At 57.2% G+C, this 69,337-nt stretch overlaps 2 protein-coding genes across 2 annotated transcripts; both read right to left on the bottom strand.

The window, feature by feature from the left end:
* Nucleotides 1-5,356: 5,356 nt before the first annotated feature.
* CBX8 (chromobox 8) lies at nt 5,357-7,605 on the bottom strand (the record flags this gene model as incomplete). The annotated part of the gene is made up of 5 exons (XM_079725622.1): nt 5,357-6,235; nt 6,676-6,742; nt 6,869-6,934; nt 7,120-7,163; nt 7,537-7,605. The coding sequence occupies 5 exons, from the start codon at nt 7,603-7,605 to the stop codon at nt 5,357-5,359; spliced, it is 1,125 nt and encodes a 374-aa protein (XP_079581748.1).
* Nucleotides 7,606-42,999: 35,394 nt separating this feature from the next.
* CBX4 (chromobox 4) lies at nt 43,000-49,186 on the bottom strand. The gene is made up of 5 exons (XM_079725331.1): nt 49,103-49,186; nt 48,912-48,955; nt 47,693-47,758; nt 45,461-45,527; nt 43,000-45,180 (listed from the first exon to the last, which is right to left on the bottom strand). Exons 1-5 carry the CDS (start codon nt 49,169-49,171, stop codon nt 43,774-43,776), a joined length of 1,653 nt encoding a protein of 550 aa, XP_079581457.1. The 5' UTR covers nt 49,172-49,186; the 3' UTR covers nt 43,000-43,773.
* Nucleotides 49,187-69,337: the final 20,151 nt, after the last annotated feature.

Raw genomic sequence — 69,337 nt, 5'->3', positions numbered from 1 at the left:
AATTTCAGCCTCCGGGGAGAATGAAGCTCCCTTTGAAGTAAAGAGAGAAGTTGGGCCTGGACGTTGGCCACCACTGGTTGAAAGGCTAGTTGGGGCGAAGGCCTGAATGTTTTAGTTCGGGAGGAGATTCCCAACACAAACAGCAATGCACCACCCCCCACCACCCCCCAGCTCTGCCCGGCTCCAGAAAAAGCCCTGCGAATTTGAAATCAGATTCTTGCAGGGAAGGCTGCTGGCATGTTTTCTTTTGTTGTGCCTTCGGTGGCTGGAGCGGCTTTCTTTTGGAGGAGGTGGGCAGGGACGACCCTAGCTGTCCTGTCCTCGGCCTTTGAGAGCAGCAGAAAGGGGTTGGGGATGGCCAGGAAAGAGCGGGCTAGAGGGAGTAAGAACCCGCGCCCTTCCCGGTGGTGGGCCCGAGTCCGCTTGTACAGAGCGCCGGCCAGACGTGCACGAGGGGGGGCCCTGACCCACACTGGCCTTTGTTAGTTTCTGCGCTGCTGATCTGATCGCCTAATCCACCGCTTTCCCAGAAGAATGGGCTGGGCTGCCAAGGGGCCCGACCTGGCCCGCGGCATCCCGGAGGCTCAGCCCCGCGCCTCCCGGTCCAGCCCGAGGGCGCCTGGTGGATCCGGCGGGCTGGACACATCCTTCTTCCCTACCTTTGTGGCTGGAGGGCCTGGCCGAAGGGAGGGCGCAGAGGGGGAGCCCGCGGTGGCCCACTCTAGAGTACTTTTGGGTAGGGGAGATGAGTCGTTTCCTTCTCCTTTTGGGACCCAGAAAGGCACCGCCGCCGGGGAGGGGGCGGGCGCCAGGGAGCGGGGCTGAGGCCATCGCCTCTAGAGGGCGCGCGCGACCCGCGAAGATCGGGCCGAGGGCTCTTCGGACGCGCGGGGAGCATTCCCCACCCCGGGCTCCGAGCTGCTAAGGGGAACCGAATTAGACGACCCGCAACCCGACCGCTCTGAGATGCCCCCCAGCAGCCTCCCTTTCCAAAGTCTCACGAAGAAAGCCCCGGCCCCGGGCCACAGCCTCTTTCGCCGTGTCCAGGCTCCCAAGGCTGGAGGTAAGCCCGAGCAAGCCCTGAGACGCTCCAACTCGAACTCCAGCTGGACTGAAGGCCCCCTCTGGTCCCAGGGGACTTTGGGGTGAGAAGAGGAAATCAGAATACGAGCCCCCGAAGTAAGGGGGCAGGCCTGTTCGCCATTGGGTCTCCCGCACACAGCACGGGGCCTCGACTAGCATCTGTACTGTTAAGCATCAAAGGGGCCCCCCCCAAAAAAATAATCCAACCCGACGCTCTCCGAAGAGCCATAAAGATTCCAGTTCAACCAGTGTGTGTGCTGGGCCAGGCTCCGCGCTGGCGGCGGCCCCACGAGGCGGCCCTGCCCTCCGGAGGCAAAGGAATGCCCCAGCCGGAGGCAGCACCACAGGCCCAGGCCTCCACACCTGGTCCCTTTCCCAGAGAATCTGCCCAGGCAACGGAAACTCGCGGAAAAAGCACCAGATCAAAGCTGAGGCTGGTGGTGGCCAGACAACTGGGGAAAGTGGGCAGAGTCGGTGCCCTCCATCTCCCTGTCTCCCAAAGCACGAGCCCACTCTGCTGCCCAATGCGGGAGGGAGTCTTGGTGGAGCAGCGGGGCCACGGCTTTGGGGCTGGCCGCCCGCCGCGACCCTCGCCAAGCCACTCCACTCCACTCTCCGCCCTCTGACTCTGCCCGCCGGCCCAGTCCTTCACGTCCGAAGGGTGACCCACTGCCCCAAGCCCAGGCTCCTGGCCGCGCCCTCCCTCCCGGGTCCTCACACAGGCCACAGACTAGAGAAAGGAGGCGGGGAGAGCTCTGCCAAACGTGGGGTCACGGATTCGATGGACAAGAGCAGGAGATGCGCCAGCCTACGCGTGCCCACACGCCTCCCTTCGGGCTCTGCCAAGTACGCCTAGATCCGCGCTTCTCCGCGGGGCGACGTCTGCTAGGGCTATGGGGTGGAAGTGAGCTCAATGTGGTGGCCTCTTTGGGGTCCCAAGGGCGGCTCTTCTGTGCCGGCTTCACGACCCCGCCCCATTGCTGCAGAGTCTTCGGCCAGGAAAATCTGAGAAACCCCCACCCCACCCTGTGCTCTGCTCTACCCCAGACCGTTCCTCGCCCAGCGGTGGGGGTGTTGCCCCCCCCCAGAAGACCGGGGACTGAGAGGCAGTAGGGGTTGGCGGGGGCGGGGGCGCGGGGCTGCGCCGCGGCAGCTTCGGGTTCACTAATCACATCAGCGCGCTCTGCGCCAGCTCGGAGCAGCCAGTTGCCTAGCAATACCCGCGAACTCAATTCCTCAATCAATAGGCGCGAGGCGCTGCATTTCGGGGAGCGCTGGCGAGGCTAGGTGGGTCTGGGGGGCGGGTCCCCAGACAGCACTGGTGAGCTGGCGGGGAAGCCGGGGGAGCGCGGCACAGAGGCGCCGGGCGTCAGGGACCAGGACCTCAGGCCTGGGGGTGGGGTGCGCTGCGGGAGTCCTGCCAGAAGAAAAGGGAACCCAGAGGTCGGGCCCATCTTCCCGAGATCCCCGAGTTCTGCCCAGGCCGCAGAGAAGTGCAGTCCGTAGGTGAGGAAAGCCAGGACCATCCCCCTTATAGAAGGCTAAGAAGGGTCCCATCCCGCTCCCTCCCAAGCCTACCCCTTTCCACCGCCGGATTTGGCATCCCCTCAGTCGGGGAAGGGCCTACTGGAAACGGAATCGTCCAGGGCCGACAGGGCGAGAGAGGGGGGTTGGATGGGTAATGAGCGAGGAAGGAAGGATCCTCTCCCCCGCGAGGCGCCTGTTCCCTCTTCTCGAGGACCAGCAAAAAGGAATAAAATCCGAGACACGTCTCTATTTACAAAGTATATATTTAAACATGTAAAAAGCGGTATTGGATACAGACATTCACAACCGCGGAAGATAGGTGCCAACCTTCACTCGAGCTGAGGCGGAGATCGAGTCGAGATTTGTACAAATCTTAGAATTAAATAAACCCAACACGCACACATCCCGCGCGGTTGCAGACTCCCAGCCACGCGGCCCCGACCCTGCCCACCCACCCCCAGGTCAGCGTCGCAAAAGAGTAAAAGAGACGCGCGAATGGCCACGGACAGACGGCAGGACAGAGGGACGGTGGGGCAGAACGACGCTGGCCGGGAAAGGTCGGAGGGAAGGGGCAAAGTCAGCCCCGAGGGAGGGAGATGAGGGCGAAGGGAGGAAGGGAGGGAGGGAAGGCGGCAGCCAGGTAAAGACACGTGTCCCGGAGTGACCTTCCACTCGGTAACAGACATGTCCCGTCAATGAAGTTTCATCTGAAAATAGCGTCGATATTTAAATAGATACACTTGGTCAACGGCGCTTCTTTATACAAAGTCTAAAACACCAGTTTTACAAATGCGAGCATTTAAAAATCCCCATTCCAGGGGCTTCTCTTTACAGGCGCAATTTCATAATTAAAAAAAAATCATGTAGTACACCGTCTTCCTCTTTTTTACCCCCTCACTTCAAAGGCAAAAGTCTGGAGGAGAGAGAGGCTGAGAAGAGGGAGGTGGGAATACGGGGAGTGCGGAAGAGAAACCAGGCTGGGGTTCCCGCCCTGTCCCCCCAGCATCGAGAAGTTTCCCCCCTCAATCCCGGGTCCCCGCCGCGCTCGCCCGGAATCTGTGCTTCCTCTCAAGGCTCAGGGCCCCCTCGCCCCTCCCTCCACTAGCAATGGGAAGTTAGATCCCCCGCTGGCCCTTTAAGGGTGGGGGAGGGCGGGGAGGCCGCAGGATCATTCCTCGAAGGGACCGGGATGTGAGGGGGACAGATTTGTGCTTTTGAGTCAAAAGAGGAGCGCGCGTTCTGCGACCCTGGAGCACAGCGTGGTCAGGAGTCGGCCAGGGCGGGGGCGTCCCGGGACCCGCCGCCACGCAAGGCCTCCCCAGCCGTCTCTTCTCCAACTCCCGCTCCTCCCTCCCCCTCTGGCGGAGTTTGAATGTCGAGTTCAAATAGAGAACACTCCGCGAATCGAAAAGGCCTATAAATTATAGCTTTTGCTTTTAAGGGGGTAAAAAAAAAAAAAGGAAAAGTTCTGATGCGCACTCTTGGATGGAAACCTCCCCTCGCTCCTCCCCTCTCCCAGCCGAAACCGCCGGGATGCGAGTGCTGCCGGCTCCGAGCCCAAGCCCCAAGCCCCAAGCCCAGACCCTCCACCGCACTCCCAGCCAAGCTGCGGCCCCCGCTCCCAGCCGCCCCTCCCTCTGTGGGTCCCGCAGGGTGGGCCTGTCTGGCCATACATTCTCCTGAGAGCTGGCGGCCCGCCCTCCCCGAGGGAGGGAGGCTAGTCCAACTCCTCCTGGGAGGTGGGGGCCACCGTCTCTTCTGGCGAAACTAGAGGACGCGAAAAGGAAAAGTCCACCCCCGACCACTTTTCCTGTAAAACAACAACCGCCTCGAACTCTGGGCACTGACATGCAATCCTCCCAATTTATCCTGGCATTTCGGGAATGTAAACAGATTCGCTGGATTTCTTTTCTTTCTGTGGAGTAAGGAAAGGAATCGAGGGAACTGGGAGATTTTGTCCACATGACATACACACGATCCGATCTGCGTGTACAACACACACATCTCCCGTAAAGTGCTTTTCCTGGTGTGGTCCTGGGAGAAATCTGCTGTTCCCCAACCACCCGCAACTTTTTACCTTTAACCTCACACACAAAAAGTTACTCCAGTTAATACTTTCTCCCCGCAACAGATTTCTTAATCTTAAAAAAAAAAAAATTAGGAAAAAGAATAACAGACTGACCCCACCCCCTTCCTTTCTGATTGGGGGGAGCCAACCTTTTGTTGGCCTGGCCCACCAATGGGAAGAGAGAAAAAATCCGGGTCCTGCCTTGGTTCCAGGGGTCTGACCTGGGGCTGTAGGAAAAGGGAGGAGGGGTTAGGTGGGCTGGCTGAGTCTCTCCAGACACCATCAGAGGCCCAGTGCCCAGGTCTTCATCCTCCCTCGTGCCCTGGGTGGCTGTCAGGCCCCTCCTGCCCCACCTCAGCCTGTCTGCCCCAACTGAACCACACTGATCTCTCTTTCTCTCCTCGTTTAAATAAAACAACTTCAAGAGTTGAAATATATATATTTAGATATTTTTTCTTAAATAACATATTTACATCTAATAGAAAATATAACTCTAGAGATAATCTTTCCAACCAAAACTGAGGGGGAGGGATGAAAAGAAGGGGGTTATGTGAAGGTAGGGATGGGACAGGACCAGCCAGAAGGCCACCTCCCACCCAGAAATAAAAAGCATTATGCCAAGTTTGCACTCTCACTCTCTCTCCTACTCTCTTGTCCTGGGATCACCCACCCAGCAATTCATCTTTTCTCTTTAAAAAAGCCTTGGTCCGTGTTACTTTCCTTAATTGTGACGGTCAAAAAGTTTGAGGTCACGTCGGTGACCACCACCTTCTCCAAGTTGGTCAGAGAGGGGCTCCAGGATTCTTCCTCTGGGTCCCCCAGGATTCTGGCCACTGGGATCCTGGCGATGAGGGAGGGCCTTCCCCCTTGGGCCCCCATGTCCCGATACAAGCCCCCCACAGAGCTGGGGGTGCCTGAGCCATGCCGGACCCGGGGGCCACCAGGGTCCAGGGTGCCCTGGCCTTTGGCCTCCAGAAAGGCGGCCCTGTGCTTTATGACCCTGGCTGGAAAGGTGTCCACAGCCAGCTTGCCCGTGGCCTCAGCCGGGCTGGGGCTGGCCACACCGCACTGGGCCAGGTCCGAGTCCTGCCTCCGAGCCAGCTGGATCACACTGTGGCCAGCTGGGAACTTTCCTGCCCCGGAAGCAGTGTCGTCCAGCTTCCTGCCCTTGAGGTAATCTCCAAGGCCATCACTGGGTTCTCCCAAGGGCCTTTGTGAGGGGTCCAGGAGCTCTTTCCGGGGCTTGGGACCTCGCTTCTTGGAGCTATCGCCTGGCGAGCTGGGTTTGTCCTCTGTGCGGCTAGCACCCCGTTCACGCTCTCGTTCCCTCTCCCTCTCTCGATCCCGGTCCCGATCACGGTCCCGAGGGGGCTCCACTCGGCAGGTGCTGCTGGTGCTGCTGCTCCCCGGTGGGGAAAGACCCATGTTCCGAAGGCCCTCACGGGCCCGGGAAGTAGAGGCCAGTTCTTGGGGTGAGCGGCCGGGATAGGGGATCCGAATGCCTCGGGCAGAGTCACTTCGGAACTCGTAAGTTTTGGCCTTTGCCTTGGCTTGGGCCTGCAAGAAGAGAATGCGGTGTCAAGAGCAGAGCAGGGCCCTCATCTCCCCACCCCCCTTCCAGCCCCACCCTCCCTGCTACACTCTCTGATGCCTTGGAATTTCTATATGGGTTGGGGTGAAGCTTAGGGGCAGCAGTCTGGAGGGAGGAGTAGACGATCTATCTGGAAGCAGCCATCCACACCAAGCACACTTCTTGTATTTGATTATATGTCTATTTGGGATGGCTGGGGGGTCTGATAAAGGAATTCTAGTGTGGAATTCTAGAATCCCCCTCCCCTCAAGACACCCTTAGCAGTGCCAGTGACTTGGTGACAGCCTGTCTGGGGACTCCCTCCTAGATTACAAATAGGACACCCCACTGGTTCACAAGCCCTCAAGGCCCGTTTCCCACAAACTGACATAACATTGTTGCTCAGCATTGGACACTGCCATCCTACCTTGAGCAGGAAGGTTTTGGGTTTGGGTCCTCGCTTTTTGGGGCCATAGAGCTCCATCTCTCGTTCCCTGCAGAAAAGAAGGAGGGAAAAAGGGGTGTGTGAGTAAAGAAACCAAGTGGGCCTCCAGTTCAAGCTGGATAGGAGCCACCCTTCGTGTTCTAAGTGAGAAGCTGAAGCTTGGAGGGGCCTCTACCTTTCCTCAAAGGCTGCGAGCAGACGAGCATCCAGGATGTTTTCTTCAGGTTCCCATGTGCTGTACCTAAAAGGAATCAGGAAGAAGTGGGCATCAGTCCCGGGAGCAGGGAAAGAGCCGCGGGTAGGTGTGTGTATGTCTGTAACTTTTCTTGTTGCATTGTATTGTATTTCAACGTAAAGGGAAAAAGAGGAAGAAAGCAAGCTCCCAAATAACAGTCTGGGGTTGAGAATTGCACAGAACCTACTTACTTCTGCGACCAGCCCTTCCATTTCACGAGGTATTCCATGCGTCCCTGAGGATGTAAAAAGGAAAATGTATGTGTGCACGGGGAAAAATGCATGACGAGGACACGAGAAATACATGCAAAAAAATGCATGCACCGAATGAATGCGCGAAATCCCACCGCGAAAGGCAAGCGCCCGCTGCATCACCCCCTGCACGAAACGCTGCACAAAGTGCATGCACCGGCATTCATTCCCCCCACCCCGCCCCCCACCCATGCAATCTGTGCATCGCTGCAAGTCTAAGGAAAGCGCTTGGGCTCAGAGCCGCCGCCACGGCCGCGGCCGCTGCTGGGACCTGGGGGAAGGGAAGCTGGGCTGCAGCAGGGGGAGGGAACCCGGGCCGGGAGGGGAGGGCTCGGCCCAAGGCCTGGAGGCACCTACTTTCCGTATGCGCCGCTTCAGGAGGGCTTCGGCCGCGAACACCCGCTCCCCCACCGCTGAAAGCTCCATGTTGACTCGCCGCTTCCCCCCTTGGCCGCTTCCAGGAGCAGAAAAGCAGCAGCCAGCGCACGACAGACCATAATACTCTCCCGCTGACGTCAGTTCTCCTCCCCCTCCCGCGCGCTCGCTCCCTCCCCACCCCCTCCCGCGCGCTGCTCCCTCCTCCCCTCTCTCCCCGCGCTTCCTCCCGCCCCACGTGTTGCTAACGACGTTGCTAAAGCCGAGCGGCCAGGGCCAGCTCTCCCGAGCTCTGATTGGGCGAGCTGCGGGCCACGCCCCTCTCGCTTTCTCCCCCGCGTTGCTACGTGACCCGCGTTCCAATCGCCAGGGGGCGGAGTCCGAAGCGACTCCGGAGACAGAGCGCTGGCGGGGGGGGTGGGGGAGAGGCCGCCGCCGGAAGTGACGTAGCATGGAGGGCGGGCTCGGCCGCTGTCAGTCTGCTGGGCTGGCAGGGGGGCTGTCCACCCTCTGTCCCCGCCGGGGCCCCCTTCCCGCCGCCAAGATGTCCCTCCGGTGCTCAGCGTCCCCCACAGCTCTCGCTGGGACCCCTGCGGCGGTGTCAGCCAGGCCCCGCCCCCTCAGCGACCCCCAGCCCGCCCCACCCCCCACCGCCGGGACTCCCGCCCTTCCCTCCCCCCGCCGCCGCCCGCGCCGCACAATGCACAATGCACAGGTGTTGGGGCGCCGCAGGCCGCGCCCGAACCCCGAGAGCCGGCGACGCGCCCTTGCCAGCTCTTCCACCCGGCCCCCTCCCCCCGAGTTGCACACCCGACCCTCGGTCTCCATGGCAACGGCCTCCCCCGCCGCCGCCAGCCCCATCCCGCTAACAAATCAATGTGCCTTCGTCTCCTTCTCCTGTCGCGCAACCCTGCCCTCGGCCACCCTCCGGGCCCTGCGAGCCGGGCTGGGCTCGAGCACTCGCCCCCAGCTTGGAAGCCGAATGCAGACCCAGTGGCGGCTCGCTGTTGCCGTCCGACCCTTCCCACACCCCGGGATCCCGTGGGGGGCGTCGCGCGCCTTTTTCCTCCCCCCTCAACCCGTCCCAGACGCCCGCAGCCACCTGCCTCTGCCGCCAGCCCGTGCTGCTCGTCCCCGCCAGGCCCTGGCCCCAAGGGTCGCCAGCCACAGCCCAGCCGCTCCGTGCCCCGGGCCTGGGTGTGTTGGAGGAGGGCATGAACGACCACCAAGCAGTCTGGAGCTTGGTTGGGGTTGGGGCGCGCGGCTGGGGGAGCGTCCTGCTTCCCCCGGATCCGAGCGACCCTCTGGGCCTGCGCCGCGCACTTCCTGTCCACAGCTCTTCCCAACGTGCGTGGCAGACACTCCGCGAGAAAACCCGGGGAGCGTCGCGGGGTCTAGTGCGGGTTGAGGAAGAGGGGCGAAAATGGCGGGGTCCAGGAAAGGGGGCGAGGGCCGGGCCCTAGATGCCTTGAGTTTGCACACACGCAAACACAAGCTCCTGTTCAGCTCGAGGTGACCCGTGGCTGGGGCGGCGGCGGTGGGGACGGCAGCCCAAGTCCGGGCCCAGCAATCCCCAACCCTTTTCTCTTACCAACCAAGCTGCAAGTAACAGCACCTACTCCTCGGAACCCACGATTTAGTTAAAACATCGCTGATAAACTTGATTGGAAGCAGTTTCCCTTGGCGAGGGATGTGGTGGAAGAGAGAAAAAAGAAAGAACGAGAGAGAGAAGGAAAAGCGAGCCAAGGAGTCTGACTCGAAAGGGCAGAAAGCCCAGAGCGGAAAACCGGCCTCCTGTCCAAAGTTAGGTGCGCGGCGGGAGAGGCGCGTCCTGGACGCGCGGGACAGGCGCGGCTCCCGGCCCACCCTCCCTGCCACTCCCCGCCCCCACCCCTGGAAACGCGGGGTTCCAGTTTTTGGCCTTGCTCAAACTTTACAAGGTGGGCTTTAGGTGTACAGTCTCCTCTCTCTGGCCGTTTGGTCTTATTAGCGAACAGCGAGTTGGCGACGCCCAGATCGCTCTGGCGACCCGCGCGGGCTGCCCGCGAGAGGCCGCCGACGGCCGCGTCCTTAATCATAAAAAGTCATTCCCGGTAACAAATAGTTTCGTTGGCCGGTGCCAGCGATACAGCTGTTTCTGTTTAAGCTTAAATACTTTCCAACAGTTTGGGCAGTAAAAATAAAGTCGGCCTCAGCCGCCTATAAGTGTCTGGTTTCCCCGCCCAGAGAAAGCCCACCCTCCGCCCTGGGCCCGGGTCGCTCTGCACACCCCGCCCGCACCCGCTTGGAATCCGCTGCCCGCTGTGGGCGACGGCTGCCAGGCTGTCCCAGCCACGCACCGGCCGCCGGAATTCCCGGGCAGCCCCAGGGCCACCTTGGAGCCGAAGGGAGGGAGCCTGTCCCGATCGGGCTGGAGGAATGGACCGGCTTCACTACCCCCCGCCTTCCCCCACCCCTCGCAAGCTGGCCCGCGCCGGAGAAGAGTGGTGGTTTCCCTTTTGATAGGGTTTCTGGAGCCTTGTTCCCGGGAGTTGTGTTTGTGTTGGGTGCCTTTACAGACCCGGAGTTTGCACGAGGCGTGCAGAGGTCGATGGTATCAGTTTCACGCTGAAAAAGTTAGCTCAGCTCCTCCCTCCCGGTGTTTTTCTTTCTTTCTTTCTTTCCTTCCTTCCTTCCTTCCTTCCTTCCTCCTTCCCTCCCTCTCTCTCTTTCTCCCTCCCTCCCTCCCTCCCTCTCCCTCTCTGTCTCCCTCCCTCTCTGTCTCCCTCCCTCTCCCCTCCCTCTCCCTCTCTCCCTCCCCTCCCTCTCCCTCTCTCCCTCCCCTCCCTCTCCCTGTCCCTCTCTCCCTCCCTCCCTCTCTCACTCTCTCCCTCCCTCCCTCTCTCCCTCTCTCCCTCTCTCCCTCCCTCTCTCCCTCTCTCCCTCCCTCTCTCTCTTTCTCCCTCCCTCTCTCACTCTCTTTTTTCTTCCTTGCCTAAGTGCCTCCGAAACTTCAAGTGGGAAATGAAAACCCCAGCGCTGCCGTGCATGGCCCCCTCCTCCGGAGGGGTATTTAGTAATTTTTTTTTTTTGCTTCCCCGTCGCATTTTCCCGCCTGTCTTTATGCCTGGTGGCAAAAACACTTGTTCTGAACAAAATTAGCTTAGCGCTTGCGAGCTGTCTGAGTTTTCAAACGTCGGGATGCCTGCAGCGCCTATAGCAAAGGTGGAACTCGATCCAGAAGGAAACGAGAGGAATAGAATAATCTGAGAACAATCAGACCAAGCCCAGTTCTTGTCCGCTGCAGAGAAACTCAGTCCCGCGGGGTGGGGAAAGCAACCCACGACTTAGTGATGGGGGTGTGTCTCACTCCTGACTGGCGCACTGCTGCCAGCTGTTTTCGAGAGAGAGCAGGGTTGCAGAGAGTGTGAACACCAGTCATTGGGTGACCTCAACTCCCCGACAGTTTGGAGACTGAGAGGTGGCAGTCTGAGAAATAGGTTTGTAGTCTGGCGCAACCCAGAGCTGGGGCCTCTCTGGTGGGTGAAGAAAGATGCCTGTACTTGCCGGGAGAGGGGGCTAGCTTGGGGTGGTAGAGGCGTCCTTCCCGCTGAGGCTTTCAAAGTGATCAGCCGGTGACACTTAGAAGCCAAGGGAAGAAGGAACCCCGCTCTCCACCTTTCTTATTGAACCTGCCTTCCTCGATCACTCAGTTCTCGCCACCTCCCTTCTTTCCTCCACACAACCTCTTTTATCCTTCAAAGTTAGATAATTGCTTTTCCCTCGTGCACCCTTGGGTGTAAACAAAACAGAGTTTCAAAGAACAAGAACCTTCTGCTCTTAATTTCATTGCCCGGCGGTCCTCGGCTGCGGCTGTCAGGTTCGAGTGCGCCGCCACTGCAGTAAATAAGGTAACTGCTTCCTATTACTTTAGCCCCATATGGCTGCAATTTGAGTGTCTTTGGAGACAGTGCGTGTGTCGGGGCGGGGGGGAGTGAAAGTGGAAATCAAATGCTCTCAGATCGCATTTTTATGAAGGAAATTGTCCGCGATTCTTTTAGCAGTCTTCCCACCACCCCCTAGTTCCAGGGATGAGCTGGCCAGTTTCTTTGTTTATGGAATTATAGACGCCCGCCCACCCCGGGACACCTGCTTCCCGAACACCTGGGTCTCCAGCCCGACTCTGCACTCGTTTTGGTGAACTGGGCACACGCCTGCCACTTTCCTTCCCAACAAAAGGCCTCCAACCTGCTCCCGACTCCTGGAAGCCAGCCCCAGCCCTCGGCCCAGTCTCCGGAAGGAGTCCGGACCCTGTGCTCCATGCGTCCGCCTCCTTCACCGGGGAGCCGCCCCCGGTCCAGGGGGCCTTTTAGGCCTCCCTGTGTCCGCTGCCCGCGGACTCAGCCCCCGGGGAGGAGGCCCGAGGCTGGCGCGGTCCGAGGTGAGGGAAGGCGAAGGGCGGCCGCGATGAGGGGCTGGGCTCCTGGGTCGCCAGACCAGCAAGCCCCAGCGCGTCCTCTAGCTGGAGGGTGAGGCCGGGCCTCGGCTCGTTCATTGGGAGCGTTTCAACTCCACGGCTTGGCGGGTGTCGGACCTGCCTGGTCTTGGCCGCGGACGCGGGCGGATTTGGAACCCAACCATTTGCCTCGGGCGCGACAGCCGGGCCGGCTGTGAAGTGAGCGCGGGTGGCTCCGAGTGTGGCCGCGTGGGCCGTGGCCGCGTGTGTGGCAGTCGCGGCCCGTGGCTTACCACCGGCGGCCCCGGAGACTGGCGGGCGCCCTCCAACTTTGCCGCCCCCACGCCTGGTTCAGGGCCGGACGTCTCCGGGACGCTGTTCGCCCGCTACAGGGGGAAGGGCAGGGGTGACCGAACACCCGGCAAAGAGGTCCCAAAGACCCGGCCCAGGCAGACTGGCCGGTGACTGGAGGTGAGGCTGCCATGGTTTCTGGCCTGGGCTCCAGCCTCTACTCCTTCCTAGAATCAAGAAGTTCCCACCTCTCCTGTCCCGTTTTCTCCTTCCGAGTAGACTTTCAGACCCAGACCATCGGTGTCAGAGAAACACGAGAACATGCTGCAAAGGATACTAAGGGGCTGACCATGTTACAATAATTTCCCACAAGCCTGCACACACTCTAGATGCCACATAGCCTTTGACTTCAGCCCCCTGAAATCACAGGAGGAATAGCAGCCCCACAAGGGCAAACAACATCTATTGAGCAGCTGTTGTTGGGCACCTGCATTATCCCACTTACCATTGGTAAGAGCCATCCCATTATCAACCTGGTAAGAGCAATTCCATTATCCTCATTTTATAGATGAGGAAACTTGAGGCACAGTGAGGCCAGTAACTTGCCCAAGGACATACAACACGGGTTCTGCCTGAGGAGTCCCAAGCCCAATGCTCTCTAATATCTACAGCAATAACTTTGGATACTCTGCATGTTTCACTTCCTCCAGGGCTTATGGAAATTATTCAAGGTAAGAAAGGGCTAATGGAGGCTCATGGAACTGGCCATAGAGGAAGACAGTGATCTTACTGCCAGAATCAGCAACCTGGTTGTGCTAAGCAGAGATGCTTCTCTGGGCCATTAGCATAAAAGATGATGGTGGAACAACAGAGGGAGGGAGGAGTTCTCAGAGCCCAGTCGACTCAGCTGGAGGCTGGATGTTGGTGGAAGTCTTTGTTTTTCCTTCATCATAGAGCACAGTGGCTAAAATTGTGGGCTCTAGGGCCAGTGGTTCAAATCCACTTATTGGCTGTGTGCCCTTGTGCAAGTTACTTAACCACTCTGTGCTTCAGCTCCTATAACTGTTATTTAAAAAGAAATATTAACATGCTTACCCCACGGGGTGAATGGACAGGTTCAGAGAATTGTCATGTAAGCACTGTCACACCGTCAGGCACAGGCAAATGCTCAATAAATGTTCATCATTACTGTTACACTTGTCGCTTATTAGCGTTCTGGGGCCAGGTCAGGCTAATGGGACTTGGTGGGTCTGGGTTGGGTGACTTTCCCCAAGGAACCCGGTATCAAGCCTGAACTTTCCCTACCTCCCATGAGGGGTACCCACAAAGAGGGAGCCGGGTGCTCACCGACCCTCCCAGGGAAACTGTGTGCTCCTCAGACACAGTCTAGACTCGCCCCTTAGCATGGCCTGCCCCAGGATGCGTCCCACCAGATGGCCTCGCTACCAAAACGCAACCGCGGGTCCTGCAGCGCGGAGGCCTGGTTCCGTGCGGATGCGGTGCTGCAGGAGCACGCGCACAGAGATGAGGCCGGCACGCATGCGCGCATGCGCGCACGCGCGCCGCGTGGTGGGTCCCCCCAAGTCCTCTCCGGGAAGGCTACCTGGTGTTGCTTGCGAAGTCCGGCTCCGGGAGCCGGGAGGCACCCTAGGCTGGGGGGGTGCAAGGGGAGATGGCTCCGAGGTGGACGGGAGACCTGAGCGGCTGCACCTCCGTGCCTAACCCGCAGGATGAAAGGGGTCCGAGAGCGGATAGGTCTGGGTGTTCGGTTCCCGTCGTCCCTGGAAGGGCGTCAGACTCTACGGCCTAGGCACAGCCGGGGCGGGACTGGGAGAGGCGAAGAGGGCAGCGGGGTGTGGGGGCAGAGAAGCCTGAGACAAATGGGTGGCCTAAGGGTTAAGGCCTCTGCGCCCCATCCGAGAGGAGGGTGTTATCAGAAGCCTCCTGGCCCCGAGATTCCCCGGACGCGCGAACTCTGCTGCTGCGTCAGCCTTGGCCTCCGGGCTCGACCCACTGACTGCAGCCTGTGATTTAAGATGCCCCAGGTGGAGAGTCTGACTCCGGATTCTGTCTGCACGGAGAGGACCTTGACCTCGCAGCGACTCGACAGGGTCCGTGTGTGCTTCCTACCCGCTCGTGACCGCATCCATCGAGTAGGCAGGGAACACGCACTTCCCAAGGGGAGACAAGGTTGGGCAATGATCGGTGGCCCCAGAGCCTGCGCTCAGCTAGGTCGCCTGGCTCCCTAGAACCCGACCTCTGCCAGGGTTGGCACTTCGGCCGCCAGCCATGGTGGCCAACTGGTCGCCGCACTGCCCTCTCCATCCCCACAGGATCTCTCCCGCCCCAGGGAATCTGCAGGGACGCCTGGGACTCCTCCTGGCACTTCACGTTCATTCTCACTTCCTACCCCGCCCCCAAGCGGAAGGAATTGAAGTGACTTTTTGATGTGACTCAGGGGACTTCAAGTTAGTTCCAAACTGGAGATCCTTCAGTCAGTGCCACTTCCTCGCGAGGTTGTTCACGCTGAGAAGAGCCAAAATCCAGTCTCCCCTTTAAGAGTTCGGAAAAATCGAGTGCAGGAGCCTGCCGGGTCCTTTGACGAGGCACATGTTGGAGGGGTGGGGGTGGGGAGCGAGTCTGAGCGCTCCGAAAGAACCTCAGGGGGCCGAGGCGTTCGCCGAGGCGTTCGCCCTCACCGGGGTGTACGGGAAACCCTAGGGGCAGACGTTTGGGATTCGACGGAGGAAACGCGACGGTGCTCGCGAGGGTCCGGCCTTCTTGTTTCTGATGGACCCTGGTGGAACCTCGGCGTCCGCCGCTCTGATCAGTGCCTTTTCTTGTAGCCCCCGGTCGGGGCTTCCGCGGTGCGCCCCCAGCGTTAGTCCCAAGGGTGGGCGCTGTCGGGGGCCGGACGAGGCCGGGCGGGCGTCGAGGTTGCGCGACCAGAGCGCGCCGGCTCCGCGCACGCCCAGAAGCCGTGCTGCTGGTTCCGGGGCTGCCGGAAAGCGCGCGGCCAGCGGTGGCTCTGTCCCCGCGCAAGCGCCTCACTGCCCGGGCGAGACCCGTCTCTCCGGCCACCCTTGTCTGCGGGATGGCTCACCCCCCAGGGGGAGGGCACCGACGGCCACTCGGGCCGGGCCACCCTCGCCAGAGAGTCGGGACGCCTTCTCTCGCTGCAGATGAAAGCCTCAGATCGGCTTCCCCGCCCTTCTCTAGGAAATCAAATTCAGGGAACGTGGTACCGTATTTACCCGCACAACTTCCTCCCTTGACATTTTGCACTCTTGAAGTTGGGGCAGAAGTAATTATGCAAACATCTGGGGCTGTCCTGCGCCGCTACCCGGCACCGTTCTTATTCATCTTGAAAGCCGCACTCTCTCATTTGCATAATAATGGCTTATCTAGAGTGACACAGCAAATGGAGGCAAAATTAATTTTCTTTTCTTCAGCTAGTCTTTGAGATCCTGAAAACAGAAGCTTACGGCAAGAAAAACTGATTTTGCTGAGAGTGTGGGGTTCTTGACCAGACCAGGGAGAGATGAAGTTTAAAGTAGTGGAAATGTGATGTTCACGCTGAGTTTCTGTTGTTTTTCTAGTTTCACCCTTGGAGTTTAGCTACTTTTGGCCAAACGGGTCAAGGACTGAGCCACCGTGAGAGTCCTGGAAAACACTCTATCACCTCAACGGTAGAGGGAAGTTCAGTGACTCGGGAAACAGGGGCAGCATGGACTGCGGCTGGGGGTGTCGGAGGTCGATGTTGAAGGTAGCGTGGGGCGGGGAGAAAGCAGACCGGCGGCCCGACGGGATTAAGGAGGTATCTGGCCGATCAGCGCTCTGGGCCTCTGGTCTGGCCCCTCTAAGGCTCAGTTCCCCACCCTTTGGACAGATCAAGAGGAAGCACTTCCTTGCTCTGGGATTGGTCGCCGCAACGACTGGGGAAGCAGAAGTCCTTGGATTCAAAGCAGAAAAAAGGGTGTGTGGGTAGTCAGGAGGGCATTATGTGGAGGAAGCATCTTTTATACATTAAAACATCTTTTTGATCTTTTTTAATATGAAGGGGAGTGGCATGGAGAAATCCACAAATAAATATGGTAAATGGATTTGGACCAGAATTGTCATCGTGGGGCCACTTTCAGGGCTATTCTGGGCTCCAGAAGATTTTTGCAGCAGAACTTGTCCCCTCCAAGGTCAGTCTTCCCTCTCCCAGTAAACAGTGCAGAGAGAGCACAGTGCAAAAGGTTGGGAGATCCACCCGCGGCCTCCCCCGCATCGCGCTGTGGACAGGAACTCCCTATCTCTTCCAAGAAGACGGAAGTTTTACGTTTAATTAAGGAGGTGGCGCCAGTTCAGCTTAGCCACCAAGAAGCCACCATTGCGGTCACTCCTTTTAAAATAATTCTTACATTTCATTTAAAATCAGGGTTGCAGGGGGAAAGCCGGATTACGAATTGCTGAGAGTGGAGCGACCTGCAGAGTGAAGTGAGCAAGTGAGAGGGAAAATGGGCGGAGGATTAGCCCCACGGTCGAAGGACTGGCTGTTTTCGCGGAAAAGGAGGAGGGCGCCAAGAGACCGCAGGGCGCGGGAGAGGGTGTCGCTGAGAGTCGGGACTAATGGGTTGGGACAAGGGAAGCCGTCCCTCCCTCCAACTCCTTTCTCTTTCCTCTGCATTCATTCTCACTGCCTTTTGGACGCAGTCTCCATTCTGACTTTTTTACACCTCCCTGTGTGGCGCAGCTCGACCCCAGAGGTATTATCTTTTTTCTGGCGGTGCGTGTGATATCACAGCTTCTTCCCTGGCGGGGAGGGGCGCCCTGGGGGAAGGGCATCCCTGGAATACCGGAGGAAATGTTCTAGCCGCTCTCAAGTCTTTTCCTAGCCAGGAAACGCAGGGAGAGTTGGGATTCCAGGCCTCCCAATCATAGCTCCAGGTTTCAGCCTCAATTTCTCCATTTAGGAGAGTAGGGAGAACACCCAATGAATAGTAGAGAAAGGAGCCAGAGGAGAGACTTGCAGGGCGTTGCCGGTTCCACTGCTTCCGAAATCTCTTAAGTCTGAAGGAGAAGGTCTCTAGACGACCTCGTTCTCTGGCCGCTCTGGGTGTTCTAGCAGCCCCGGGCCGTGGGTCCCAGAACAGTCCTCCCCACTACCGCACCCCTGCACACACAAGCTTAAGGGAGGGGTCGGACCTCCCCGGCCCGAGAGCAGCCTCTCATCCTGAGGGGGGCACCATCCAGCCTGCAAGGTCCGGAGCAATGGCTTCGTTGACCCCAGAGCCGGAGCCAACCCGGGCCCAACCGACCGAGAACAAAGAGCAGCCCACGCGGAGAGACGGGCTGCCCACCCCGCTGGAACGGCGCCCGCGGGCTGGGGGAGCCGAGCGCCACACTTCGGGCTCCGAGTCACCGTCGCAAGCCCCAGTGCGGGGCAGCGGGGTGGTGAGCTGTCCTCCCAGGAGTCGGAAACTTCTAAGAGCAAATTCCCAAGTCTGATTAGGCGAAAAGTTCGCGCCCCACTTTGCACTAGTCGGGTCCGCGCGGACTTGTCCAGTGGAAATGGAGAGAGTGAGGGCAGTGGGTGCGGGGATCTCAGCAATCCATCTGGGCTTTAAAGGCGCTTGGACCACTCAGAAGCGGGTGGAGGAGTCGCCTGTCTCCGCTGAGGGGTGAGCCGACAGCGAGCGTGGAGATGGGAGTCTGAGGGTGAGGGTGTGCCAGAGGCAAGTGTGGGGGAAGAGAAGGAAAGATGGGCACAGAAGTGGAGGAGAGGTGGCTTGGGGGAGTGACTTGGAGCCTCAGTCAGAGCCTCCCCTCTCCCCCATTGGGTACTCAGATCTTGTAGGCTAACCCGGGTGCCCCCTCCAGCTGAGGCTCTCAATGCTATCCAGCCCGGGTTTCCAGCTCAGGGGAATCCAGGAAAGTGCCTTCAGCACTTGCACCGCAAGAAAAGCAGGCTCCTCTCCTCTGGAAAATCAGTATTCCCACCTGCCAGATTGGCAGGTTCTTTCCCATTTTGTTGCTATGACAGGTACCTATAATGGACCCACATGGAGAGTACTTTGGACCCCAGGAAAGCAGGACTCCTTAACACACACACACACACACACACACACACACACACACACACACACACACGTTGTTTTTCTAAGATGGGGAAAGAGGTCCCAGGCTCAATTTCCTACAGTAAGGTAGTGCTTCTTCCAGCTTCTGTGGGTTCAGGCACTTCTCTTCCCCAGAGGGAAAGATCCTGGGGCTGTCTACACTGGAGAGCTCCCAGGGATGCTCAGGGAAGCCAGCCAAGGGATAGACAGCTGGATTCTGAGTTGCAGCAGAGGGTGGGGCAGGGCAGAGGGTGAAGCCAGGCTGGAACTGGAGAGCACTGACTGGAGGAATTTATTCAAGGGTAGGGAGGAGGCTGGAGCTGACACCCACCAACCAACTGCCCAAGGGAGCCTGCTGGGGAGTGCTTGGGAGTACCTGTTTCTACATGGGCTCAAATGAACATGATGTTTTATGGTCATTTGTATCCCAGAGTCTTGTGCCCAGCCTGGCACAAGAGGGTGTGCAGGAGTGGTGGGAGTGGATAGATGTAGCTACCATCCGCTGAGCAAGGGCTGCTTGCTCCATGGCAAAGCTCTGACTAGATGCTTTCCGATCTCTTCACTTCTATTCTTCATCACAGCCCTTAGAGGGAGACTTTATTAACCACATTTAAAGCTGGGGAAATAGGCTCAGAGGGGCTAAGTAACTTGCTAGTGACCAAGTTAAGCTGCAGGACAGGGCTCGACTTAGGTCTGTCACCCAGGAGTTGAGGTGCCTAAGAGAAGGTGCCATGGTAGTGGAACCAGGCTCGGCAGCAAGCTAGACACACCCTGCTGCCGCTCCAAGTCATGGGGTTTGGCACAAGAGAGCAATCTGGGGTGCAGTTGGGGTCACTGGCCCTTGGATTTCCCAGACTCTGGCCAGACCAGAAGCCCAGCAGCCTGGGGCCAGAGTCCAACCGAGTTTTCCTGCCTCTGGCCCCCCTCCTCCCCAGCCACCCAGGAAGAGCCACTGGCTGCCATCAAAGGCAGTCAATTCCAAAGTGCTTGTAGAGCCAGTCAGGCAGCCACCATGGGTCTTCATGCACCAGCTCCAGGGTTCCAGGACCACCAAACCATGCAAACATGGAAGCCAGTGCCCAGGCTGCTGCTGAGACGTGCCTGCATAATCCAAAAAGAGTGGATTGGGAGTGAAAAGAATTGAGCCCAAATCTGTGCTTGCTCCACCCCTGACTGGCTGAGCTGCCTTGGACAAGTCTTTTTTTTTCTTTCGATCTCAGTTTCTCCTGTAAAAGGGTCATTTGAAGCAGGCAGTCTTGGAGCAGCCTGTCTAGTTTCCACATTCCGTACATTTGGGGTCGTGTGGTCAGGTTTACTGGGATTCCAAAACCTTTAGAAAATACTTGTTAACCATTGACGGCTGGCCACTGGTGCATTGCCTCAGCCAGCATACAACCCTGGAGTTTGTGACTGCCTAGAAATCACAGAGACTCCTGGGGAGAGCTGGGAGTTCCTGTCCCAGCTGTGCCAGGTACTGGTCTCAGTTTCTCAAATGATGCCAGGCTCAGAGCTACTAAATAGTTAGGGAGCCCAGGAAGAAAGAGGAAGAGTCCTGAAGGAAGCGCTGAGTGACCAGATGGCCTCTCCAGTCCCAACCTCCGTTGGGGACAACGGGGGGCATTACCTTCTCTCCAGCTCCAGTACCAGTGCCAAGCTGCTGGAGGCATAGCCACAGCTGGGACTAATTCCAGGTACATTCTATAGGTGGCATCATGCTACTGGAAATGGCCTCCTTAGAGGGAAGAGGCTCCCTCTGTGGCATCTCCAGGCACTGGGGAAGCCAAGGCAAGGTCGACACAACCCCAGTTCAAACTGCCAAGAGAGGGGCACTTGAGGCACCCGTGGAGTGTGAGAGGAGGAATCAGACTCTGGGGGCCACTGGTTCAGATGCATAGGTTTCTTCAGGACCATCAGCCTTCTGGCAAGACTCTCTGGGAGTCTCATGCCCACTGCAAACGGTGGGGAGAAAAGGCCTCAGCCCAGTACACAGTGGGGAGCGATAGGTGAGCTATTCGGGGTCTCCAACAACATTCACTGGCAAAGCCATGCTGTCCCACCCACCCAGCTGGCAGGAGAACTGTCACCACACCACTGAGGCTCCTCCCCAGTTGGCAGACAACCTGACCAGGGGCCATCCCCGTGTCCAGACCCTCGCCTGGAGGAGGCCAAAACTCTTCTCCGGGTGGGCAAGGAAACCGGCCAGAAGTGAGGAGGGAAAAGGCAAGCGGTGAAACAAGCTGGAGACTGGACTTGGGGGTCAAAGACATACGCAGGAGCCCGAGATGGCCGAGGCTGACGGGTTGTCCTGAGGCTCCACCCTGGCCAACCTCCCCTCCCAAAGACACCCCTTGCAGCCCCTCCCCCTCGCAGCTGTCTGATCCCGCCTCCTTGGGCCCAATCGTGTAGCTGGGCCGCGGACCCGCCGGGCCTGTCACTTTGGGCAGCATTTAGCCTGCCGTCCAGGAGCAGGCAGGTACAGAGGAGACGCTGAGAGAGGTGTGACAGCGATTCCTCTCACCGTTCCCTCCCGCCGCCCGGCTGGCTCCAGGCTGCCTGGGACGCCCGGGCACCGAGCCCGTGGGTCCTCGCCGCCCGGGCCACACGCAGCTCCCGCTTCTCGAGACCCGGCCTGGGACCTCCGCCAGGCCTGGCGCCGAGGAGGTCGGAGAAATGGGGCGCGGGATCTCAGCTGACGGCACCATGGGCCAGGCCTCCGGAGACAGCTGAGGGGGACCCTGAACCTCCAAATCACAGTCCAGGTCTCTTTCCTCCCCACCCCACCACCTTCCAGGCGTTCGGCTAGGTTTCTCGTGATTCTGGGCCTTTGCTCAGACTCAACACAGACTGGCTCACACAATTTTTTTAAACAAAAGCAATTAGATTTCAATCCCGGTTCATTTGCATTTGCACCTCGGAAGCAGTGGGGAGGGGGAGGGGAGGGAAGGAGTCGGGAAACTGGCGGCAGCGGGTTACACCTTCCGAGAGCCACAGCTGGCCCGGGCTGCCATTGCGCAGGCCACATCTGGCCCGGCCGAGCGGCAGCCGCGACCCCCTCCCCGCCCGCTCCCGGGGCCCGCGCGCCGCAGCCCGCTCGGTGGCGCGCTCATCGATCGCCGGGGCCGCGGCCGGGCGAGCGGAGAACAAGGTATAGCCTGTATTTAGGTTCCTGCCCTTATATGGCGATGTGCGCGAGCGCCAGCCGAGCGGCCGCACCATATAAGGACACGCGGAGGGCGCCGGGCTGAGCTGGTGCGAGCTCATTGGCCCGCGCGTCTCTCGGCAACCGGCTCTCACGAGTGGAAACGAGCCAGCCGCCCCCGCCCGCTCCCCACCCCCTCCCTTTCTTTCTCCCCCTGCGTCCCCGCCTCTCGTCTCGGCACCCCTCTCCTTGCTTACCCCCATTTTTGCCTGACCCTCTCCCCAAGTTTTCTTTTCGCCGTTGTCCCCCTCCCCCTCGGCCTCGTTGTCATTCTGTTCCTCCCGCTCGGCCTGTCCTCGCCCTCTCCGCGCAAGCTCCCACTTCCATCCCACGCACCCCTCCCCAAACCTCGGCGAACGGCGGCGGAGGAGCGGGAAGGCCCGGATGCGGGAGGGGAGCTGGAAGGTGTGTGTGTGTGCGCGCGCGCGCGCGCGTCGCTGCTGCAGTTGCTGCCGCAGCATCAGGTCCACCGTGTGCACGCACTGGGCTCTGCGAACAGTGCGAGTCTCCCCTCCACCCGCAACACACACACGCTCACCTCCCCCGCCCCAAAGGTAATCAGAGCAATTAGCTGCCGAAGAAATGTGCTTGCGGAACTAGGGATGTACTAAACCACAAACAGCCCTAGGTACGACCAAATTACCATCCCCCAGGGTGTCCCTTCGGGCTGGATTTCTGAATGCAATCATAATAATGATAAATCGATGTCTCATTTAAAGCTTATTTTAAAAACCTGCCAATCGTTGTGGGGGGAACGCTGAGTGCGGGAGAGAAATGTACTGATAGAGCCACCCTCGGGTTTCCAGGCACAACGCAGTGCATTGGTGGTTGCGGGATGCAGGTCAAGTGCTCAGCGCTGGGCCCACCCGTTGGACGGGAGCCCGAGGAGGGAGAAGACGTCGCTATTCCCGTGGAGATGAGGCTCCGGTTCCCCTAAAACTCAGGCAGTAAGCGCACAGCGGTTCCCGGGGATCCCCTCGGCCCCTCCCTCGCGCTCAGAGGCGCGCGCACGCGCACGCACGCACAGGTGTCCGGCTGACCCCTCCCGAGTGGTAACCGGTTCCGAAGCGCGTGTCCTCCTAGCGACGCCGAGGCGACCAGAGCCACCGCCTCGGGGACTCGCGCCTGTCCCCAGGGGAACCAAAGGGGACGGCTAAGACAACCCTAGCGCCCTAGGACCGAGCTTGCCTCTAGGGCTGCCGCCTAGCCCAGGCATTGAACGATGCCCCCTACTGGGAAGCCTGTGCCTGGAACCCGGCGCAGGTGGGGGTCGCATAGGAGACCCGGCTCGGGTGGGAGATGGGGAACGGAGAACGATGACCCGCGTGACCTCTGCTCGGTCTCGGGCATCCTTCCTCGCCTTCGCCCTCTTTCCCTTCCCAAACTCAAATCCCCGAACCTGGCACCTCCCAGGGGAAGATGGCAGAAGCGGGCTCTGCCAGGGAATGCGGGTGCGAGATTGGGGAGGGCGCTGCCTGCTGGATGGAGTTAGTTTTGGCCGCCGCCTCCTCCTCGCTGTTTCTGCAGAAGGAAGCGCCGTGGCCGCAGCAGCCCTTGGTGCCAGCAGGTATCCCTCCCTGACCTTGGCTGAATTTGCTGCCGCGGTATCTTGCCTAGCAGAAAGCACAGTTTCCCTCCCGCGCAGGGACTGGGGATGCCCTCGGGGCAGAGGGTTTGTCTGGGTCGGCGCCCAGAGCTGGACCTTTGCCATGGAGACCTCTCTGAGCACTGGAAAATCCGTGGATACCCGGGTGCAGCCTCTCGGTGCTCCCACATAGCCCATCCCTGCCCCGCACCTGCCCACGCCCATTTAGGCAGTTCATTCATATTAAATATCCATCCCCAAGTTTCTGTGTGCTCAGGTAGGTGGATACCTTAGCCCAGCGGGAGGAGGGGGAAGGGGAGGGGGGAGGGAGCCCCCCAGATGTTCTCCCCGCACAGGAACGTGTCTCCTAATTGTGCCTCTTCTTCTCTACTCTTAAACCGCAAGAGCAGAAGCCATTCTCGAGCCTGGAAACCCCTTTCCTTGACCTGTTGGCTCTTTGTCCCTGCCCTCTGATTTATTGAATTTGAAATTTCCAGCCAGCAGTGGTGAAATCGCTGGAGCTGAGTACGCAGTTGGCGGGAGGCGTGAGAGAAACTTGCAGATAGGGAAAAATAAAGTCCCAATTTACAGATACACCTCTTCCCGGCCAGGCCGCCTCACTACGGCCCGGACTGTTCGGGACTGGACTAAGAGGGGGCTACGGACCCACTCGACTGCGCCAAGTGGTTCGGGCTCCGGAACCCGATCCCACCCGTGGGTCCTCTGTTCGCACTTTTCGTTTTTTCCCCAGCAATACCAGCCCTGGGGCTCCGGGGGCAATTTCCTTCCCGCCCTGGTGCGCCCCCAGGCCCTGTCCTGAGCCTGCGCCCCGGGCCGGTTCGCCAGCTCGCTCTGGACGCCCCTCTCCAGAGCCCGGGCTCCCCTTGGCGCCCAGAGAAGCTTGCTTGGGCCCGGGTGCCAGGGAGCTGCAGGGTGGCCGCGGGCCCCTCTTCGGCGCGGGCGGCCCTTGACTGGGCAGAGGCGGGGGTCGGGGAGCTGTTCCCTGCAGAGAAGAGGGTGGGCTCGCGGCACCTGCTGAGCTGCCGCCGCCGCTTCGGCTCATGGCGCCGAAGGATCCACCCGGATCTTCTCCGCGGAGTTCCGGGCTTAGGTCATTTTGCAGTCGGCACGCACACAGCCTTTTAATTTATTTTTTATTTTTCACCGGGGGTGGGGGGCTGTGGGGGTCGTCAGGGCTGGCGAGCCCAGCTCCAGCGCCAGGGTGGGGGTGAGGACAGTGGGGCGGCACGCGGTCACCGAGGTCAACAGCCCATTAGCATTGCCCCACCCGGGCGCCGCGACCTCGCGAGGGCACGGGGCATGCGGGGTGGGGGACAGACCGATAGCGCTCTCCGGGCACCGTCCCCCTGCCACCCCCCACTCCTGCTCCCTCCGCCGCTAGGTAACCGCCCCTCCCCCTCCCCTCTCTCCCCCCGCTGCGGCCCCAGATCCCCCGGTGCCCACTAGGGTCCCGGCGCCCGGGCGGAGAGTCCCGGGGCGGGGAAGGGAGCGGTGTTGCGGGTGGGCTGCGGCGCCCGCCCCCCGCCCGTGGCAGCGTGGCGACTGGCGCCGCTTTGGCAGCCATTTTCTGCAGCTGCCGCGGCCGGGGCTCTGCGGAGTGAGGCGGAGGCTGCAGCCGCCAGACAGAGGCGGCGGGGACAGAGGGGCGCGGGGTCACCGGCGGGGGGGTTATTCGGTGGCCGGAGCGGTGGCTAGGGGCGTGCAGTGTCGCCGGCGCCTCCCGCCCCTCCCCCTGCTGCATTGCAGGCGGAGCGGGGCCGCTCCGCGTGGCGAGCGCCTGCGATCCCACCCTTTCCCCGCCATCTTGTACCCGAGCTGGCGCCTTCCCAAAGAGGAGCTGCGTTAGACAAAGCCCGCCCTGGGCCCGCGGGGGCCCCTGCAGCCCACCCGGGCTGGGCGGCCTGGGGGCTCCCGGGCCCGCGCCCTCGGCCCGCCCCTCCCGGGGGGCCGGCACACCCCCTCCCAAGGGGGGTTCCGCGTGCGACGGCCGCTCGCCTAACCCCAGAGGGTCAGCGGGGACCCCCACATCGGTTGCGAGGCTGGACCCGCACCTTCGCCGCAGCCCACCCTGGTTGCGGAAAGGGGGGTCCCCCGCAGGCTGGGCTAGTGACAAGAGCTGGATTCTCTTGTAGCCTCGAGTCCCTTCTCTCTTCTGGTTGGGTTGGTTGGGAGGTCACTAATTCTGGAGCCCCCACCTACCCGTAGTGCCAACCTCACGCCCCCGTTTTTCTCCCTGGGAACCTCAAAGAAGCCAACAGCGTGGGCAGCTCTCGATACCCCACTAGCTGCTCAGCAGCTGCTGCAAACGGGAGATTCGGCACTCCATTTTTCTGGGATGGCAGTGCTGTTGCCCCAACACCCCCCGCCCACCCACCCGCACTTGCTCAGCCCCTTCCCTCAACGCCCCTGCACGGGACTTCCTGACCTAGGGGTTTGTGGCGTGTGTGGGGGAAGATGAGGCACCCCTTCCTCGGCCCCGAGACCGCGGGAGAACTGGCTCCCGGCAGCCTACTCCATCAAGTGCCACGCTACTCCTTGGTAGGGAATTTTCTCCCTGAAGACTCCATTTTCCCATCCCCAAGTCCCCAGCCCCTGGGGCGCCCAAGGTCTCCAATAGCTGGTTGGTTCCTCCCGACTGCACATCCCAGGCTGGGGGTGGGGGGAGGAGCACATGGCCACCGGCTTCTGCACCCTCTCCTCCCTTCAACAGAACCCCTAGGGAGTCCCCATCTCCCAGTCCACCTAGACTCCCAGGAGTGTCTGACTGGAAGGGACGGTGGTGGATGAGGAAACAGGCTGGGAGACGGGAGTGACTGGTGCAAGGTCATTCAGAAGGTGAGTGGCAGAACTGGACTCTTCACACACCCCCACCCCTCCCCTTATTTCTTTCAGATACCAAGATCAAAGCCCAGGTTCGCTGTGGACGGGGAGCTCACTCCTCCAAGTACTCTTGGCCAACGTCGGGACCGCGGCAGAGGGGGCTGGGCACCAGAGGGGTGAGGAGCTGCCAGACTGCTGGTTCACACCCGAAACTGGGTTTCCCCAACCGGACGCCTGCTGTCCCTCCCACCCCCATCCTGCGGGGTCTCCTTCGAGGGTGGAAAACAAAGCATCCCAGGATGGCCTTGCCAACGCTAATGGCGGGGTGCAGTCCTCCCCCCACCAATGCCTGCCAGCCCGCGTGGATTCCGAGCCCGGCTCCGGAAACCAGTCTGACCACTTCGCCCATTTCCCAAGCCTCCCCGGGCGGCCGGCGGCCGGCTCCCAGGGTGGGGTGAGCCCAGCTCGGCCGCAGCCTCCGCTGCCCCAGCGACGAATGGATTTGCCCAGAAGGCGGCCGTCAAAGGGACACACCCGGCCGCACTGTGGAGGCTTCCGGGTCGCTCCCCACCCCGTCTCCCCCCATCATGAAAACTGGTGGTTGGAAGCTCCACTCCCGGGCCGCGTCGGCTTTCATCCGCTGGGTCAGCTGCCGGCCCGACGATCCCGGCGCAGAGCCTCCTCCTGACCTTGCCCCATGCGCATTGTCCCAGACGCGGCTGCCCTGGGGGCGCTTACAGTCGGGTCGGGACACGGAGCTGAGCCCCAGAGTCGAGTGTGAACCCTTTAGACGGTGGCTGTTGCGTGGGATCACAGAGTGTTGCCCGATGCGACCGAGGCGGCAGAGGAGGGACCGACCTCCAGGGAACCGTGGGCGGGAAAGGCCAGAGCAGCCCCACCGAAGTGGGAAGATGGACATGTGGCACTTAAGTCCGCCCTGCGCACGTGTTTCAAAGGATCCACCAGCAATGCACCAGGATGCCAAGAAAGCAACTGCGCCCCACGTCCCGCCCGCGGCTCCAGTCGATGAGAACACCCTAGAGGGCAGGGCTTGAGCTGCCCGGGTACCACCCGTCACGTGGCGACAGCGCTGGCGCGCGCCAGCTAACCCCTACCCTAGGGCCGGGATGGTGCGTGGCGGCTGGCCTGCGGTCCCGGCCGGGTGCGGAGCTGCGAGGCGGCGGCCGCGGGGGCGAGGAGGGAAGATGGCCGGCCGCCAGCGTCGCCCGCCGGGCCGGGGCCGCGGAAGGGCAGACAAGCACGTAAGGTAGAGGAGAGCCGCTACCCAGCTTTGTCGAGAGGCCCGGGCTACTCCTAGTGCCCGGCTGGGGCGGGCGGAGCCAGCTTTGTGGAGTCAGCAGGGTCGAGTTGCGGCCGGTGTGCTCCTTCCCCGAGCCCCGCCCCTTCCCATCCCCACCTCTTCCCATCCCCACCTCGCTTTTTTAGCGGAAAGGGGAGGGCAATCAGCACCCACTGGCAGTGTTGGTGTTGTGCTTGGGTGTCCTCCCGGATCAGCCCACCCGTCCCTGCTCCCAGATGCTTCCCCTCCCCCATGGCGTTAACCTGGGGAAGGGGCAGAGCAGTCTGCCCTTGGAGCACCTCCCGTCTCCCCACAACCGGCGTAATAGCTGGCTTATTCTTTCTAGGTCCGGCTGAACGGTTTTAAAAAAGCAGGTGGGAGTGGGGTGGGGGGTAGGGGGTGGGGGTAGGGTATGGGAGGAACCAGGACAAGGTACTAGTTACTCTTTCACTGCAGGCTAGGCAGAGGCTGTCTCCTTTCTGAAGGCGTTTAGGGTGGACGTGGGGTGTGTGTGGGAAGGACCCAAGGGCAAGGGTACAGGTCACTTTCAACAGACCACGGCAGAGTGGGGTTGGGGTGTCCCGTTTGCTGGGAAACCCTACTGCCAAGGCTCTATGCCCCAGAGCTCCCAGCACTTGAAGCCCTGCCCCTGAGGGCACAGCCCAGAAGAAATGGGAGGAAGTTGCAGAGAAGCTGGATTTAAAAGTGGTGAAGGAGGGCTTCCCTGGTGGTGCAGTGGTTAAGAATTCACCTGGCAATGCAGGGGGCACGGGTTTGAGCCCTGGTCTGGGAAGATCCCACATGCCACGCAGCAACTAAGCCCGTGAGCCACAACTACTGAGCCCACGTGCCACAACTACTGAGCCCACGTGCCACAACTACTGAAGCCCGTGTGCCTAGAGCCCGTGCTCCGCAACAAGAGAAGCCATCGCAGTGAGAAGCCCACGCACTGCAACGAAGAGTAGCCCCCACTTGCTGCAACCAGAGAAAGCCCACACACAGCAACGAAGCCCCAACGCAGCCAAAAAATAAAAATTAAATTAAAAAAATAATAAAATAAAAGTGGTGAAGGAGGAGCAGTCAACAGTTAGCACCCCCTAGAGTGGGCAGAGCAGGATACCTTGGACTCTTAGGCCCACTGTGCTGGGGAAATCATGGAGCAATTCCTGCTTAGGTCGGAGGGTGACCTGAATGACCTCTAGGGCCTCCGCCTACAAGATTCCAGGGAACAGACCAAACAGAAGCATGGCCCACAACTGGGCCCAGTTCTGCTGGAGCTGAATTTCTCCAGACCTCACAGTTCCATGGCAGGACCCTGTGAAATAACATGGGAAGTGCCTGATACTTAGTAGGTACCCTGATTAAAAGAGTAATGGAAAGGGAAGTCTTTAATTTCCATCTTAGTGTTGATGTCCTTACGGTCCTCTTTGTCATCATGATTATAGAGAAACTTCCTCAAATGCACCTCTGTTCCTCTGTTCCCAGCACTGTTCTAGGCCCTGCACCAAGGGCATGAAGAAGGTGCCTATGAATTCCCATGTGTCACTAGAGTGGAGGCAGCAGCAGTAGGAAACCAGTGTCTCCAAGAATGGACTGTCTTCCCTCTCCCCCATCCAGCTTCTCTCCTTGGTGGGGGAATCCCCAGATAAAGTGAGAGATGTCAGCTCCATTTCAGGAAGTACATGAAGGTTATCTGCTCCAGCCTGCTCATCTGCTTCCCCTCACAGTTATTAGGACACTCCCAATACCCTCCCTGGAGCAGCAGGCCAGGGAAGAAAGGGGCAAAATCAGAATGAACAGAAGAGAGAACGTAGTCCCATTCACCAACTGCCTGAGGTTGCCAGTAACCCAACGGGCTGCCAGTTACAGGGAACATCCTTCTAGGGCAGTTTGAGCAGGAGGTCTCCAGGCTGGTAGCCGGAGAGACTGCAGGTGGGAAGGTGGGGGAAGAATTATTACACCTACCCTGGACCTCCTAAGCCTCACCATTCTGCACAGTGGGACTTCCCTCAGCTTCAGATGCCATTCTGGTAATCGGGCATCTAGGCATTTTTTAAACTCACTCTCTCAATATCCATCCATCCATCCATCCATCCATCCAACCATCCACCCACCCTCCTACCTATTCACCCAACAAAGATTTCCTAGGCACCTTCTCCATACTGGTCAAGCCCAGTGCTCAGAGTTACAGATAAAACACCTGGCTTCTGACCTCATGGAGTTTAAAGCCTGGGGTGAGAGGATACAGTAATAGAAAAGCCGCACACCTAGTGTAATTTACAACCTTGAAAAGTGCCCGGGAAGAAGTGCTTGGTGCTATTGAGAGCATATAACAGGTTCATTTGGGGTTGTGGGCTGCAGCAAAGGCCAGGATGGAAGTTGCCTGAACAACTCTGGCTTCTGGTTCAGGATTTTTAGGGTTGTCCACTCAGCCCATGAGGATGTGACCAAAACTTAAGCATGAATGGAGTAGCCATGGAAATAGAATGACCATGACGTGCGGTCGGTGAATAAAAATCCTCTGTCAGCTCTCAATTGCGGGAAAGAGGAAGCTACAAAGAAATTCAGGCACGAGGAGAGGGGAGTTTATTGCCAGGTCTGTAGAGCAGATGTGGTAACCGGCAGCTCCTTATTTTGGAGGCTACTCTAAAACTATGTTCAACTTGGGGGGCCTCCAGAGGACTGAGCCAGTTGTGGAACAAGCCAGGGTGTTTAGGTCTGAACCAGAACTTGAGCCCTTCAAATCTCATCTCAAACTGTCTGTTGTCCAGTTTGCGTTGAGAGTGGACCACAAATTGGGACCACAGACAGAGGGCTTGTGGTCTTGGATGCTTCACCAGCTAAAGTGTGGGGCCCGAGCATCATTGTATCCACCTGTAAAATGAGGGGGTGTTTCCTGGAGTCTCTCAGAGGCTTCTTCCAGCTCCATCCTTGTGATGACTCTATGGTCCCAGGAGCAGTGCACTTTTTGGGGTTCGTCTCAGTTCACAGCCGGCGCCTCTGATGTGTAGGTGGCTGTGGCTATGCTGCCATTCCTGCCGGGGGGCATCCTGACCAGACACTCTGTGTGTGCAAAGACTCCCGAGGGAGCAGTGTGGCACTGGGGTTAGGAGCCCAGGCTACCTGAATCCAAGCCCTGGCTCCACCACTCACTAGCTCTGTGACCTCAGGCCAGGTACCTGACCTCTCAAAGCATCCATTTCCTCGTGGGGGTAATAATAGTTTGTATTGCATCAGGTTATTGCGAGGATTAAAAGAGAAAAAACCATGTAAGGGCTCTCCTGTGGAGCCTGGCTCAGTGAGCAATCTATAATTGTGAGTTATTGTCATTATTAGGTCATGGGGACACCAGGCAGTGGTGACACCAGGCAGCTGGTGTCACTTTTGGCATCTGACCTAAACTCAAGGTGATGATGAAAATTATGAGAGAGAGAGAAAACAAAATACCTCACAAGTCAAGACAAAAGCAATCTTTTTCATAAAAGATAGAAGAGTAAAGACAAAGATCAAATCTAATAACTATAGACTATTGTTTAGACACACAGAGAGAAAGGGAGATGCCTCTCCCACCTCCCAATCCCATGAGCGGGTGGGAAATCATGCTGACCTGGGGGGACCAGGGGACAATCCCTGAAAAAGCCTCTGCCTGAATTTTTACTCTTTTCTGAGGCTGGGTTGGGGTACATGGCGAGAAAGGGAGCAGCAGAGACATAACCTTGTAAACACAGCTCATTCATTCAGTAACTATTTATCCAGGCCTTCCAGACACTGTGCTGGGGAATGATGGTGACAAAGACACAGTCCCTACTAGTGAGAGATGTAAGGTGACAGAGACACAGGGATCTCTGCAGGGCATGACACAGCACACAGGTGCGGCCTGGAACTCTGGGCATGTTTTTGGTCAGCTGTTGGAGGCTCCTCACCCTAACTGGGGGCTGGAAAACTGGAGGAGGCTTCTTTCCCACCCAAGTTAATTTCTGGGCAGCTGTGTGGTTGCAGGGAAGGTGGAGAGATGAGAACCATCTCGTGGCTGAAGAAGGTTCCATGTTCCTGGCTCAGGGCTGGCTAGAGAAAGGCAAGAGGGACTCTTGCATTGTGGGCTTCCAAAACTCCAGGGAGAGAGCTGGCCAGCTCTGCATTTGGAACAGAGAGAAATGGGCAGCCTACACCTGCCAAATCTGCGAGGTGCTTCAGGAAGGGCCCCTTTTGAAAGCATTATTTATAGATCTGACCGTTTGCCCACTCTTATCTTGATGATGGGAATTTGGGACAACAGGTCACAAGTTGGTGTCTTACTTTGTCAGCAATCCATTCAACATGGCAATTCCCTCACCCTTCACATAAGGCATGGGTGACACAAAGAGATGGCTTGCCTGCAAGAGACCCAGCTGGTCTGGAGTTGGAGGCACATTTCATTTCTCCAGCCAGCTGGGGAGGCAACTGGAGCAGACCTGGAGATCGCCTCTAATGTTTTAAATGTCAGTATGGTCCCTACTTGCCAAGATTTGATCAGCTAAATTGGTCTGTGTGGTATGTTCCCTGCAATGCACAGTGTGTATCTGGATCTTTCAACAGTGTCACCAGGGAAGCTAGATGGCAGTAAACAAATTTCAGTGGTTGTGGTTCTGGGGTAAGCCTTTCTCTTACCCCTTCTGAGCTACTTCCTGTCTCATTGGGGCTTTCAATTCAAAAGGGTTCTCTCCTTGGGCCCTAATGAGGTTGAGGGAGGGACCAGCTCCATTTGGGATGCCACAGCCACCTCTGCAAGCTTCTTGGGCCCAAATAATGCCAGCTTTTGGCGGGGACAAAGTCAGGCCTAGATTGGGGTCTTCCCAGTGTTTCCAGAGTCTCATATGTGCCAGGGAAGAAACCAAATTATGAGCTAAACTAACCTAAACTCCCAGAGGTTTTCCTTCATTCATTCATACACTCACTTTTTCACTCATAACTTGGCTAGCCAGGCAGCATTTATTGTCTGTTTTTGGTTGGCCTTGTTTCTGTCCCATTACTGGGAGGCAAGTCAGAGAACCAAAAGGCAAGATTCTTTTCTAGCATGTTCTGCGATTGAATCGAGATGGGAATCCCGGGACTTCCCTAGTGGTCCAGCAGTTAAGACTCTGTGCTCCCAATGCAGGGGGCCCGGGTTCAATCCCTGGTCAGGGAACTAGACCCCACATGCCACAGCTAAAAATCCGGCACACCACAACAGAGATCCCTCATGCAGCAACAAAGACCTGGTGCAGCCAAATAAATAAATATTAAAAAAAAAAAAGAAGATGGGAATCCCCAGGTCAAAATGAGGAGGGCAATCTGGGGGCCCAGGGATGCTTTAGTTTTAGAATCTCTTCATGAGAAGCATGACTGAGTGTTTCTGGGGCCCACGCCGTCTCTGGAAGCTGGACCCACACTTGGCCTGTCAGCCTGCTGATGTTCACAGAACTCCTGGCTTGGCAGGTCTAGAGGGCAGCGGTGGGGAGACCTCAGCTCTAGCACTGTGCCCAGCTCACAGTACTGAATATAATCAAGTCAGACATGCATACATACACAGAAACCTAAAAAACAAAACAAAAACAAATTGACAAAATAATTCACCCCTTCCAATCTACCCTCCTCCAGTTGAAATTAAAATGACCAGGTGTGGGAATTCCTTGGTGGTCCAGTGGTTAGGACTCTGTATTTTCACTGCCGAGGGCCTGGGTTCAATCCCTGGTCAGGGAACTAACATCCCACAAGCTGCGTGGCACGGCCAAAAAAAAAAAGACTATGTGACCAGATCAATTACCAAATGACTAAGCAGGGATACACAGGCTGTATCCCTGAGACAGTCATATGAACAATCGAAGCTTCTTACTGCCTCTTTGGGGCTAACACTACCCTGGGACATTCTTAAGCCTATCTCTAAGCAAACCTTACAGCAGTCCCTGCACCAATTTCCTCCAATTTCACTGGTGAGGATACTGAGGCTCAGAGAGGTTCAGAGATTTCCCTCCCTCCCTCCCTCCCTTCCTTCCTTTCTTCCTTCAACAAATAGCTCTGGTGCACTTGCCAAGTTCTGGGAGCTGAGAATAAAGGAATGAGTAAGACAGACACTGATTTGCTGTCATGGTGCTTACACTCTATTGGGGAAAAGGGGAGGCAGACAAGCAAACAAATCAAAATTTCAGCTAAGGATGCCTGCTCTAAAGGAGCAAAACAGGATAATATAATAAATGGAGTAATTGGTCATAGAAGGCTTCTCTCAAGAGGTGGCATTTAGAAGACCTAAACAGTAAGAATAAACCAGCTTTGGGGAGCTCTGGGGGACAGGACTGCCAGCCACAGGGCACAGAACTGGTAAGTGCAGAGCAGCTGGCCCACGGAGACAGGTTTGCCTGACTGCCTAATCCTTCCTCTTTCTGCCACATCCTGCTTCCTCACATGGCCAAAGAGTAAGGTTGGGCTCTGCTGTACGGTGTGAGCAGCCAGGCTGAGCTGGAGGCGGCCATGACCTGTGAAGCTCGGTGGCTGTGGGCCCACCCTCCTGGACCCCCATTCATTTGTGTTGAGGTCATGGGGTGAAGGGTTAGAAAACAGGCCTTCAAGTAGTCGGCAAGGGACTGTCAAGTTGCCCAGATGTTCTCAGCTGCTGGAGAGCTGGGTCTCAGTCTCACCCGCACGGGAGGCTCTTCTGATTCTTCCCAGCCCCACTACGAGGCTCCAGTGCCAGCCAGCACTTGTCCCCAACCCCAAAGGGGAGGCTCCAAATTGCAAGAATAGTAAAAGAACTCTCATATATTCTTTATCCAGAGTCACCAGTTATTTACATTTGCCCCATTTGCTTTATCATTCTCTCTCTCTCTTTTCCCCATAGTTTTTCTGAACTATCTGAAAGTAAGTTGGAGACCTTGTACCCTTTTATGCCTAAATCCTCTACTGTGTTTTTCCTAAGAACAAGGACATTTTCTTACACAACCACTGTACAGTTATCAAAATCAGGCCATTTACCATGGATGCAATACTATTTTCTAAACTACAGTCCACATACAAATTTTGTCAGGTTTTTTTGTCCGTTTTTTTTCCTTTTCCAAGAGCCAAGCCAGGACTGTGAATTGCATTGAGTGTCCTGTCCCCTTTTAGTTTCCTTAAGCTGGGACAGGGACTTCCCTGGTGGTTCAGTGGCTAAGACTCCACACTCCCAATACAGGGGATCTGGGTTCAATCCCTAGTCAGGGAATTAGATCCCACATGCATGCTGCAGCTAAAGATCCTGCATGCAGCAATGAAGATCCTGCACATGTCAATGAAGATCCTGCGTGCCACAACTAAGAACCAGTGCAGCCTAAATAAATAAGTAAATAAATAAATATTTTTTTAAAAAGGTGGGGCCATCTCAATGGGCACATGCCTTTCTCCTTAAGCTGGGACAGGGCCTCTGGGTTCCTCAGCCTTGGCATTTTGAAGAGTAAGTGTCTGATATTTATTTCTACATGGTTAGATTGGGGCACTGCATTTGTGGCAGAAAAGCACTGGAGTGATGCTATATCCTTTTCAGTGCATCGTATCAAGAGGCACAAGTCAGTTTGTCCCCATATTGGTGACACTAACTTTGATCCCTTCCAACCCAGTGTTTTTTGTCAGTTAGTTTCTCTCCGCCTTTTGTGTCTCTCTCCTTATCTGTATGGGTTTCTCTCCTCATCTGCTTCTGTCTTGCTCTCTTTCTGTTTCTGTTATGATCATTCTCCATTTTCTTGTGCTGGTCCTTTTGGTATCCTTACCTCTGGGTCTGTCTCTCTCTTTATCTCTGGTCCTCTCTGGTTTCCTTTTCTCCCTGCTGCTGCCTCCGCCCTTGATTTTGGTCCTGTGTCACCATTCTCTCTCCAAAGTACTGAAAGGCATGCAAGACCACTTAGACCTGCCACCAGGCTGACCCACAGCTGAAGACCAGGTGTGTCCTCGGATTCCTAAGAGGAATCATATGGAACTAATGAGAGGCTAGACCTTTGAGGCATCGTAGTTTACCCAGGTGGAATCTCATGGTCCTGGGAACTCATCTCTGGGCCCATGAGAAAAGGCAGGCTCTAGAGGAAGAGGGATTCTGCATAAAATTTCCTCTTCTTGCTGTCCAACTGCCTTCTGCCCACCCATATGTCATCGCCCATGAGAGAGTGCACAGACCCCAAACTCCCCTCTAGACCCAGGGCTGAGGCTCACTGTGGTTAGGCCAGGACTGAGCAAATACCATCTTTCTGCCAAGGCAGAGCCAACTCAAAGCTCTGAGGTTAGCAGGTTTCTTGCCACCTCAGAGAGCTGAGCCCACAACAGCCTTCGTCCCCACTTGGTGGTCACTGGATTGGAAGAAGCCCAGACCCCGGGCTTCTTTTCTCTCTGGGTTAGGCCCCAAACCACAGTCAGAGAATAGAGGCCAGACCATGGCACTCAAGAGCAGCACACGCAGGGAGATCAGCTCGATGCTTTGTGACCACCTAGAGGGGGGGGATTGGGAGGGTGGGAGGGAGATGCAAGAGGGAGGGGATATGGGGATATATGTATACATATAGCTGATTCACTTTGTTATACAGCAGAAAACAACACACCATTGTAAAGCAATTATACTCCAATAAAGATGTTTAAATAAATAAATAAGTAGCAAAAAAAAAAAAAAGAGCAGCACACGGCCAATCACTCATGGCTATGGCACTGAATTTTGAATTATGTTATCATTATTCCTATTATTAAATCCCACTTTATGGTGGGTGACTTGGGTGAGCACTGCTCCTCATTGGAACGTACGTACCCACTTGTGTACATACCCAGGGACTTTCTGCTCTGGTGGTTCCTCTGCAGTTATTTGTTTTCATCCTAGTCTATGGAAGTAAGCATCACTAAGGACCAGCATGAAGCGAAAGGCTAAAGGAGGAAACAGTACTGGCTGCCCCACCACCTGTCTAGTTCTTCCTGCCGGGCTAGGGCCGGGCAGCATCCTCTCCACCCTCCAGTGCTCAGCAGCAGCAGCACCGCCAGGCCCAGCACAGGGAGCAGCGTAGGGGCTGGCGCCACCCTCATCTGTGTCTCCTCAGGGGTCACAGGCCTAGGGGATGTCAGAGCCACCAAGGCTCTTGGCACTCAAAGGCCACCCAACCCTCTCGTTTTGCAGATGAGCAACCCGGGGCCTGGGAAGGGGAAGTAATGGCACGGCAGTGGCAGAGCTGGGGCCAAATCCCAAGGCTCATGACTTCCACCTCGGTGCTCCTTCTGCCATCGCCCCTGGATTTCTCAGCTGCCGGCTCAATAACTCTCTCCCAACCCCAGACCTGTTGGCAGGCAAGAAAAATAACTCATGTGAGTCAAAAGCAATTTGCAAACATAAATAATTTTCAATGCCAGGAGAGGAGACAGTAGGAAGACGCATTGAAGGTTGAAAGGAACCTGGCCAGTCCTGAGTCTCCTTCACCCTGCCCAGTCCTTCCTCTCTCCCCTCAGCACTAATAGGAGAGTGGGGAGCACAAAAAACAAAGCAGGAAATGGCTATAAGGATGCTCACTTCCGTTGCTCATGGGAGGGATTCTGCTTTCCAGGCTCTTCTCTCCCCACCCCCCAACATTCACATGATTTTGTAATCCCACCTCCTTTAGAGAATCAGAGGAAATTAGATGGCCTCCTGCTTGCATCTGGAATAGCCCAGGCCTCCTCCATCCGGCTGTATTCCTCCTTGTCTTCAACCCCAAAGAGCACTACTTCAACAAAGAATGGAAGACACGCAATTATTCTGTTACATTACTATAACCTCAATGTTATATTACAAAGGAGCTGAATACGGCTGTCCCGTTTTCTCAATTTGGATGCTGCTTTACAGACCACCCAAGACCATCCTCTGGTTTTGTGACAGGCATTTGCTCATCTCCCCAGGATGTTATGGCTTATTTTGCCCTGACAGCCAGCGAAGTCCCTTGTAAGAGGTTTTGGAGAATAGTGGTGGTAGTGAGGGAAGAGCCTGTGTCATTTCGGAGGGCTGAGAGCGCTAAGCACACCTTTCTAAAGCCCACCCCAAGGGGCTCTCTAAAGCAGAGAGAAACAATGAGAAACCAGATACCATGGAATTAGTGAAGAATTTCTCAGATGAAACAGGAAAGGGAAGAAATGCAGGGAGGCTTACATTACACCTGGCGCAGGTTGAAAGGAGTCAGGGCCAGTCATTGGCAATATTAAACTCCATGGTGCGTTTGAAAGGATCCTTCGCTCAGGCAGCAAAAGAGAGGCGTTCCTGCCACCACTCTCCTCCAGCCCTAAATGCACACGCACATGCACACTCACGCAGGCATGCACACGCACCTTGGACGTCCATTGGCAATGCCAGCTCTCTGCCCCTATCTAGATTTGAGAACTTGCAGATAATTAAGTGAAATAATAATTACAGGCAGCATTTGGTGAGTTTTTACTGTGTCAGGCCTTATCCACACAGCTTACGTGAAGACCATACATGAAAATAAAAAAGGGGTGTGTGCTGTGTCTTCTGCTTGTTGTTAACTCTGTGTGTGTGTGTGTGTGTGTGTGTGTGTGTGTTTTGGAGTAACATGCCCACATCTCTACTATTCTGAACCTCGTGTTAAAACTAAATACATAAGGACGAGGTGATTGCTGTGCTGTCAGGAACCGTATAATATGTACCACTAGCTAAATATGGAAATTAAACCGTGAATCTCCTGGAACTGACTCAAGGATTATCCTTAGGGTCTGTTTCCCTAAATTCAATTACCACATAATTACCCGGAGTCTCCTGAAACTCACACACATGGATCAGGTGACGGGCGAGGGGGCAGCAGGACCCTAGAGCAGCTGAGTGCCTGCGTGTCTGACATCCGCTGGTGGCAGGGCGAAAAGGAGCAGCCTTGGGTCCCCAGCCTCTGCTGTGCAGCTTTGTGGTCATGGGGGTTGAGCCCCTGGGGGTGGCACGGGGGTCTTTCTTGTGTCTGCTGCTAATGGCTCGCAGTGCAGGAATCAGCATCACTGTCTGAAAGCTCCCATCTGTCTCTCTCTCTCTCTCACACACACATACACACACACAGGACTCTGTATACACACACACACACACACACACACACACGAGGCATCTGATTCTGAGGTATTTATCTAGGAACTGTGCACAAACTGTGGGAGTGCATGAAATACCCAAGACATGTCCCTCGCCTTCCAAATGCTCAAGGCTTTGTCCAGTTGGAGAATCGAGGTGCATGCACACAGGTATGTTGCAGCTAGCAACTGATTGACGAGTTGGCGGTGGTGGTGGGGGGGCGCGCGGCAGTAAATACTGCAGGAGATCAGGCACAGCAGGCCTTAGTAAAGCCTGGAATAATCTAGAACAACCTCAGGGAGGGGATGGGACCTAAACTGGCCTCTGAAGAACCCACAGAATCCTGGAAGCTGGGAGCACAGCCCCTGGAGACAGACAAGGCTAGCTCAGAACCCACTATCTGTTCCCCTGTATACTGAATGTTTGACCTTGAATGGGTTACTCGAGCCTCTAAGCCTTCATTTTACCATCTGTGAGACAGGGACAGTGATAGGACGTAGCTCATGATGACGCCCTGAAGTGCCCCCACAGGTAGTGGGCACTCAATCCATGTTAGCTGTCAGCAGTAGCTGCAAGGGGAAGAGAGGAAGAGGAGGGGGCAGGGGGGGAGTTTGAACTATGGCCACAGGAAATGGACACTTGCATCCAAGAATATCCGCCTTTAGTACTATTTCCTCTTTAGAGTCTTCATCTTCTCAGATGAGCCACAAACATAACATGGAACCATAACGTGGAACCACAGAAGAAACTCGATTCAAAAAGCACGAGGATCTGGTTCTGTATGAGTCCAGGCACAGCTCTTATCTCTCTCCTGTCCCGATGCCATTCTCGGTGATCCAGGATAAAGGTGGAGAAGCTGACGATGCGGTCCCAGGTCAATGGGTAATCATCCACCAAGCAGGTAGTGAGGGCAGAATGCAGAGGGCTGGTGGTGCGCCCTGGGTTATAGAGTTGGGGGGGGAGGGAAGGGAGAGGTAGCAGTCAGTTCAGAGGTAAACATCACCGGGTATCTGTCCCTTGGTCAAGCTGAGTCTCTCAGCCAGAAGTCGTTAGAAGGCATTTGGATCTGACATGAAAGGTTTAATGTTCCCTGGTAAAAAAAAATAACCCGTATGTTTACTTAGGGGGGTTTCCAGAAGCGCTCAAGGCTCTTTCCCAACCCAGTTCATCCTCACTGTCATGGCACGTCTTTGAAGGTGCTGAGGAAACTGAGGTGTAGGAAGGGAAAGGGTTTTGGTGAGGGGAGTGGGTACTGCAATTGGATCTGTTCTGCCCTCCTTGTATGTTCTAGACTTTGTCGTTGGGGTGGGTGGGAAGGAGGAGGAGCTTCAACTCAGGAGCCCAAGGTGGGCCAACAAATGGAGGGTCCAGTTCTGGTCTTCCATCACTCCTTTTTCTGGGTCTTGTCCCATGCTCACTCCACTCCCACCTGAAATCACAGGTGAAGGCCCCGCTGTCATGCAGCAGCCATTCTGTGCCATGCCAGCATACTCAGTGTCACTACAATCGCCGCACTCACAGGATCCATGTGGCTCAGTTCTCAACAGTTTCTCTCTCCTATTGGACTGAAACTTCCCTGTGGGCAGGGGCTGACCAAGTAGACTATTCAGGATCCAAACAGAGTTTCCAGATAACATCCAGGATGCCCAGTTCAATCTGCATTCACATAAACAATGCATTTTATATTATTTTTTAGTATTAGTATATCTCAAATATTTCATGAGACATACTAAAAAATTATGCATTGTCTATCTGAAATTCAAATTTAACTGAGCATTCTAGATTTTTATGTGCTCAGTCTGGCAACCCCAGCTCCAAAGCACCCTGGTAGGATCCAAGGATGGAGCTAACACTGAAGGGCTAAACTTGGCTCTTGTGAAAACGAGTTGGGAGAGGTGGTGCAGGCAACAGGGAGACCAGAGCTGGAGTCTGGGACCCAGCTGGTGCAGGAGGGACCAGCTTCTGAGGGATGGATGGATACACAGTGCCCCTCTCTTTGCAGTGAGTCAGCTTCAGCCTCTATGCTCAAGGCTCAGCCCCATTAGAAAGGTTCATTTGGAGAAAAAACAGAGAACTTCGGGTCTCTGGGCAAAGTTAAGATCCCAGTGTGCAAGGTTAAGATCTCAGCTTCCTGCTTTCATTCTCTCCCCTGAACTTGGGCTCAAAGAGAGGGTTTAGGACCCTTTGCTTATGAAGCTCTGGGCATTGACAGACATCTCTGCCCTGCATTAGGAAGAAGCAGTCTACACCTGCGAGAATTGGGGCTACTGGACTCTCCTCCCCTGTCCCGATGCCAGGGCCCCTGGCCCTCTTTGAGTGTTCCTGAGCTTTGGACACATCTATGTCTGAGAGGTTAGGGTGGAGCGAGTTGCCGTGGGGTACCTCTCTGCTGGGTGATAGCAGGCCACCTGATTGGTTCTAGAATCAGTACAGAACTGGGCAGTGGCTACATGATCTGGACAAGCTGTTCTGTCATCAGAACCTCAGACTCTCATCCCACAGGGAAGCTCAACCCCTGTGGGGTCTGAATGGAACAAGATGCTCAAGTGGCCCCTGGCACATCCGAGGAGCCTAGCCAATGAGAGTCCTGTCCCTCCTGGGCCAGAAGGGCCCTTGGACACTCTTGAGTCTGGTGCCAGTTGGGCATCTCTGCTGCTCCTCCTGACCTATCCATCTACCTCTGTCCCATTGCTGATCTTCTGACCTTAGGTTCCAGGCTCTTCCTAGGACCATCCTCCTCGAAGACCTACCCCAGAAAGTCCACCACCAGGCCCAGTTTTCAAGGCCTCAGACCACGTGTAGGCCACACCTTTCTGCGAATGGTAGTGGACAGGTTTCCTTCCCTGCCCACCAACAGTGCCATCCTCTACCTCCCCTATGCTGTTCCCCAGGCTCAGCCTCGCAGAGGCCACCCACTGGGCAGGAGGGGTACCCCTAGGGGCTAAGGCTCACTCCCAAGTCACCAACTGTGCAGACCTGAACAAGGGGCTCCCCTTCCCACTCCTGATTTTTTAGTTCTCTTCTACCAGAAAAACAGGGAGATGAAATCCACGCCTGGCATGTGCCTTTGTGTACCAGTCAGTGAAGGACAGGCCCAATTCTAGTGCTGAGCAGGCAGTTTGCCAGGAGCAGTCAAGATTACCCCTCCCTTCATTCCCAGGGTGGCAAAGGGCATTCATTACATTGAGTGGGGAGGGGGGAGTGTTTAACTCACTCTAAAGGGGGCTGGGGTGATGGGGGTAGTGGGAGGGACAATTCACAAAAGCCAGGGCTAGAAACTCCCAACGGTTTTTTTTTTTTGAACTTCCCTTCCCTCCCTCCCTCCCCTCCCCCCCGCTAGGCTCCCCTCCCCCACCTCCAGCCGCTTGGTGGCCTGCAGCCAACACTGGCCACACTGTCCGCATTCAGGCCTCCTGCCCTCCTGGCCCTCTATCTCTTCCCCTGGCCTTCCCAACACTGTGCTCTCTCGCCACCTCTCCCCCCTTAACAAACCCCCCATTAGGAACCGTGTTGACCTCTTCCGCCCGGGCGCCCAGCACAGACTTGGCCCCTCAGTCCCAGACGGGCAGGCAAGGGGCTTGGGCGCCAGGAGCAGCCCCGCGCCCACCAGGCCGTCAGTTCCGTGGCCCCTGGCCCTGCTCGGCCACTCCAGCCAGGAAGATCGCTGTGTCTGCAGAAAGGACGCAAGCATTCCCGGGTCTCGGCTTCCAGGCCCGGAGGAGCCGCACCTCGGAGCTCGGCCCACTCCCCTTGCCCCCTGGGGGCCCTTAACCCCTTCCTGCTTGGGGAAATCAAGGGCCCCAGCCTTGCCACCCAAAGCAGGACGGGTGAGATGGGATCCCACGTTTTCCTGCTCACTAAGGAAGTGGGGACGGGCAGGCCTTGCTCCTCTGGCCTCTTCCCCCTCCCACTCCCCATCCACCTCGCAGGAAGCCCCCCGCCCCCTGCCCTGGCCGCGTTCGCGGCGCCTCCAGTCGGAGCCTCTGGCCTGGTGGTTTCCGGGGAGAGAGGCTGGCAGAGAAAGAGCCTCGCAGCTTCCTCGGTGGGGCGGGGCCAGCGATGGCAGCCAGGGACGCTGAAGAGGGTGGGAGGATCCCCTCCCGGCTGAACCTGCCCTACCCGGCAGGGATTATTAGGAAGGAACACCCCTGCCACATCAGGGCCAGCGCCAGGGTGTGTTGCGCCCTGGGGTGGGGGTGGGGGCAAAGATCAGCAGGTGCCGGGCGGGCGCGGCGCTGGGGGCTGGCCCCACCCAAGTCTCCGCGCCGCTCGCGCACCCGTGCACCCCTCCCCCCCACCACGCAGATCCCGGGTTTGCCAGCGCGGTGGGCAGCGAAGGCCTGAAAACTCTGAGAGCGGGGGCGACGCCAGCACAACCCCCCCGCAGGAATTCCCCTCTCCTTTGGAGAGCCTCTCGACTTCCGGGGAGCGGGGTCACTCCCCGAGTGCGGGCGCCTCTGCTCGCGAAACCAGTCCACTTTGCTTTTGCAAAGGTTTAAGCGCAAGTTGCGATAGGTTCCTCCACAACCTCACCGCCCCCCCCCCCACCCCGCCAGACCTAAGGCGGAAGCGGGATGGGGAGAGGGGTCCAGCCGCCTCCTGAGCCTCAGACGTTCGCTCTTCGCTAATCTCAAACAGCGAAAGTGCACCTTCAACATCTCCATTTAATATTTACATTCAAGCAGGTAATAATTGGAAGCTTATAGTTTAGACATTTCTAGTAGCAGCAGTTTCTAGAGAGCTCGTTTAGCCTTTTAACAAAAAAAATTTTTTTTTTGCACATAGAAACAACACATCCATGTGTACAGTATCAAAAAATATATACCAAGGTTACTGGTATTGCAGTTCCTGGAAGGGGAGGAAATGAAATCAACCGAAATACTGAATGAACGGGTAGAAAGGTCAACAGAAAATAGTTTGTCTGATATAGAATATAACATGATCTAGAGAGAACTCCATAAATCTAGGTTTTTATATTTCAATATATAAATACCTACAAATAAATATATATATATCAGCCCGAAGGGGGTGGTGGGCCTTTTGAGCTCAAACAATACATTTCAATAATAACACCACGTACAAACGGGAGTAAAGTCTGCACTTGACAAGTTAGCACGGTTAAAATATAATACTATAACTCTTAGACCGCCTCGAGTGGCTGCCCTGTCAGTCCCGGAGGTCCACGAGAGAGGGGATGGGGCAGATGAGGGGCGAGACCCGCAGGCACGGCGTGGAAGGCGCCAGTGTGGGCCGGGCGCTCCGGAACCCGGTGGAGGGGCGCGGTTGCCGCGGCTTCTGGCATTTTCGCGCTGGGGCCCGGCCCGGATCTCCCGCAGTTGGAGAGGAGGAGTCCGCCCCCAGGCCCCAGGTGTTAAGCCCCGGCGGGTACAGCGCTTCCCCTTCCAACGCCCTTCGGAAGGCTACACCGTCACGTACTCCTTGAACGTGACGGTGAGGCAGTTTGCGGTGACGTCGGTGATAATTATATTCCCAAAGAAGGGTTTGAACTCGCTGAGTGGCTCCTCGGGCTCGTCCTGGGCCTCGGTCGGAGGCTTTTCGGCCGCTGTCGCCGGCGCAGCTGCCACCGCCGCGGTTGCGGGCGCCTCAGGCTTCACCTGGAGGGCGCTGGGCGGCTCCCCGGCCTCGCCGCGCGTCTTGACGCAGCGCAAGTCTATGGGCTCGTCCAGGTCCGAGTCCAGCAGGATGACCTCCGGTTGCGGGAGGGAGGCGGCGGGGGGCACGTCCGCGGGGCGCTCGGCGGCGGGGCTGCCCCCCAGGCAGGTGGGGGTGCTAATGCTGCGCGCTGTCAGGCGCTTCTTGCAGGGCTCTCGCTCGCCGTGGGTCTCGGAGAGGCAGCGCTTGCGCGCATGGGAGAGATTTAGGTCGACGGCGTGGTGATGGTGGTGGTGGTGGTGGTGGTGGTGATGGTGGGAGGGCGGCTGTGTGCCGCGGGGCGGGTCCCAGGCCAGCAGGTCAGGCTTGGTGGTGAGCTGCAACGGCTGCTCGCCGAAGGCCTCCTTGGTCGGGGAGAGCTTGCGGGAGCCGGCCTCCTGGGGCTGCGGGTCCCCGGCCCCCGGCCCCTCCTCCTCCCTCCTCTTGGAGGGCGTTTCCACCTTCTTCTCCTCCGCCCCCGCGGCCTTTTTGAAAGTCCTGTCTGCAGGGGGGTGACGCTCCTCGGCAGCCCGCTTCTTGTGGCTGGGGGAGCGCGCCTCGCCCTCGGCTGCCTCCCCGGACTTGATCTTCACCGCCTGCATGCCGTTCTCCATGTACTTGCTCATCACGATCACGATGCGTCCGTTCTTGTTCTTGTTTTTGACTATCTTCATCTTGCCCCCAATCCCGTTGCCCGTTACCGCTTCCTTGGGGGCCGGCGTCATCCCGTTGGGGGGACCCTTCTCGGAGCCCTTGCCTGGAGCCCCGACCGCACCGGCCAGGGGCTTCACCGCTCCCAGGTAGCCCTTGGCCCCCCCACCGTGGGCCCACTTATCGGGCGGGTGGCTCTTGGCGCCTAGGTCCGGGCAGGTGGGGCTGGGCGCCTCCTTGTGGCTGCCCTGGTACTGCAGGTCATACATTTTGGGGTCCGGCTGGTAGGGGTGGTGCTTCTTGCTGTTCAGCTGGTAGTAGTATTTGCCGCTCTTGCCTGGCGGTGGGGGCTTGCCCGCCCGCTCCTTGCTGTGCGGCTGGTACTGGTGGTGCTTCTTGCTGTTGAGCTCGTACTGGTGCCCCTGGCCCTTGCCCTGACCACCCAGCTCCAGCTTGGCACGGTTATCAGCCGAGGAGTCCTGGAGTCCGGTCAGCACGTTGGAACGACGGGCAAAGGTAGGTACCTAGGGGAATGGGGGTAGAAATGGAGGGAGAGGTAAGAGGAGGGGTAAGGCCAGCCCCAGAGCAAGGCTCAAGCACCAGGAGTCTCCCAGCCCCTACCAGGTCAGCAGCTGCGTTAAGGGGTGGGGAGGGCGGGGAAGGGTGTGGGAGGTCATGATGAAAGGAAGTGGAATTGGGTGTTCTGGAGGAACTCGCCCTGACTTCCGGGCCTGGAGGCAGCTCAGGTGGCAATGTCATGGGAAAGACTTGTGAACGGCCCCTGGGGCCAGGGAGTGTATTCACCTGCACCACCAGTGGTTTGGGCTTCGGCCCTCTCTTCCGATATCCCATCAGCTGCTCCTGCCGTTCCCTGGGGAGAGGGAACAGAAGGCAGTGCTATTAGCCTCAGAGTCACCTCCCTCCTGCTATGCCGCAGCCTGCGTGATGCCCCCACTTTGGTGAGCAGCAGGGCCAGCAAGAACCGGAGGGACCAAGAGCTCACGGCAGAAGATCACCTCGGCCGCCACTTGGGTGCCTCGGTCCAGCCCAGAGTCCCGCTTTACGCCCACACCAACCCCTATGTGCCCAAGGGGTCTTCTCCGAAGGTCTCCCCCACCTCAGATGTCCATACCTGAACCGGGCCCCCGCACAGCCCTGCCTCTTTGCCTGCAGCTTGGGGCTGGGCGTTTTGGCACTGGTGTCCACAGCCTTGGGCCCGGGGCCCTGCACAAAGTGCACTGGGCTTCGGGGTCCAGGGGATGCAAACAAGTCCAAATGAGGTGTGCGTCCACCCTGGGCCTCCCCGTCAGAGGCACGGGATGCTAATGACCTCATTAAGATTCAGATAACGAGTGCCGCCGGCAGAAGGGAGGACTCGTTTCCTTAAAGGCCAGGCACTAAACAGGGGGAGGGGCTGCGCCCTTGTTTACACAGCGGCAAATGAGCCAATTAGGGGCTGGGGGCGGGGGCCGGACGCCGAGGCAAGGGCCTGGGCAGGTTCGCAGCCACCTGGTGAACCGGCTCTGGCAAGGCCTGGGCAGAGCTGCTGGGCGGGGCGACGCGGGACGGCACGCAGAAGCACCGCCTCCTCCACGAGCCCGGGCTCCTAGCCTCCCCTGATTTCCAAATTATTAATAAAGCCCATGGCGGTGGCGGTGGTCAATACAGCTGCCAGGCTTCCGTCTGCGGCCTGGTGGAGGGTGACCTGAGGCTGGGGGAAGGATGATCCTAGCACTGCCCAGCCCTCTATGGGAGAAGTGAGTAACTCTCCAGCGTTGGCCAAAGTTGCAAACCATTCCCGGGCCAGAAATCCGCTCTCCAGCGACCCTAGGTAGCCCCCTCCCACCCTTGGGCTAACCCAGGGGAGTTCCACCATGCCTGGGGGCCCGGGCCGCGGCCTAACTCCAAAGTTGCATGGCATTGCAACAGCCTGCGTTTTAAGTCTTTGGGGACCCATTATGCAACATGGCATCAGCCGCTGATATGGTTATAGGGTGGTGAACTCCCAGGTGGAACCGGGACAGGATCCCTTCTCGGCGCCCCCCTACATCGCAGGAGAGCAACTTCCCTGCTGGTCGCTTGTTCCAAGGGTCTAGAGTTTACAGTTTTAGCGCCAAACGCGCCACAGGAAATAATGCAAAATAAAAGGGGGAGGAGGGATGGAAGGCAGCGGTGTGGCCCAGCTCCGCGGGCTCTTGCCGCTCCTCCCCTCCTCGATCGCCCTTCCCCCTTCTGTCCTCCCCGAAACAGAGAACCGCAGCCACCGGCGGTGAATCCAGCTGCAGCAGCTGCAGCGTGACAAGCATCTGTGCCCACGATGAGCCCCTCGTCAGAAGCCACCCCTCCACCACCAGGCAGTGCCCATCCCACACCCTTTGGGCCAAGCTCCCCCCGCCCTGAGAATGGGGTCCAGACCCACCAAGCAGCCTAGTGGGAGGTGTGAAGGGCACGCAGCTCCAGAAAGAATCTGCCCCCTGCCAATCCCAAGCTCCCTGGGGGGTGAGTGTGGCAACTTAAGGCCTTGTCAACTTTTCTCCAGTCCCCAACAGGTTAAGTTCAGTTCCGTGACGTCCGGTGGTTTCACAATGCCAGCTCCCTTGGAGCTGCCCCGAGAGTTGCCCGTGCCAAGCGGCCAGTGGCAGCAGGAAAGCAACACCTAGGCTCCGGGGGTGGGGCTTCAAGGTAGCGAAAGGAGGGGGGCCGGCAGGGAACCAGGCACAGCCCCAACTTCTCCGCGCAGCTGTAGGGCCACCCGCATGCACCCTTCCCACAGTTTCCCCCAAACACAAGCCTCTCCTTCTCCGGCCCTGCCCACCCCCCACCCCCCACCCCCCCACCCCCGCAAGCTGCAGCAACCGCCAAGGATGTTGGTTAGAGGAGCCGAGGCCCCAGCCGTGCCCATTCAGACCCGGGGGGAGGGGACTCCCGCCAGCCCCCTCCCGGCCCTTTCCCCCTTTCCTGTTGCAGCGTTGGCCCACTCTCCCATTCCCATATACGGTCACGGCTGCGAGAGGCGGCTGCTTGAGGGACGCTCACCTGTTCTGGAAGGCGATCAGCAGCCGGGGATCCAGGATGTTCTCCTCGGGTTCCCACGTGTTATATCTTGCAAGGGAAAAGGGAGGGGGACACGGCGTAAAAAAAAAACCGAGCCAGCTTTGCGGCCTCCAGGTGGGGAATGACATAAGGCCCTACTCTGTCTTCATGAACCGAAAGCTATTTAGCTGTGGATGTGGGGGTGGAGAGTAAATTTCTGCAGGCCTGACACGGTCCCTGATACACCCTCCCCGAGTCAAAATAAACACACAAGGGCAGGAAGAAAGGGGAGGGGTAAGGAAAATGAAACTAGCAGTTTATTTTGCAGTTGTCAAGAATTTTAAGCATGTTACTGCGACATGTTCCAAAGCCACTTTGCTCACCAGGAACCCTGCGTGCAAAGCAGCCAAAATGCAAAGTCGCAGTCCCCTCCTCCTCTCCCCAGCCCCGAGTCTCCGCGAGGGCTTCAGCCATTCTCCATTTGACCCCTAATCCGATAACCGTCAGCCAAGCGGCCCCCCACACCCCCTCGCGGCCCTGGAGCCCGCTGTCACGGGCAAGCAACCCCCAAATACTCAGCAACACAAAAATATGCCTCTGTGTGTGTGTGTATGTATGTGTGTGTGTGTGTGTGTGTGTGTGTGTGTGTGCCTGCGCGTCTGTCTCCATCCGGTGCCTTCGCATTTCAAATTAAAAAAAAAAAAATTCCCCACCAAAAGCGCCGCAGTGACAGTTCCCAACATTTTCTGCTTTTTTTCTTCCTCTCCCTGCACCACTAGGAGGGAAGAGGCACACAATTGCATTTTCGTCGCTTTTTAATTTTTTTTTTTTTTTTGGTTTTGCAATATGGAGCCGTTCGGTGGAGGGAAAGGGGAAAGGAGCCATTTTCTGCTGCACATCAGTCAGTGCCTGCGCCCTCCCTCCCTCCGCCGGCCTCCCCGGCTCGGCCCCGCGTCTCTCCAGCTCCTCCGGCTCCTTTTAGTGCATAAATTAGTGATGGCATTTCCCGGAGAGCAGAGCACAACACAGGGCGCCGGGCTCGGGCTCGGCGGCTCGGCTTCCCCAGTGCCTGCCACCGACTTCCCCACCCCCTCCTCCCTCCACCCCACCTCCACCCCGCCTCCCGTCCGCTCCCCCCACCACCCCACCAGCCCAGCGGGTCCGGAGCCCGGGAGCCCCGCGCCTCGGCACCGGGTTCCCCCGCCCCTCGGCCGCTACTTACTTGGGGGACCAGCCTCTCCATTTCACCAAATACTCCACTCTGCCCTGAGGGGGGGAAGAGACAGCACTCCATCAGCTTCCGCGGGATCCCCGGCTCCGGCCCGCAGCCTCCCCACCCCCTCCCCGCCTCCCCGCGGGCTGCTCCGGCTGCCGCTCCCCCGCCGCCTCGCCGTCGCCCCCGCGCCGCCCTACCTTGCGGATCCGCTTCTTCTCGATGCTCTCCACCGCGAAGACGTGCTCGCCAACAGCTGGCAGCTCCATGGCCGAGCCGGAGCGCGCCGGGGCGCGGGCGGCCGGCGCGGCTGCAGACGCTGCTGGCTGCAGACGCTGCTGGCTCCCGCCGGCGCCCCGCTGCCGCCCCGGCCGAGGCGCCCCCGCCGCCTGCGCCGCCGCCGCCGCCGCCGCCGCTCGCCCAGCACAGCCCGGCCGCCCGCCGCTGCCCGCGCCCGCCCCAGCTCCCGGCTCGCGCTCGCTGAGACAACTGAGCCCGGGCCGCGGCTGCACAAGAACTCATGCAAATCCGGACGTCAGCGGGCGGGGCCTCGCCGGGCCCTGCTCGGCGTCAGGGGGCGGGCCGCGGCCGGGATTGGCGTAGCCGGGCCTACCGGAGGCCCCGGGCCTGGGCGGCGGGGGGGGTGGGGGGGGAGGAGGAAGGGCGCGGGAGGGGGCCGGGAGGAGGAGGGCGCCGGGGAGGTGCAGGGGGAGGGATCTGCGAGCCTGGGAGAGGGACACTGGAGGGAGGGAACGGGACCGGGCCGGAGAGGTGTGTCGGCGGCGGGCCGAGGCGGGGTGGAGAGCTTGACGGGGCCGCGAGGGTCTGGCTGCGACCCCTCGCCTGCGGCCTACCGCCTCGGCCGGCTCCCTCGCCTCTCATTCTCGGCGTGCACTGCCCAGGGACCCCTGCCGGGGGCCACGGAAGCATCCACTGCAGTTTCCATTTGCACCGAATTGCATCATGTGCAGACTCCCAGGGGGTCGCCGGCAGGGGGCGGAATCGGAGCAGGGGCAGCTCGCGCCCCCACTCTCTGTGTCCCGCCGCCCCGCCCCGCCCCGCGAGGCTTAGGGCATTTAGGAAGGCGAGGAATGGGAAGAGAAAGGATAGGGAGGAGAGAGACGACCGGGTGCAGAGAACTGCCAGGGAGAGCGCGGAGAGGAGAAAGGGGATAGAGGAGCAGCTAGCTTGGGGCCCTAGGGCTCAAGAACCTTACCAGAGGGTTCTCCGATCCCACCCCGGAACCTGTGAGGCTCCTAATTTACCCTCAGCCCTCTCCTTATTGGGGCGAGGGCGGGATGTCCAGTTTCCAGCAGCAACCCCCCGCCCCCAGCCCGCGGCCAACACGGAGGGAGGCAGGGAGGACAAAGAGGGGGCGAAGGGAATGTCCAGGTCGGCTTGGGGGCCCGAGAGGACTTCGTGGGGTCCAGGGAAGGGCTTCGAAAGAGGGAGCAGGGAGGGTCAAGAAAAGGTTGAAGCTGAGCAGGGCACAGCGGGGCCGCACAAAAGGGAGGTGAATGGAATGGCCGAGGAGCCAAGCACTCGTCACGAATTCGCGCTCCCTGCTCCCCGACCGGCAGCGGCGGCCGAGCCGAGGCCCTCCCGACGCGGCCGGAGAAGCCGCCGAGTGTGAAGTTTAGCACCTCCGGCGGCGAGACGGCGCGTTCCGGCGTGCAGCTCCAGCGTCCGGCTGGGGGAGCTGCTGCGCCCCACGCGGCCTCCCGAGGGCGCCGCCCGCGGGGCCGCGATCTCTGTGGGGTCGGAGTGAGGAGGGAGGGGACCTGAGGAGGAGGCAGGGCGGCCCAAGTGGCAGGGGCAGGGGCGCGCCTGCCCGGGGGTGTGTCCGGGCCCCCAGCTCCGGGCCCTTGAGGGACCAGGAGCAGGAAGCTTGCGCAATCCCTTGGCTGAGCGTCCATGGAAGAAAGGAAAGGAGCAAAAGCCGAGCGAGAGTGGAACGAGCGGGGTGGGGTGGTGGTGGGCAAAGAGCCATCCGGGTCTCCGCTCCCGCCCTGACACACGTCCCGGAATGCTGGGTGGGGACTGCGCGGGGGCTCGAGAAAGCGGGGGAGGGGCGAGGTGGGGAAGCGAACCCCCAAAGCATGCGTTGGGCTCATTTTCTCCCGGGAATCCGGGAGAAGCCTGGAGACGGTCTGGTGTTTAAGGACGAACACGTTGACTCCACCATTTCACCACCACGTCGCAGCTCCCGCGGCTCGGCGGCTTCTGCTGCCCTGGCGGCCTCGGCTCAAGACGGCCCGCGTGGCTCCTCCCCGGAGGGGTCCTGGGGGTGGGGATCGTTTTCTGGCTGCCCCAGAGAGGGGCAGAGAGGGGCTCGGTCTGCAGCGACTACCCTCTGACAAACTTGAGGCTCAAACCCAAGATTCCCCCGAGGAGGTTTTGGGGGGACGCGCCGGCCTGGGTGGGGGCGACGCCTGCTTGTAGTCCTGGGGTAGGGCGGCTCTCTGGGTTTATAGAAGGTGAGGGAGGCGAATTCTTTGGGAGGGGGACACAGGAAAAGGTTTTCCTCCCCCTGCTGTGTTTTGGGCTTTTTCCTGACGCTCGTGTCCCGGGAGAGGAGCTCTACTGTGAGACAACTTGACCGTAGAAGGGGAAGGCTCCCCGAGATTGACGGGGGAAGCGCTGTCAGCGCGACAGTCACCCTTCCAAACTGAGCCTACCAACTGCCAGGCCTTCGGCGCTGTCGGTCTGTCTGGAGGTCTGCAGCGACCTTGTCCTGGACAGTCCCTTCGTCAGGGGAGGGTCTTAGCTTCCCGACACTCCGCCCGCCCCCTCGCTAGAAAATCCCCTGGAAAATCTTTTTCCAAGGGGTGTTTCCGAGGCGTCCCGGGCAGGGGGGTGCCGAGGGAGGGCGAGCGGCCGCTGCAGCCTCCGCGCCGCCAGGGGCGTCGGACTCCGCAGGCCGCTGTTCGGCTCTCTCCGCCCGCGCCCCTCCGGGGCCCGCGCTCCGGATCTCGGGGGCCACGCTGTAGCACCCGGTGCCCCGACGGCGGGTTTGCGCAGGAGCCGGGCGGCCTGCTGCTGAGCTGGGGAGGAAGGGTGGCTCCCGCCGGCCAATACGGCGGATCTTTTCTGGAGCTGCCGGTATGGCTGTGCGAGCAGCCGCAGGCTCCCCAGGACTTCGGGAGGGGACGCCCAGAAGCTCAGAAGCTCCAAAGAAGCCCCGGGAGTCCCCGGCCGCCCCCGCTCCCAGCCTTTCTGTGGAAAGTGACCAAAATACACAAGCATCCGCCGAACCCGGGAACTCGCGTGGTTATTTATTTTGTCCTGGTGGTGGGTTGGCCGATGTGGAGAGAGGCCGACTCCCAGAGCCCTTGCCCCACCTCGAAGCCTGACCCTAGACCACCCCTCGCCTGCCAGCGGGTGCGGGGAGGAGCTCAGGTCCGCGGGACTGCGAATGGATGCAAGGAGGAGGCAGAGACAGAATCTGAGGGGTGGGGAACGGTGAGCGCCCTGGAAGCTCCCCCGATGCGCCCAGCGAGCCCCTTCTGGGAAATCTCCCGTGGGGCCTCCCCTACCGTCCCACCCCCTGTCTTGGCCCCTTCGAGGGAGTCGCAGGCGAGTGGAGCTCTAAATTCGGGATTCCCAGAGCCTTCAGCGGGGCCCCGGCCTCCGACCCGGGATACCCCAAGCCTCACGGGGAACCCCGAAGAAGTGTCGCCGGTCTGCGCTTTTGACGCTGCCCCCTTCCAGCCGGGGGCAGATCGCGCCCCTCGGTTCCGCCGAGGGGCAGAATTCTCCTGGGTGCCACCTCAGGCGGGGGCCCCTAGGGACCCTCAAGGGCCCCAAGAGAGGAGCGATGCTATCTTGACGAGCCGCAGGCTCCCGCCCTGAGTACCGAGGGCCGAAAGAGCGGACCCTGGAGAAGCCGGGAAATTTTTAACGGCCCTACACCCGAGGGTGGTCACTGACAGTTCAGGGCCCCAAGGGGCCTGACCCGTGCCAACCGGGGAAACAAACGGCTTCTTAAAGAAACTCGCTCTCTGAATGGACGATCTCTGCCAGGAGATGCCATCACCCGCCCACGGAGCCCAGGTCTGGGCTCTGCCCGGAAGGGGCCGCCTGTGACTTCCCCAGCCAGTCCCCGGCTAAGAAAGCTCTCTAGTTAGTGTGACTTTTTAGGCCCCCAGAGGTGGATTTTAAGTAGCTGAGGGAGAATTTACTAGCAACGACTACAAAATCTGCCCAGGCTTTGACAAGAGCTCATTTCTCTCCTCTGTTCTTAGTAGGGGAACTTGTCTTTGACTTTAACTCTGGCGTATGTAACTTTGCCTTTTAGCGCTGGCTTTGGGGCAGCTGACCTTGTGGGACTGTGCGGGGGTGGGGGGGGGCGGTGAGTAGAGTGGGGAGGCTGTGTGGGAGTCCGGAACGCTGCCCCATGCACCTTCTAGGAGGGGTAGCTTTGTCCCTAAGGGCTCCGCTCCGCCCTCTGCGTCCCCACCCCCAAGTTTCTGTTCTTAGTCGCACCGCCCGCGAAGGGTCGGCTTTCATTTGGGTGGTGAAGCCCCTAACGCCCCCGCGTCCCTCCTCAGAGAGCAGCTGGGGGCTGGAGCTGGCGCGCGGGGAGGGGAACGGGTCCGGCGCGCCGCGAGGTCGTGGCCCCTTGGGGCAATCCTTGGGGCCACATTGGCCGCCGCAGGGTCGCGCCTGCAGCACGCGGGGGTCGCGGGCGCCGAAGCGGGACGCGTCGTTTTCTACGACGTCGGCTGGTCCACCCCTTCCCAGCGTCAGGGCAGCTTCTCAGGTTCTCCGGGAGAAGCCCACCCAGCCCCCGTCCCATGCTTGGTCGCAGGGCTCCCGCCCGCCTGGAGATATGCGCCCCCAGGATCCATATTTCAAATATGATCTTTGGTGTTGCTTCCACCGCCTGCCGCCGCCGCCGCGCACTCACAACGGCCTCTGCGTGCTGTGTTTTTCATTTGGGTTTCGTTTGCCCAAGGCCTCCCCGCGGATCTCCTGTGCCTACGAGGTTCACCCCATTCACACCCGCCCCTGCATTTTGCTCTCGGGTGCTTCCGTTGCGCCCCCCGAACCCTGCGGGGCCCATAGACAAGGCAGATTTCTTTCTTTCCTTTTTCCAATCAAGAGCTGCTGCAGCAAACCCGGGGATAAAATAAAAATCGCCAGGCGGACCCCGAAATAGTAGTCAGCCGAAGCGCGACTGCTACCCCACCCTCCCCCCAGCCCAGTGCGCTCCCCCTCCCCACCTCGCGGCGCGCCGAGGGTTAAGCGTGCGCGGGAGTGGGTAGTTGGCAACGCAGGAAAAGCGGGGGTGGGGTGCCGAGCGCGGCGGGCCGGGGAAGCTGGGCTCGCTCTCCTCCCCCTCCTCGCCCCCGCCAACCCCGGGGTGGCGAGGCCCGAGCGATAGGAAGGGCCCGGTGCGTCTCCGCCTTCTCCGCTGGCCGGCAGCCGAGGCCGGCCGCGGCCCGGAACCGCGAGGACGCTGCTTCGAGGCCGCGTCCTGCGTAGCCCGGGCGGGGGAGGGGGCGGTGGCTTCGGAGCCGCGGCCGCGCGTCGCCAACCAGCCGATCGATCCCCAGGGGCGGGAGCGCGGCGAGCTCCGCTGGACACCTGGGGCGGGGGTTATCCCTGCAGGATCAAAAGGAGAACGGAGGGGGTGCTCAGGGATCCGGTGACCGTGGGATGGCGGCCGGGAGGGCCCAGCCAGAGCACAGTTCGGCCTGTGCTGCAGGGGCCGAGGGCTGGGGGCGGGTGGTAACGCCTGGGGTACCCTCTAATCCCATGTTGTCTGCATTGGGGCCGCCTTTGGCCACTTCCGGAGCTGAGTCTGGCAGCCCTGAAACTTCGTCCCTCCGTGTCCAGGTCCCCGTCCCCACCCCACCCCCACTCCCTATGACGAGGTTGTCGGACGTGGTCACCTAGTCCATCCCCCTCGCCCCGCCCTCCTGAATCCTGATAGAAATGGGTGGGTGTCCCCTCGACCCCACCTCCGGAAAGATCCCCCAGGTTTGTCCAAGAAGTCCTCCTGCCCAGCTTCTTCCGGAGGATAGTTTCCTGTGATTGTCCCTGAGGACCCCCAAGGGATCCCCTTCGGTTCCCAGGGGCCCCGGCCGCTGCCTCACCTGCCTGCTCCAGGTGCCGGGGCGGGGCCGGGGCAGTGGCGCTGAGGAGCCTGCACTCTCTACGCCCTCCCCTAGGGGGCGGGCTCCCCTCGGGCTGGCAGGCAGCTGGGGCCTGCCAGAGCTGGCCGCCCTCTGCGCCCCGGGGAGTGGGAAGGAGATGTGCACGTGGGGCAAAGTGGGGGATCTCACTGCTGTGGGGGGTGAACAGAGGAGCCCCGCGCGCGCTGCCTCTAACTCACCCCTCCCCCTCACTCCGGCTGCGAGGCTGCCTTTCTAGCCAGAAACAACCAGCCCAAGAGCGACTTGGAGCGTTAGGAGCCCACCCTGCACACTCAGGACTGAACACAACCCAATGGCCAGGGCCATTGTTTCCCAAACCGGCCCCTTGCTCAGTGCCCTTTCATTCCCAGAGAGAAGTCGGCAGGAGCGTATATACATTTTTTTATTTGAGGTTTTTAAAGGAAATCTCAGGTCAAGAGCATCACAAAGCCCCTGTTCTGCTATCAAAGGGCCAATAAGAAGTAAACTGATATTACAGTGCATATTTCCCCAGAGAGCCAGGGGGATTTATGTAGGAATTGGGGGGCAGGGGGGATAGAGCAGAAACTCCACCACGAACTCTCTTCCCTAAACTGAGCTTCACTAAAAAAAAAAGTTGGCTTGGCCGACAAATGCCACATCTTAAAAATGCCCTAACACTTCCCTGTAAGGGATGCTCCCCTGGGTTGCTGACTGGGAAGGAGAATAAAACCCCAAGAGATACCCCAGGCAGGGGGAAGGGACACCAAGTCCTCTCCTCTGATGGAGACAATACCCTTGAGAAAGGCAGGAGGTGGGTTGGAACGTGTCAAGATTATTTATAATCACTGAAGTCCCAAATAAAGTTCAGTATTTCATTTTTTCTGGGCTTAGACAGACGGATGGCAGAAGGAATACGGTGAGTGTAGCTGTAGGAATGTGGGATTGATGAAGGGCATGAGTGGGCCCACACAAGCCAGCCAGCTGCATGCTTCTGGGCAGGGCTACTTTTCCATCAGACTGGGGAGGCTCAGTGCCAGGGCCCACAATACTTTTTGGGGTCCCCGAAAATGTTCTAGTTTCTTTTTGTTGTTGTTTTTAAATTGTGGTAAAATATACATAACATAAAATTTACCATTTTAACCATTTTAAGTGTTCTGTGGCATTAAGTACATTTACATTGCTATGTAGCCATCACCCCCATCCATCTCCAGAATTTTTCATCTTCCTACACTGAAACCCTACCCATTAACCAATAACTCCCCATTCTCTCCCCCCAGCCCCTGACAACCACCATTCTACTTTCTGTCTCTATGAATTTGACTACTCTAAGTTCTTCATATAAGTAGAATCATCCAGTATTTGTTCTTTTGTGTCTGGCTTATTTCACTTAACATAATGTCTTTAAGGTTCATCCATGTTGTAGTATGTGTCAGAATTTCCTTCTTTCTTAAGGCTGAATTATATTCTATTGTATGTATATCTAATTTCTTTTAAAATCAGAAGAAAAACCCTTAAGTTCAAAGAAAATGTTTTAATGTAGACTATTAATGTGTTCATCTTTATATCAAGGCAGTTATAAACTATAATTTTTAACACTTTTTCTTTAAATGGAGAAAGGGGCCCACAAAGGCAAAAGTGCCCAGGGCCCTTAGAATGTGGTCCTGCTTTGGGGAGAACTTTCAAGAATGGCACCTCTGGGGAGACTTGGTGAACAGGAACCACCAGCTCTCTCTGTGGATGGGTTGAGGAGTATCAGTTGTTGGCCTGGGGCTGGTGGCACTGGGGGTCCAGAACATTGACCTGCATGTGTGTCCCACTGTCTATAGGCATCATTGGGCCACTTCTCCTCACTTTGGAGTGCAGGTTTCTGTCTGATGCTACTGAAATAAAAAGCACGTAAAAGTAATAGGGAACACCAGGAAATAAAAACACAAGGCCTGTCTTTCTTTCCTTCTTTGATGTAAAGAGTTCAGTTCTGCAGGGCTCAGAACCAGCTCTGGCTCTACGGATTCCTCCCGGATGTCCGTCTGGCCTGTGTCAGCGAGTTGATTGCCTGTGATTTGACAGTAATGATCATAATGGGGTGATTTTGTATTCTTTGACTGATTCAGATCGAAAGGTTCAGAAACGGACTTGTGCCTCCCACTCCCACCCCCTTGCTTGAAACTGATGTTTTTCTTTGAGTCCAAAGAAATAGCAGAGTCTCATGGAAAAAGATCCATATAGAGAAAGTGTCCCTTCCTTTTTAAACCTATTAGGGATTATAGGTTTCTTTTTCAGCCTGGAGACCAAGAACAAATGCCATGGAAGCCGAGAAATATTGCACAGGACAAGAGAAATGTTGCCACAGAAGCCTCCGTGGACGAGAGGTATTTCTCAGAATTTTTTTTTTTTTTTTGGCTGCATTGGTTCTTCGTTGCTGCGAGCGGGCTTTCTCTAGTTGTGGTGAGCGGGAGCTACTCTTCGTTATGGTGCTCGGGCTTCTCCCTGCAGTGGCTTCTCTTGTTGCGGAGCACAGGCTCTATGCATGCAGGCTTTAGTAGTTGTGGCTTGCAGGCTCTAGAGCGCAGGCTCGGTAGTTGTGGCACACAGGCTAGTGGGCGCATGTGGGATCTTCCTGGACCAGGGCTCGAACCTGTGTCCCCTGCATTGGCAGGCGGATTCTTAACCACTGCACCACCAGGGAAGTCCTCTCAGAATTTTGAAAACCAACTACAGCTGTTCTGTGCATGGAGCTAACTGGGGATTACTCCCTCCCACACACTCTGCTGATGTGACTGCTTCATCTCCCTCTCAGTTGCCCACCACTGGCAGAGATACACTCCTGTTTACACTGAGCCTGCCTTCTTTCTCCAAATAGGCGCAGACAGACAGACAGACACAAATGCTGTGGGTATCAAAGCGATTAAACCAAGGGTAACTCGCTCCCTGGTTACTTCCCACTTGTTTCTCAGCCTGACTCCTTGCTAACTGGCTTTTGCACGTCATGCAGGAATGACAAAGAAGCCCTGTGCTCCTCAGTGGGACCTGTGTGTGTCCTGGAGGACAGGTCCCAGCTCTGGAGCAGCTCTGGTTTTCAGAAAGGCCAGGCCGGTATCTGTGCACAGTCTGCAGAGCTGGTGCTTGCTGTTTCTCAGACGCATCGATTATGCTATTTTCACGGCACTCATAGAGGCCTGGTTATTCGCGCTGCACACCAGCGATTCCCCCCTAAATTCAGACCCTCCAACCCCACTGAGGAGTGCCTATACCTGCCACTTCAGGGTTCCTAAGTCTACCTTCTAGAGAAGAGCAGGGTTAAGGTAGAGTGTTTGCCTCTGTCACCCCAACCCCAGGGAGCCAAGGCTTTTTTGTCAGTTTCCTGGGATGGGGTGGGAGGCATAAAGGAGGAGGTTCCCATGCAAAGTGGAAGTGGGGCTACTGGCTGGACGCAAGGCGTGTCCCCCATCATCTGCTTATATCCTGGACCAGTGCTCGGCCCAGCCCCCTCCCTCTGGGTCCTGCACCAGCTGGGACGGGAGGGAGGTGTATCTTTAAGACCAAAGACAGGCAGTGAGGGAGAGGTGCTTACGGAAGAGCAGGCTCCAGGTTGCCAAGGTGAATCTGTCGATAGAGTATTGAACAGGCCTGTCCAGTGGCCGGAATTGTTTTTGTCAAAACAGCCATCCTCTGGCCCTGCTCGCAGGGCCCGGAGCACTGCAGACAGGATCCCAGGTGGAGAGGAGTCTCCTAGGACAGAAAGCCCACCAGTGCCTCCCCCTCCTGAGGGCGCATTAGTCAGGAAACCTGGGTTTCTTTCCTCCTGCATGGATGACCCGGAGCGGCACAAAGCACGCCAGCGCTCTGGACCTGCCGTCCTTCACCAGGCACTTCCAAGGGGCTGTTTGTTTGTCCACTTTGCAGGGCAAAAAGAAAATGCAGGGCCCCTCATTTAAAAATTATGAACAGGGCTTCCCTGGTGGCGCAGTGGTTGGGAGTCCGCCTGCCGATGCGGGGGACACGGGTTCGTGCCCTGGTCTAGGAAGATCCCACATGCCGCGGAGCGGCTGGGCTCGTGAGCCATGGCCGCTGAGCCTGCACATCCGGAGCCTGTGCTCCCCAACAGGAGAGGCCACAACAGTGAGAGGCCCGCGTACCACAAAAAAAAAAAAAAAAAAAATTATGAACAAATTCAAGATGGAGCATGAAGCCAGCATGGGGCCCTTCTGAGTATGGGGCCCATGCTGTGAGGTTGGCCCTGTGCCCACCCCTAGTAGCTCACTGTCCAATCTCTGCTGGTGTTCCACAAATGCTGTGCTCCTCCCCAGTCTCTTGGGCTCCAAGCTCATCAGACCAGCTCACTCCAATAGTCAGACCCTGAAAGGAGGCCAGCTGTCCTGGTCAGCCCGTCATCTCTGTTGGGAGAGACTCTCATGGTGGTCCCTGTGGTCAGGTGTCCAGCTCTGGCCACGATGGCCAGGCTCACACAGCAGGGAGAGTGTTAGGAGGGGGTGGGGGCAAGGCAGGTGTTTGGAGTGTGGCCTCATTAGTCCACAAGCCCACTAAAATCCTTCCAGTTCTCGTGTTTACACCCTTGGCCACCCTCAGCCCTAACACCTGATGGAACGTCTCTACTCCTCCCCGTCTGCCCCACGAGCCACCCAGTTGGAAGTATTGAGATTCCAGGGGTTCTGGCTCAAGGGGCCTGCAGACATGGCCAGATAGGGCTGTTGGGATGAGGAAGAACCTGGGCAAGGTGACACCTGCTGGCAGTCCTTCCGCCGTGAGGAGGAAGCAGCACAGAGTGATCAGAAGCAGACCCAGCCCGGCCTCTCTTGGCATTCCCCCACTGCTACCTGAGTGACTCCAGGCCTCAGATTCTTCATCTGCAAAAAGGAGACCTCGGCTCAGCATCCCTGCAAAGGCTGCCAGGGCCCCATGTGACCTGCCTCTGTCACCTTCTGCCTTCCTCTCCTCCCACTCTCCACTTTGCTGCTCCAGTCACAAGGAGCCCTCTGATCCTTGAACACTCCAAGCACACTGCTGCCTTAGGGCCTTTGCACTGGCTGTGGCTACAGCCTGGAACTTTCTTCCTCAGATAGCTGCATGGTTCTCTTCTTTTCCTTCAAGTCTTCGCTTAAATGTCATTTTTTCAATGTGTTGCTCCTGACCACCCATGACTAGGCTCCCTGCCCGCATCGCCTTGCCAGTCTCCCTTTTTTCTGTAGCACTACCTTCACTCTCTGACAATATCCTCTGTGTACTGGTGATGCTCCTTCTCTCTCTCCCCTGCTGGAATGTGAGTCCACAAGGGCAGAGTCTTGCTCAGCAACTTTCTCTGATATGTCCCCAGCATCTAGAACACTGCCTGGCACGTAGTAGGCTCCCAGTAAGCATCTGTGAAGTGACTGTTGAATAAATAGGACTTTTTTGCCCCAGGAACAAGATGCTGTCACCAGTGGTGTGCTGGAGCTGGCTCACACCACTCTCAAGAGCCAAGGCCTTAATTTTCAGAAATTTTGTGAGCCAGCTGTTAAACACGGGTGTTATTAAAAATTAAACTATTTAAATTTATAAGGAAATAAATTATATTAAGAACACAGGTAGGGACTTCCACAGTGGGACAGTAGCTAAGAGTCCGCCTGCCAATGCAGGGGACACGGGTTTGAGCCCTGGTCCAGGAGGATCCCACATGCCGCGGAGCAACTAAGCCCGTGCGCCACAACTGCTGAGCCTGCGCTCTAGAGCCCGTGCTCCGCAACAAGAGAAGCCACCGCAGTGAGAAGCCCGCGCACCACAATGAAGAGTAGCCCCCGCTCGACGCAATTAGAGAGAGCCTGCATGCAGCAACGAAGACCCAACACAGCCATAAATAAATAAATAAATAAATAAACTAATTAATTAATTAATAATAAATAAATAGAACACAAGTGATAAATGCTTAAAACTCGTTTCTTCCTAGTGATTTCACTCCATTTGATGCTTACCATGTTCTTGGGGTGATTCACTTCTATTGTACCTGATGGTGGAAATGTTGGACAATGGTGGCTGCTGTGCATCTTGTCCCAATTCCTTGTTCAGTGACTTCCTGCTGGCAGCTTGAAATCAGCCATGGTGGGAGTATTTACACCACAGAAATTGGTAAACACTGCAAATCACATCTTGCTTAACTGTTTTGTTGATTGTCTAGACTTAAGAAAGTGATGGAAAAAAATGTTAATGATGCAGATTAAATTTAAAAGTGTGTCCTGTTTGTAGCCATTACAAAAAATTGAGGAAATACCCTTCCGATACTAAAAAACTCTTATCTGATTCAGTGAAGAAGTCTCTCACATCATTATGAACCAGCGAAGTTTGACTTACTTTGTTGTTTCACTTTCATTTTACTGGTTGGCTTCAATACCAACTAACAATCATGTCAGAACTATACTCATTCATCAATGGCAAGCATAGGTTGGCCACCGATCAAAGAGTTTGGCAAAAAAAATCAATGAAAGCATTCTGTGAAACAACTGGTTATACAGAGTTTACAGTAAAGAAGATTGTATATTTTATTATAATTTGTAAATTCTATGATACACATCTTTTATATCAGTAAAATTACATATATTCCACCTGACCCCCACTCCCCTGGGTGCTACTGCTAAACATTTATCAGCACCTCACACAGGGACCAGCCCAGAGGTGGCATTTAGATTATTGTAAATAAATGAAATATATTTAGTAAAATGGGGCTGAGGGGACTAATTCAACTCTGTATGTAGCCCTAAAGAAGGCCAGGAGATGGGAGGAGAAACCCAGGCCTGGGACAGGCGATGGTGAGAGCTGGGGTCTTGGGATGCCACGAGAGGACCCTGAGTGGGCGTGGGGACACAAGGAGACCCCTGTGGAGTGTAATGAAGGAAGGCCTGTGGATGGTGAACCAAGGCCTTTCAGGACAACACCCCTGTAGCTTCTCCTCCCAGGACAAGATGCTCCCTCTTGTAGGCTGCACAGGATGCCAGACCCCCTAAGTCATTGTCCTAAAGGCAGATGGCCCCAGGCCCCCAGACAAAGGCCCTGTTATCCTCAGGATTGCCCCATGCTGCTCTCTCTGTCCTCCAAGCTTGTTAGGGGACCTTGTGTCCTAGGACTGATCACGTTCACATTCCCGGTCTCTTTATCGGCTAAACCCAAGGAGGGGCTGGTCCAACTTCAACCCTGACCCTCCGCTTGCTGGTGGGAAAGAATTATCCTTTTGTTTTGTTTTATAAGTATGTTTGCATAAAGTATGCTTCAGATTGGTGGGAGGGTCAGAGAAGGCCTCAGAGAGCAAGTCACATGTGAATTATGACTTGTATGTTGAGAAGGAGACAGCCATGTAAAGATGGGGTGTGGGGTGCAGGTTGTTCCTGGGAGAGGGGGCAGCAGGTACAAAGGCCCTGAGACAGGCACAGACTGGGAGTGTATGAGGACCAGAAGGAAGGCAGGACACGGGGCCACTGTGAGCTGGGGGATCAGGGTGGGAGAGCAGATCGGAGAACGATGAAGGCTGTTTGCCCTAGCGGCTGTCATGAGGAGTTTGGACTTGATTCTAATTGTATGGAAGTCCTTTGGAGGTTTTAAGTAGGGAAGTGGGGGGAACCATTATGTGCCGGCAGATAACCAGGTCAGGCCTAGACCCTGGGGACACAAGGCAAGTTCCCAGGCCTTGAGAAAGAGCTCCAGGATTAGCGTTCCTGGAGGCCCATTCTCCACCTGGTCATCTTTTAAGAAGCATCTCAGAACTACCATCTCTCTCCCCTGTGAGCAGCATGGATATGAAGACTCAAATGCCAAAAATAGAGGGTAGGGCTAGAGGCACAGTCTCCAGCAGCCAGGCTGCATAGGTCTGCATGGGGGTGGGGTATTTACTCCCCTTGTGACCTTGAGCAACTGATTCATCATCCTGTGCCTGTTTCCCCATCCTGAAAACGAGGCTAATGATAAAACGGTAGTCATGGAGGTTAGCTGGATCAATAGACAAAGCTTTGCACAGCACCTGCCAGGCAGAAGGCACAAGTGTTAGCTATTATTGTTATTTTTATTGTTTTTATGATTGCTGTCAAGACAGGGAGGAACCCAGGCATCCAAGCCTGGGTCAGAACCCCAGCTCAGGATAAGGAAGCCTGGGGCCATGGAAGCTGATTACGTTGACTGGTAGGTGGGTGAGGCCAAAGCTGCCCACCTCACTGCTCTCCACAGAAGCAGATGTTATGAGCTCCAGAAGCCTCGCCTTCAGGGCCCATGGAGCCCCTGGAACCCCCGGGTCCTCAGGGCTTGGGGCCCCTCAGTCCCTGCTGGTCTCGATGGGCAACCCTGGGCACAGGGAGGAGGCTTTTGTTCTCAGTGCAGGTTGCCCCCTTAACTGGATCTGTGTGGCCCTAGGAAGTCCTCTGTGCAGGGAAACAAGCTGTCTTGGCCCAGGGGGCAGAGGCACAGCCGAGCTGGGACTCTATCGCGGGTGTGGAGGGTGGGCTCTCTGAGAATCGGAGTCAAGATCCCGGCCTCTGTGTCATCTATTTTGGGTCTTCGGATCACTGTGTGTGAAGAGGATCTTTGAACACCAAGCCCAGTGCCAGCCTTGGACACTTGGGGGTAGTGTGCGTGGCTCAGCTGGGCAGGGCTGGGCTAATGCCCCCACCAACCTCTGGCTGCAAGAGCAAAGGAAGGGGCTGGGAGGCCACGAGAGGGGGGCCAGGGGGTCACCCAGCTCCAGGGGAGCCACTTGCTGGCTTGTGTGTGGGACTGGGGCTCTGTCCACGGCGGCCCCGTCCCAGCGAGCCCCACACTTTGAGCAGGAAGCTGTGTTCCAAGGGCCTTTTCCATTTCCTGGTCATGACCAGGCCCTGGGTCTTCATACCTGGTGACCAGCCTTCAGGAGGTCCTGGGGTTGTGGTGAGGATTGGAGTGAATTAAACGGACACAAATCTCCGTTAACATAGAGTTTATCATTTTAGAAGGTGGATCCGGGAGGGGTAGCGGGGCCTGAGGACTGGCCGAAGGTAGCTCTGGTGACTTGGGCCCACCAAGTGTCGGGCTGGGTGCCTGGTGAACACACTCTTACTTTATCCACGTGACGTGGTCACTATTACCCTCAGCTCTGTGGGGAAACTGAGGCAAAGAGAGTGGAATGATATGCAAGAGAGGTGAGTGTGCTTTGCACATGGGATGGATGTGAACTTGTGGTGGGGGGCAAGGAATGGGTGAATAGCAGCTCCCCCTCCCAGATATGTCGACCTGACACCTCAGAATATGGTTTTCTTTGGAATAGGAGTCTTTGGAGTTGTACTTAAGGTAAGGATCCTGAGGTGAGATCATTCTGGATTAGAGTGAAATACAAGAAGTCTCTTAGAAGAGACTGAAAAGGAGAAGATACACAAAGACATTCTCCTTACATCTGGGGAAGAAGCCATGTGACGATGAAGCCACAAGCCAAGGTATGCCTGTGACTGCCGGAAGCTGGAGAAAGTGAGGAGTGGTCCCCCAAGACCTTCAGGTGGAGCACGGCCCTGCCCACACCTTGATTTTTGACTCTGGAGTCTAGAGCTGTGAGAAATTAAACTGCTTAAAAGCCCCCCAGTTTGGGGTGGAGACAGGATTTGAGCCTGGGGTGTCTGCCATAAAGCCTCATTTCTCCATCACCCTGCTGCCCAGGCTGGATCCTGGCATGAATGTCCCCTGTCCTTTTCTTTTTGGTAGAGAGACAAGAGCCGCTAGTCTCTCTGAGCACCTGCTATGGGCTGGGTGCTGGGGTACATCTTCTCACAAAGTTGTCATGCCCAGACTGTCAGCTCCTTTATTATCCATTTTACACGAGGGGGCCCTGGCCTGTCCCTGAAAATGTGGGGGGACTTGCAGAGGAGGGGCTCTGAACCTGAGAGCTGTCCTTTGCTTCTGCCAGAATGCCCCCGAATGGGCAAGATATGATGAGTGTCACTAAGTAAACAGCATGATGCTGTTACAACCCCATAGTTCCCCCCTAAACACACGTGCCCAGAGAAAGGTCTGGAAAGGTATACCTCTTGGGGTTGTTCTCAGTCCTTCCCTTCCCACTGGCTCCTGCCCTGGGTCCCACTCTCATCTCCAGATGTCTGGATAATGGGAAGCGCTGTAGCTCTGGCCTCTCTGCTTCTTTTCTTCCCTCCCAAACATGCCTCAAATTCCCATTTCATTATTCATTCTTGCCTGAATCGCCCCATTCCTCTCATTGACGCACCAGAGGCCTTCTCCTAGCACCCACCTGCTGTCCAGCCCTTCCTCTTCAGCCCCATCTGTCACCCTGCTCTCCTTGGGGGAGCCCATCGCAGATGGGCAGTCTTCCCTCATTTCCTTTCAGGTTCTGGGCTGCTGAGGCCTTGCTCCTTCCCTTTTGGGGCAAGCAGAGAGGAGACAAACATTTACCAAGCACTCCCGTACTCCCTTAATGCCAGGCCTGGCGTGAGACCCTTCACTCACATGCTGGCCCCTCCTGAGAGCCCTGATGTTTAATCATATCCCCATTTCACAGATGAGAAAACTGAGGCTCAGATGCTGACCAAATGGCTTCACGCAGCTTCTATGTGCCAGAGTTGGGATTGCAAACACTCATCCAAGTCTGTGCCCCTGATGGGTGCCTACCGTGTACTAGGCAGTCAGACACAATACTGTCACTGGGACGCCTGCTCTGCAAACCGCCCCCTCCCCAAGATGGGGCCACACAGACCGTGTGTTCTCTCTGTTGGCCCTCACATCTGTAGCTCTGTTGTTGACACTTCAGCACATGGTGTGGGACGGTGACGTAACGCTTTCATGTCTGTGCACACCCAGGCCTTATCTCCCTGCTCAACTATAAATTTGGGGCTGGTGGGACATGCCTGCATTTCCTCAGCATCTCCTGTGTCCCTAGCAGGCATTCAGGCACGCATGCAGCGATTCATTTTGAAGGAATGCACACCACGTGAAGTAAACAGTGACGTTGACCTCTAGGACGGAATTTCAGGCCCAAATGCCTTTATAGGGCGTCGTGGTACTAGGTGTTGAGAACCTTACGAAACTCCTCATTTCTGGTCCCACCAGCGGGCAGGGTGGGACTGGAGGAGCCCACACTCAGCGTCACTCAGCAGGTGGCCAGGCTGGGAACTGAAGGCTGGCTTTTCTGTGAGAGACAGGAGGGCCACTGGACTTTTCTATTGATCGTGAGGGTTTAGGGCAACACTGTTCAACAGAAATGTCATAGGAGCCACGTCTGTAATTTTAAGTTTTCTGGTAGTCACGTGAAAAAAGTAAGAGACAGGTAAAATTTATTTTAATAAGGTATTTTATTAGCCCAGTATATCCAAAATATTATTTCAACATGTGTTCAGCATAAAAGTTATTAATGAGATATTTGACCTTACATCTGTTGTTCTCAGTCTGGGAAATTGGGCGTGGTTTTTGCAGTTTGAATGCCTCTCCACTGGCACTCGCTCGAAGGCCACATGTGGCTTGTGGCCCCATGCTGGACAGCGAGCTTGGGGCTGGATGTGGTAACTCCCAAATCCCAGCTGAGCAAACCTGTTTAAGCCTTATGATTTGTCCCTGGTTTATGTCCCCCTAGGCCCCGTGGGCCTGAGGCAGCACCAGTGGCTGAACCCAGTGTCAAGGGTCGTGTGGTCATTTGTGTCAGTGTGGTCAGGCCTGGCATCAGGCTTGGTGAGGGCGCTTCCTCTGGGCCAAAGCAAGCGCCGACCAAGAGTGCTACGCGGAATCGAAAAAGAAATGATACAAATGAACTTATTTACAAAACAGAAACAGACTCACAGACTTAGAGAATGAACTTACGGTTACCAGGGGCGGAGAGTGGGGGGAAGGGATAGTTAGGGAGTTTTGGATTGACATGTACACCCTGCTATATTTAAAATGGATAACTGGGGCTTCCCTGGTGGCGCAGTGGTTAAGAATTCGCCTGCCAATGCAGGGGACACGGGTTTGAGCCCTGTTCTGGGAAGATCCCACGTGCCGCGGAGCGACAAAGCCCGTGAGCCACAACCACTGAGCCTGCACTCTAGAGCCCGTGCTCTTCAACAAGAGAAGCCACCACAATGAGAAGCCCGCGCACCGCAACGGAGAGTAGCCCCCACTCACAGCAACTAAGGAAAGCTGTGTGCAGCAACGAAGACACAACGCAGCCAAAAATAAATAAATTTATTGAAAAATAAATAAATAAATAGATCCTTAAAAAAAATAAAAATAAAATGGATAACCAACAAGGACCCACTGTATAGCACAGGAAACTCTGCTCAAAGTTATGTGGAAACCTGGAGGGGAGGGGAGTTTGGGGGAGAATGGATACATGTATACATATGGCTGAGTCTGTGCACATGAAACTATCACAACACTGTTAATCGGGTATACTCCAATATAAAATAAAAAGTTTAAAAAAAGAGTGTTGCCTCCAGCCCACCTCCCCCTGGAGGCCCACCCAGGTTGATTTAGAAAATGAGATCAGAGTCAGGGTGGGTGGTGGCCTTTGCAGACACCTGTGGGGCTGGACGTTCACATCAATAATGTGTCCCCTGCACACCTGGCTCACTCCAAACCCTTCCTCCCAGGACACAGCAGTTTTCCAATGGCCTAGGAGGCTGGCTGGCAGGGTGGCAGGGGACAGCTGGAGCTTGGGTTTCTTTGGGGAAGGGTTTCTTCTTCCTGGGTGCTGGTCTGGGCTCCTGTTACAGGCAGGAAGCTGCTGATGTCTGCGGGACAGGGCACACCACCGAGGTGTCTGTGGGATGCTGCCTGGAGCGGACCCAAGAGGGGCCGTGAGCATCTGCTTATCATTTAAGTGGATGCTGTTTGCTGGCAGCTGAAGGTAATTATGGGGCTGCGTCCTTGAGGACGGTTCTGCGCATGTGTCTCCTGAGGGGATGGTGGCCGTCAGCTGCTCAGCGAGCTGTGAATCGCTGGGGCTGTGGGCAGTGCCTCCATTCGCTGCTTCGGGATGCCTGGGATAAAACTGCCAAATCTGTTTGAGATGGAGACATTTCTCCTTCTCAGGGCTGGTGCCATCAGTAGGTGGTCCTGTTGGCACTGACCTCTGGCCTCCAGTCACAGGCTTTGCCCCCCAGGATGTCTGTCCCCAGCAGCCTCTGTCTGGCCTCGTCCCTTAGGCCCCTCTCTGTGGTTTCTCTATGCTCTGTCCTCCTCTCTGCCTTCTACTCACGAGCTCCAGTCTCCTCTGATTCTTTCCACCCTCTCCCTTTTCAAGGACTCTTCTGGCTGTGCCTGTGTGCCTCATTCAGGTCCTCCTATTTTGTTGCCGGGGCAGTCACAGTACTGCATTTAATAGTGTCCTCCCACCCCTCCACCAATTTCATTTCTATCCGGAACTTCAGAATGGTAACTTGTTTGGAAAGAGGGTCTTTGCAAACGCAATCAACTTAAAATGAGGTTGTTAGGGTGGGTCCTAACCCACTATGACTGGTTTCCTTATACGAAGAGGGAAATTTGGACACAGAGACACAGATATACTGGGGAGAAAGCCACACGAAGACAGAGATAGACATTGGAGTGATGCATTTAGAAGTCAAGGACGCCAAGGTTTGCTGGTAGCCACCAGAAGCTGAAAGAGGCAGGAAGGGTCCTCCCCTAGACCTTCAGAGGGAGCCCGACCCTGCTGACACCTTGATTTCGGACTTCTGGCCCCCAGAGAAGCAATTCCTGTTGGTCAAGCCTCCAGTGAGTGGTCCTTTGTTACAGCAGTCCCAGGACACTCAGCCAGGCCTTTTCGCTGGGCTGGACCCCAGAACAATAGGAGAATCCCTCCGGCCGACCCTACTCTCGGTCTGTTGAGGCTCCAATCCTCAGCAGGCTGTCCCTCACATCCAGCTCTGTCTGCAGAAGCCCTGAGCTAACACGCATTTTCAGGGATAATGGTTTCAGAAATCCAAAGGATTTCTTTGAGCTCACCAGACGCTGACCACAGCCAAGCCGCAACCCCACACTTGACAAGTGATGCAATCAATGCCTTGACAGTGTTTTCGGGAGATAATTGGGAGCAGAGGGTGGGGTGGACAAGAACAGGCAGACGAGAGCACGTTATTGCAACAGTGTGGACTAAAGCCGTCCCTGCCTGAACCAGGTGACGGTGTGGGTAGAGGTAACAGACCTTGGGAACAATACTGGCAGAATGGGGCAACATCGGCAGAGCAGGGAGGTCACCAAGAAGGCACGTGGTCTTGTGCAGGTGGAGCTGAACTGACCGGGTGGCCAGTAGTAGCCAGCGAGGAGGGCTGTGTGGCAGGATGGTTAGGAACCATCTGGGCCAGAGTCTTGGCTCTGCCCTGACCACGGTTGGGA

This window comes from Hyperoodon ampullatus (assembly GCF_949752795.1).
Source record: "Hyperoodon ampullatus genome assembly, chromosome: 19".
NCBI lineage: Eukaryota > Metazoa > Chordata > Mammalia > Artiodactyla > Ziphiidae > Hyperoodon > Hyperoodon ampullatus.
The sequence above is the reverse complement of the archived record's forward strand: the minus strand, read 5'-3'. Positions and strand labels throughout refer to the sequence as shown.

What these genes read in the sequence shown, in the direction of transcription:
- CBX4 (XM_079725331.1), bottom strand. Translation starts at nt 49,171, where the DNA reads ATGGAGCTGCCAGCTGTTGGCGAGCACGTCTTCGCGGTGGAGAGCATC. An exon ending in TGGAGAGGCTGGTCCCCCAA is followed by an intron (nt 47,759 to 48,911) that starts GTAAGTAGCGGC and finishes TTCCCTTGCAAG; the next exon opens with ATATAACACGTGGGAACCCG. An exon ending in CTGATCGCCTTCCAGAACAG is followed by an intron (nt 45,528 to 47,692) that starts GTGAGCGTCCCT and finishes CCCTCTCCCCAG; the next exon opens with GGAACGGCAGGAGCAGCTGA.